Raw genomic sequence first — 72089 nt, 5'->3', positions numbered from 1 at the left:
CCACCCATATTGCCGAACTATGGACACTGAAGTGTATTTTGACATCACATTTTGTGGGTGATTCTTCACACGTGTGGTGATGTTCTTGGTTGATGTTCTCCTTACCCCTCCTCTTCCATTGTGCCCTCAGCAGAGGTCATTGGATCCATTTTGTTTCCGACGACCTCAGGTTACAGATGTGCTTTTGGTTTTGGTTCTGTTTTTGGGTTTGCAGATGGTGAAGAATACATAAGCTCCCATGGTCCTGCTTCAGTAGGCAATGGGTACAGTGGCTATAGTGTTTCCTGGAGAAGCAACAAAACTTTGGATCCTGTGGACAATTGGTGGAAAGAAAAAGTTCTCAAGCAGCTGCACAGCAGCCAGAGACACCAAGACACCATACTGCTATAGCACACAGTATAAAACTAAGGTGTTGAGACTGGGATACAAGAATGTTGTGGACAACTACAGGTCTGAATGACCCACATGTATACTAACACTCCAGTATGGACACAACCAAAGATGATACTTCAGCATAAACCTGTGACAGTATGATTGTAGTCAAACTCTAATTGATAGAAAAAGATCCAGTGCCATCATGCACCATTTATGCATGCATGGCTCCCATTATTCTTGTAAGAATCATAAATGGGAAAGCCATCATGCCATAAACAGAACACGTTTTCTCTCCTAATCACGTTTAAAGCTTGAAGTCACCAACTAGATCAAGAGTTTCAGATTTCATTGCGTCTAACAGCTGGTTAAGCTGACAGAAGTGAAACATGAAATTGTCCTTGATAAAGCTAGTCTGAGCCAAAGTATTAGCAGTCAAACATCACCTTTTTCTTCACTACAGCTCTTTTCTAAGTGCAACATAGCATATTTAGCCATTCTTCCCTATAGATATGTAGCTGCAACAGCTTTTAGGAACTTTGCCTTTTTTGTGGGGGATAAAGAGGCTCCCCAAGGCTCTTCAAACAACTGTCATTCGCCTAATCCTTGTTGTCTTTAAGTTATGATAACATTCCTTCTTGTCACATCACACAGGTCATAATGAAAGGAAGGGATTAACCTTCTGATCACTAAGGTCTATTTGCTACACCCTCAGCAAAATAATAATCACCACAAATCAAAGTGGGAAAGCAGTGTACATTTTAACACGGTATGTAGTAACAATGACTTCACTTAACTGATTTGAGGACTTTGATCCTCAAATCAAGCGTGAGCATGAGAATACCTGTTATGGACATAGTTAGGCAGGACTTCTCATTTTTAAAGATGTATTCTCATTAAGCATCTAAACTGAATTATTCACTCTGCTTAGTTTGCTTTGATTGAAATCAGCATTGTGATTTTGCATGAGAGTGGAGTGTATCAACAAATGTTTGTTGTGGAGCAACAAATTCAATCCTTCTAATGGATACAACTTCTTTCTCTCTTTTCATCTTCTTACAAGCTGCAGTTTCTTCTTTTAAGATGTTTTTTTATCCTTCAGGCTTTTTAGATTACTGCAACATTCAAACATTTTCTGGTAATGTGCTCTTTTTGTCTTTGTCAAGATTTTTTAAAAAATCTAATCATCCTTCACTAACATTATGAAATCTGTAAAGGACAACTATGCAAACATTGTTTAAAGGAGTGAACGAAGGGTTGGCAGAGAGAGAGATTTAATAAAAACTAGGATATATGAATAAATTTTGGAACAGTTCTTTTTCTTTTTCACAACGCATAGAAAGGCCATTGGGAAAAAATTATTTATGGAAATATCCCTGGTTTTCCCCGCACCACTTTGAGGAGTGTATTTATACAACACTACAGAAATTTATCATAAGTTGTTTCATTGATGGAAGACAGTTCCTGCTGTCATTGTTAAATGCAATAGATGTATTTAGAAAATGCTGCTGCCCACTTGCAAGTGGGACGAATTTGCCTCACCCCTCATTGCACAGAGAAAGTCTCAAGCTGGGGTGGTGCTGCCCAACTAGGAAGAAGAAGGCATTTGGCATGGCAGTATTATCTACCCAAATCCAAGACCACAGTTATTTCCTTGCTGCAGATCATTATGTTCATGTTAATAAAGTTATGATCATTTACACCATAGCTATGTCTTGTGAGTCTTCTCTCTGGGAGTGTGTGGGCAATGACCACATACAACATTACAATATCATCTCCCCAACAAGCAGTCTTTGATTTCTGGACATGTAGCCATCTGAAAGAAGTCTCCTCTGGATGGTCGGTCACTGCAGAGGAAGCATCTATCACAAGGAGCAACTGAAAGCAGTTCAAGCAGTAAAAGTTCATGTGTATTATAGAATTCAGGTTATGTCAACTGCATCTGTGTCACCCTGCCTTCTGCCAGAACAAAACTAAATACTTGTAAGCAGACCATAACCATATAAAGAGGATCAGTGACATTACATTAGCTATCATATAGATAACACAGTGCTGCAGATCGTAGACTGTTTGATATCAGGTGTATAGCCAACACAAAAGCACAGTATATCCTGTGAAGATCCAATCTATATGACACCTATATCATCTATGTGACAACTCTTCAAATATCCGAAGACAGATATCATTTCACCTCTTAATCATCTCCAGGTTAAACATCTTCAGGCTTTTCTCATAACACTTGATCTCCAGACTCTGTATAAGGCATCATCTTATAACTGAATGCTCTGCTTTTATTTTGTCCGGGGGGGGGGCGGATTTTGACCGGGAATGAACACCCAGTGCAGGCAGACGATTTTGCTTCTGTAGTGTCCAAAGCAGATTACAGAAAAATTGCAACACAAATGTTCTGTTCTGCATTCTGGCATTCTATTCTCTCTCTCTGTCCACCTAAAAAAACAGAACAAAGCCCTTTCAGTGTGTTCCCCGCTCCTCTGACAACCAGACTGGATGATTAAAATCTCAGGTTCAGTTTTGTTTCATTGTGGGAGAAACAAGAAGCAGCACAGAAGGTGTTGAGTCAGCTGGACCTAGCTGGGAGGCAAATCCCTCTTTAAGAACTGAAGTCTTTGCCCTGCCACAGCTTCTTGGCGAGGTTACAGGGGAATGAGGTTGTGGTTGATTAGCCAACCCTGAAGGTATTGTAGTAGTGCTGGCCATCAAATCTATTTCAGAAGCTAAGCAATTCCGTTTCAATTCTAAACACGGAGACCAACCAGAGATACTCTATCTGAAACTTGATTTCAGTCTGTTCTGGTTTCATGCACATGCCAATATTCACTTCTCTCTTAATGGTAATTGATAGCTGAAGGGGCGGAGGTGGTGGCGACGATAGAAGCTCATTTACATGAAGAATTATTTATTAAAGTGTTTGTTGAACAAAAGATGTTTTGTTGGGCTTGCAACCTTCAATTATATTTATCAACTTTAATTGGAGACAATTATGGTCTGCATTCTAGGCAGAACTCTTCCAGCAATTGCTCTATCTCCTGCTGTATTTGCTTTTCAAATTGATTTTTTTTTTTAATATGAAAGAGAACTGAGAAGGATTCTATTTAACACCAAGACATGCATTTGGAATGCTGATTATGTGTGGGATTTTTTTTCTTGCCTTTTAGAACATTTAATTCCCTGACAAACTATAAAAGTTAGCAATAAAACCATAAAATATATCACTAATAGGCAGGTTACAGGGATCATTTAGAGGGAAAATTAGTCTCTTTCTATTGCTTTATCATCCTTGATATGTAGAAATTAATATGAAAGCCAACGAACCTTAGGGATATGTCCCTCCCCCTCATGCCTCCTTACATGTCTTCATTTAGTTACTTTTGCACTATTAATAAAATGCATTCCTTGTAAATAGCATACTAATTGATGCTAATGGAAAGATGCTGTATTACAAATGGCTCACACGGTAGTATTAAATTTACTTCTACCCTCCAGCGTCCCAGTTTATTGGCATGTGGGGCAATCTTATGCACTCATATGCTAGTTGCAACTAGAATTATAAACATGGAGTAAGAGGTGTAAATAGCAAATAGATTTTCTCAACTCCCATTTGCATTAATAATATTTCTGTATGTAGAAAACATTCAACAAAACAAGGAAATGTGTTATTGGGAGTGAGCAACAAAACTATGAATACCTAGTCACTATAGCATGGCCTGCTACAAAGTACAAGCACAACAACAGAAGGGCTTTGCCTGTAAAAGGAAAATCTTTGACCCAAATAGCTCAGTATTATGCATTATCACTGAAAAGGAATGGAGGATGAATGTATCCACCATCCATACATCCAATGCAGTGTCATTGTGAAGTCCCCGTGAAATGTCTCCCTCCACCACACCTCCAAACTACTTTTTTAAAAAACTTACTTTATAAAGTCTGTGTCTGTGTTGGAATTGCTTTTTAATATGTTCTTAAACCTTTTTTAAAATGTTTTTAATCTTAGATATTTTGAAAGCTTTTTTAAGTAACATTTTTGAAGATGTTTTGTTTTAATGTGTTTTAAAATTTGTTTTTATGATGTTTTAATGTTTTTGTGCTTTTGTTTGCTACCCTGGGCTCCTGCTGAGAGGAAGGGTGGGATATAAATCAAACAACAACAACAACAAAAGTTTGGATAGGATGGTTGAAGAAGTGGGTTATATTCCGCACTGGGACTTCCTCTTTCTCCCCTCTCCCTGTGAGTCCCCAAACTCTGCTGCATATGATCCCCCAACCCTCTGGGGCAGATTTTGTGGGTGTGTAGGAGGCTGCATGACTATATGACTATATGACTATATTTCATTGGATGCCAGGATTGGACACACCTCTTTTCAATTCTGAACAAAAGAGAGGTAGAAAGAGCTTTTCTCTGTGAGCAAGTGTGGTGGTAGCTAACATAGGTGCCTTTTTTGGGGGGGTGGAATGCCCATACCATTCTGTGTTTGTGTCTCTCCTGTTATTTTAGATACCTTAAGGACTTCCTTACGGCAATACTATTATTATTATAGTTTATTTATATCCCGCCTTATGGCCGAAAGGCTGAACACACTTGATCTCGTCTGATCTCAGAAGCTAAGCAGGGTCAGGCCTGGTTAGTACTTGGATGGGAGACCACCTGGGGATAGAGGGAGCCATAGGCTTAGAGGAAGGCAATGGTAAATCACATCTGAATACCTCTTACCATGAAAACCCTATGAATATATCCAAAAAAGACTCATAGGGTTGCCATAAGTTGTAATCGGCATATAACAACAACTGCCTTACCTTGTGTGTTCCAAGTTGATCACTGAGATCACTGGGGGTAGCACTATTAGCTTACGACAGATGCTGTTGGAGATCACTGATTCATAGGGTAGCCATAAGTCGTAGTCGACTTGAAGGCATGTAACAACAACAAGCACTATTAGTGGTTCTCTATGGGCCAGAAGCACAACTCTTGTCAACAAAAAGTCATGCCTCCAGTGTTGTGGGCCCAACTCTCTAGAACTCCCTCCCACTAGGACAAGCACCGTCCCTACAGAGTTTAAGATGTCCTGCTAAAACCATTTTATTTTAGGAGGCCTTTGCATTAAATTTTCTGATGTATTTGTTTAATTTTTTGAGATTTTAAATTTGAGGTTTTAAATTGTTGTGGTTTAATTTGTTTCACATTTTGTATATTGTACATTTTTATCATTGTAAGCTGTTTTGAGACCTAGATGGTGAAAAGCAGGATGTAAACTTTTAAAATAAATAAATAAATAAATGTACCAACTGTGTTATGTTATGCCACACTCCCACAAGATTTTATCTACCAAACTATCTGTCTTATTATATGCGGATGATCTGGCCCTCATCTCAATGACCCAAATTGGAATGAGGAGGTTGTTGCACAGTTTAGGCCTCTTCTGCTCAAAAGAGTGTCTCCATATTAATTATACAAAAACAAAAGTAGTTGTGTTTGGAAACAAAAGTTCCAAACACATATGGAGACTAAACGATAAAATAATCCAACAACAATGGAGTTATTGCTATCTGGGCATGAATTTTTCCTCAAATCTATCTTGGAATCTCCACTGTAATGCAGCTAGGCTGAAGGCTACCTGCTCTGTCCACCAACTAGGCCGCTTCTTTCATAGTACAGGTGGCAGACTGGTCCCTCCTGCTCTGGAAATTTTTAATAAGAAAATTATTCCCCAACTTCTTTATGGGGCAGAGATCTGGGGTTACAGCTTTACCCCCCAGCTAGAGAAAGTCCAGAACGACTTTCTTAGGTCTATTTTGGCTACCCCTCCTGGTACCCCTGCCCCCTTTTTAAGGCTGGAGACGGGATCCCACCCATTGGAGGCATACACTCATATAGCCTTGGCGTCCTATTGGTTGCGTCTAGCTGGGATGGATGACTCCTGCTTACCCAAAAATTGTCTTTTGGAACAGCTGCAGTCATCCCATCACTCCTCTTGGATTGATCAAGCCAAATCTAAACTGGCTGTTTATGGGATCTCTATTGTCTCCTTACCTTCCCGTTACTCTCCAAAGGCCAGAAGACTGCTCAAAGAAAGGATCCTACTATATGCCCAAAGGTGGACACTACTCGGCCTTTATATCACCCTTGTCCCTTTGGTATTCCTGGTTTAAGACAACATTCCATATGGAATCTTATCTTTCTTTCCTCCCCTCCCCTCGGTTGAGAATATCATTTACGGTGCTTCGCCTTCAAACGATGCCCACAGCCATTCTAGAGGGCCGTTATAATAAGATCCCCTTCAATTCACGGGTGTGTATTTGCCATATGGTAGAAGTAGAGGATATTGGTCATTATCTCTTAAGATGTCCGTTATATAAGGATCCTAGAGATAAATTTCTTGTCCCCATTATTCCTAACCTGCTGGACAGACCGGTTTTAGAACAAATTGCCTCCCTATTAGTCGGCACGGATAAATATGTGACTACTCGGGTAGCTAATTTTGCATTGGCAGCTAGGAAGATCAGAGCTAAAGTTACAAATAATGTGGAGGCGACCTGAGTTAATTATTTTTTAAAAGGATGTAAAGAGTCACCCTCTTTACGGACAGATTTTACAGATGTATATCTTTTATGTACATAATTCCCCAAGATTGGATGGCAGATATGTTTTACTTAACAAGGTATTTTTGTATATATTTTATGTAAATCATGTATCATGTCTTTTGTATTGTGTATTTTAACTCTTTTTATTTTATCTTTTTTAACCTTTTTGCGGTGGCTATATAGCTTTAAGCAAATAAAGAAATACCAATACCCACAAGATACTATTTGTGTCCCCTCATTTTTGAGGACTTTCTTCTTTTGAAGTCAGCTGTGACTCTCAAACTTTTTTAGTCAATCATTCAAATTTATTTACTAGAGACCATTGATCATCACAAAACTACAAACAATTAAGGGATACATTTTAACATGGATAATAATCCTTAGCACTTTGGACCCCATTTGTGCAATACATTTTTGGTCTAGTCCATTGGGCTGCTACAGCGAACAATGAAACCTTTCTTAGCAATTGTATACTTGCATACGTGTTGAAAGTGATAGCACTGTGGTTAACAACCCTTACATCTCACAACTTAATTACTTTGAGGGCTGGTTATTGCCACCCACATGGCACTCATATTCTGTGGAGGTGTCTTGCCCTTTTTTATTTAAAGAAGCCTTTATTATGGGGTTGTGTGCAGTGCACTCATATATAATTAACCCAAATATTCCAACTCAACAGATCAGACTGTTTGGTTGCTCTCTTTCCCCAACAAATCGCCCATCCATTATTTTCACCGAAGCTCTTGTTCCATGGGAATGTCTTCAGGGGAACGAGAAATCCAGATGAAAACAATGTATTCAACCCTTCTGTAGGCCTATAAAACAACGTTAGCAACAAGGGGAAATGTATTCTGTGACATATTTTTAAAAATATATCATAAGCAGCAGTGACCTTTCACAGCATATTTTCTTTATGGGGAAAACTGATTATTCTCTTTTCAACAATAAAACCATTTCATGCTAGAGTTTGCTAGTGTCAATGTACCATAAGGGTCATCAGGCTTTTCACAGCAAACCTATTCCTATGAATTTGTATTTGAAATTTGTTTGTCTCATAAGGATATAATCAGCACCCAAACCATTCCTGCATATACATTTCTTCATTAAAAACGGGAGGGTGTGGGACCTGGTTTCTTAAAATGCTTTTGGAGTATGAAGGGTTTGAAAACATTCAGAAAACTGTAGTTTTAAAATTGAGGCATTAGGAGAACATAGATCCATTATAATAGCTGATATTTTTGTACATGCATTCTCAAATATTTATAAGACCCATTATTCTGGTATTGTTAAAAGCACAAAGAGTTGAAACAAATCACATACATACAACCCACATCCTTTTTATTATTACGTTGAATAGTCTTCTCAATTTCTACAAGTACTTGACATCCAATGTTGTTTGATACAAAGTGGTATCAATATAGGATATGTGAGAGTTGATATCTGATGAGATCTGCATCATAACTATCTATGGTATTTATTTATGAGATTTCCTGACTGCCCATCATTAATAATGGTCTCATAATAGATTGCATTCAAAATAATAAAACAATAAAATACAATAATTAATAAAATAGAGTGGTGTAGAAAAAATCTGAAATATCAGGCAGCGTCAACTAATTTCCTCCAAAGAGCCAGAACAGGTATATTTGCAAATGGTGGCAGAAGCTGAACAAAGTTGTCATTAGCCACACTTCCAGAGGGAGGGAATTCCAAAGTCAAGGTATCACAGATCCCTTTGTCTATTATTCAAGCTTCCAAAATGAGAGCAGGAGTGTGCTAGCTGACCTGGCCCTGATACCCCCATTCCTTTATGCCTATTTGCCTCCCTGATATCCACACATTATTCTGTTTCATTTTATTTAAAATATTTCAATCCCGCCTTTCAACCCTAAACAGGGCACTCTGAGTGGCTCACAATAAAATCATACAGAATAAAATAACAAAACACATTAAAATAGATTTTAAAATACATAAAATACAGTTGGGAAATACAAGGGGTGATATTAAAAGGGACTAAAGAGATAAAACTAAAAGGGGGGAAAATAAAATCAGTTTCAGGCTCTACCTATAGTTCCTCCCAGTTGCTCTCTGGAACAAGATGGTTTTCAGAACTCTCTGGAAAACCATCAAGGAGGGAGCAGAGCAAGCTTCTTAGGGTCAGGTATTCCAAAGCTTGGGGACCACAGCTGAAAAGGCTCTCTCCCACATGCTTGCAAGTCTGAAATCTTTCATTCCAGGCACCTAGAGGAGGACAGAGGCAGCTGATCTCAAATCACAGGCAGGTACTAGGATTGCCAGGTGTCCAGTTTTTGCCCGGAGACTCTGGTTTGGGGGCATCCTGTCAAGGTCTCCGAGTGAGTCATCTTAATCTCTGGAATCTTAGCTTTCATTGTTTTTTTTTAAAAAAAAATAAGTTTCTAGGTGGTCTGGTTCAAATGATATAAACCAAAATGTCATCCCACCCCCACAACTTCTGTTAGTACTGGCTGCTCTAATCCCCGCCCTTTCCAGTTTTCAGCCAATAAGTGAAGTCAGGGTTGTGATTAACAAGATTTGATGACCCCCAGGCAATACCTAACCCCCATTTCAAGTTCTGAGAACACTTTCCTTTTCCTGCTTGTCTCACATTAGGAATTCAGTAAACATACACAGTAGATTTCAGCAGCGTAAAGGGTACTTTCTCTGTACAGAATTGGGACTTGCTTCTGAGTAAACATGCACAGGATTGCATTATAACAGACGATCACAGCAGGATCTTGGTGGGCATACACAGTAAACAATTATAGTTAATATAATAAATGTGTGCTTGCAGGCTTTTTCTTAATTATTTGAAAAAATGGCATATTATACATTTTATCTTTCAATTTTTTGAACTGAAGTTTTTAAAAGTGTACATGCTGCAGCCCCCTTTAGGATGCACACCTTAACGTGGTGAGGGAGGCTGAGAGTGTTGAAGAAGCTGAGAGCAATGCCATCAGGAGTCTAGACCAAGAGGCTAGACTTCTAGCAGGGACACCCAAAGCAGAATGGTCAAAAGCTGAGGCAACAGACTAAGATGCATCCATACTCAGAGGAAGGCAATGGTAAACCACCTCTGAATACTTCTTACCATGAAAACCCTATGAACAGAGAATCCAAAATGCAACATGAGATAGTGCTGGAAGATGAGACCCCCAGGTCAGAAGGCACTCAATGAGCTACTGGGGAAGGGGAACAACAAAGGACAAGTACGAGTAGCTCTGTGATGAATGACACAGCTGGGTCAAAGCCGAAAGGAAGCCCAGAGGCTGGTGCGCACAGATGCGAAAGGAGAGTCCGGAGTTGTACGACGCACACCATAGGAACATGGAATGTGAGAAGCGTGAACCAGGGAAAGTTAGAAATTGTAAGGCAAGAAATGGAATGTAACAACATTACAATACTTGGTGTGAGTGAATTAAAATGGATGGGAATGGGACATTTTCAACCAAGCAACTACAAAATATTTTATGCAGTAAAGGAGAAATTAAGAAGAAATGGGGTTGCTTTAATAGTGAGAAGTGATGTAGCAAAAGCAATTGGGAGCTTGTAATGCGCTTTACGTAGGGCTACCTTTGAAGACAGTTCGGAAGCTACAACTAGTGCAAAATGCAGCAGCCAGATTGCTGACAAGGACCAAGCGGTCCGAGCATATAACACCTGTTCTGGCCAGCTTGCACTGGTTGCCAATATGTTTCCGGGCTAGATTCAAAGTGTTGGTATTAACCTATAAAGCCTTATACGGTGCGGGACCACAATACCTTGCGGAACGCCTCTTCCGATATGAACCGGCCCGTGCACTACGTTCTGCTACGAAGGCCGTCCTCCGGGTTCCAACTCACAGGGAGGCCCGGAGGGTGATGACAAGATCTAGGGCCTTCTCAGTGGTGGCCCCCGAACTATGGAACAGTCTCCCCGAGGAAGTACGCCTGGTGCCGACTCTGCTCTCCTTCCGGCGCCAGGTCAAAACCTTCCTATTCTCTGAAGCATTTTAAGTTACACTGATTTACTTTTTAAAATGTTTATTGTATTGGATTGATGATTGTATTTTTGTATTATTTTGTTATTCATTGTATTTTTATGCTATTTTATGTTCACCGCCCAGAGAGCTATTGCTAGTCGGGCGGTATATAAATTTAATAAATAAATAAATAAATAAGGTCTGAGCGAGTGATATCAATGAGATTAAACAGGAAACCTATTAATATAACCATCATCCAAGTCTATGCTCCAAAAGCAAATGCAGAAGAAGAGGAATTGGAGAGATTTTATGCAGAAGTACAGGAAAAATTGATTACACACTAAAACAAGATGTGCTGATAATCATAGGGGACTGGAACGCAAAAGTAGGGAACAAAGAAGAACTACGAATTGTGGGGAAATGGGGCTTAGGAGACAGAAATGAAGCAGGAGAATGACTTATTGAAGTCTGTGAAGCCAATAATTTGTTTATTGCAAACACATTTTTTGAGCAACTGAAAAGACAACTGTACATGTGGACATCACCAAATTGTCAATATAGGTATCAAATTGATTATATACTCAGTAGCAGAACATGGAGAAGTCACATACTTTCTGCAAAAACAAGACCAGGAGCAGACTGCGGTACAGATCATGAACTGGTCATATCGAACATCAGAGTAAAGACAAAGAAGACCAACAAAGCAATCCTAATGCCAAAATACAATTTTAATAATATCCCAAAAGAATATAAAGATCAAATAAGGAACAGATTTGAGGCTTTAAACTTAGTTGACAGAGAACCACAAGCACTATGGAGTGAAGTCAGAGACATTATCAGGAAAGAATGCAAACAGACAATACCTCTAGTTAAAAAGAGAGAAACACTTCAGTGGAGGAAAGCAAAAGCAAAGGGAAATAGAAACAAGGTCAGAACCCTAAATGCAATAATACAGTGACTAGTACATAGGGACAAAGAGAACTATTACAATAATTATTGTATAGAAATAGAAGAGGTCAACAAAAAGGGAAGAACAAGAGCCTATTCCAAAAGATTAGAGAAATGAAAGGGAAATTTAAACCAAGAGTATGGATATTGAATAATCAACAGGGGAACACACTGACTGACCGAGATGAAATAAAAGGAAGATGGAAGCAATACACCGAAGAACTCTATAAAAGAGATGCAAGGATGACAGATTCATTCACAGAGGAACTGTATGGTGAAGAACCAGAAATTTTAGAATGTGAGGTGAAAGCTGCTCTTAAAATATTTGGAAGAAACAAATCACCAGGAACAGATGGCATACCAATAGAATTGCTACAAGCTACTGAGACTGAATCTGTCCAAAATTTGACAAAAATTTGTCAAGAAATATGGAAAACTAAACAATGGCAGGAAGTGTTCAATATACATGCCAATTCCAAAGAAAGGAGATCCCAGGGAATGCAGTAATTATCAAACTCTTGCCTTAATATCCCATGCAAGTAAAGTAATGCTCAAGATTCTGTAACAAAGGCTCTTACCATATGTGGAGCGAGAAATGCCAGACGTCCAAGCTGCATTTAGAAGGGAAGGGGCATCAGAGATCATATTGCAAGCATATGTTAGATAATGGAACGGAGCAAGGAATTTCAGAAGAAAATCAACCCGTGCTTTATAGATTACAGCAAAGCCTTTGACTGTGTAGATCATGAAAAACTATGGAATGCTTTAAAAGAAATGGGGGTGCCACAGCATCTGATTGTCCTGATGCGCAACCTATACTCTGCACAAGAGGCTACTGTAAGGACAGAATATGGAGCAACCAATTGGTTCCCCATCGGAATGGGTGCGAGACGGGTGTATTTTATCACCCTATTTATTTAATCTGTATGCAGAACATATCAAGGGAAAGCGGAATTGGACCAAGATGAAGGATGTTTGAAAACTGGAGGGAGAAATATCTATAATTTAAGATGTGCTGATGATACCATACTACTAGCAGAAACCAGTAATGATTTGAAATGAATGCTGATGAAAGTTAAAGAGGAAAGCGCAAATGCAGGACTGCAGCTGAATGTCAAAAAGACTAAAGTAATGACAACAGAAGATTTATGTAACTTTAAAGTTGACAATGAGGACAGTGAACTTGTCAAGGATTATCAATACCTTGGCACAGTCATTAACCAAAATGGAAACAATAGTCAAGAAATCAGAAGAAGGCTAGGACTGGGGAGGGCAGCTATAAGAGAACTAGAAAAGGTCAAATACAAAGACGTATCACTGAATGCTAAAGTCAGGATCATTCAGACCATGGCATTCCCAATCTCTATGTATGGATGTGAAAGTTGGACAGTGAAAAAAGCAGATAAGAGAAAAATCAACTCATTTGAAATGTGGTGTTGGAGGAGAGCTTTGTGCATACCATGGACTGCGAAAAAAGTTAAATAACAAATTATACCAGAACTGTCACTAGAAACTAAAATGATGAAACTGAGGTTGTCATACTTTGGACACATAATGAGAAGACATGATTCACTAGAAAAGACAATAATGTTGGGAAAAACAGCAGGGAGTAGAAAAAGAGGAAGGCCAAACAAGAGATGGATTGATCCCATAATGGAAGCCACAGACCTGAACTTACAAGATCTGAACAGGGTGGTTCATGACAGATGCTCTTGGAGGTTACTGATTCACAGGATCGCTATAAGTCACAATCGACTTGAAGGCACATAACAACAACATGCTGCAGTATTACACTTTTCTAATTAAGGAGTCAAACAAGTTTAAATTTTACTGGACTGTAAAGCTGCAATGCTAATTCCACATTCCTGGGAGTTAACCCCATTGAATTCAATAGGACTTACTTCTCAGTAGACATGATTGGGATTGTGCTGAAAATCAGTGAAACCTTTGAGTGAACATAGAAAAGGATTGTGTTGTAAATCTTTCTTCCCCCCTCTGATCCTTTTTTTAAGGCACTTAGGCAGGATTTACTTAGGTGTCTCTGCTTTTATTTGGTAGGAAACTAATATTTAAAAAAATGTTCTCCAATGGCTAACTGGTTTTCACAATAACCTATTATATGGGGTGCATGTACTTTTCCATCTCCAGCGTATTTGTGTAAGTGTGTTTGTATATGGTATACGTCCAACATCCCTGTGAGATAGGGTTGGAAGGTAGCTCACAACAAGAAATAAAGCCATTTAAAATCCAGTAACCACAAAACAAGTATAAACCAGTTGCAAAACAACTTAAAATGGCATGATTCTGAATTTTGGATTGGGTGAGTTATCATTGACTTGCACACTCGATATAAGGCAAATTCTTGTCTGCCTAAAAGGAGAAAGAGACCCAAGGGCCAAGTATCTCTGAAATTTATTTATGTATTTTATTTACAACATTTATATATCACTTTATTGTAAAAAAAAACCTCAAAGCAGTTTACAAAAGGAATTAAAACAATATAATTATTGGCAGAAACAGTTCAAGACAGGAATTTAAAAACATTCAAAATAATAAAACCAACAATGAGTTAAAGACAGTTAAAAAACATAATAGCTTCTACATACCTGGGTAGGCTTGCCTAAATGAAAATGTTTTTAGCAGATACCAAAATGAGTACAATGAAGGCGCCTGCCTAATGTAAATCGGTAGGTACTGCAACGCTAAAGGATTGATTTCTTACAAGAGCAGAACAAATACTATGTGGCACCCGTAACATGGAAAGCACACCTTGAACTTTGTCTGGTAGCAAATCGGCAACCAATGCAGATTTCAGAGCAGAGGTATTATAGCCTGATAGGGTCTCACTCATGTCAGCAATCGTGCCTCAGCATTCTGCAGTAACTGCAGCCTCTGGGTTAGGTTTGCTGCATGGAGATTTCTCTGACCTTGGCTGACTGCCTGCTAAGAGTTTTTTAGGTTTGGTTAAGAACCTAGAGTGGTTGTGGGATGCTGAGTTTTCTGTCTTACTCATAGGTATTGAAGGAACTGGCTGAAGAACTCTCAGAACCGCTGTCTATTATCTTTATGAAACTGTGGAGGACTGGTGAAGTGCCAGATGACTGGAGGAGAGCTAATGTTGTCCCTATCTTCAAAAAGGGCAAAAAGGAGGAACTGAGGAACTACAGACCAGTCAGCCTAACATCAATCCCTGGAAAAACTTTGGAGCAGATTATAAAGCAGTCAGTCGTAAACACCTTGAAAACAATGCAGTGATTACTAGGAGCCAACATGGATTTATGAAGAACAAATCCTGCCAAACTAATATTACCTCATTTTTTGATCGGGTAACCTCCCTTGTAGATTGTGGGAATGCTGCGGACATAATATATCTTGACTTCAGCAAAGCTTTTGACAAAATGCCCCATGATATTCTGATTAGCAAGCTAGCTAAATGTAGGCTGGATGGAACAACTATCAGGTGGATTCACAGTTGGCTCCAGAATCATACTCAGAGTGCTTATCAATGGTTCCCTCTCAAACTGGGCAGAAGTAACAAGTGGGGTACCATAGGGCTCGGTCCTGGGCCCAGTCTCTTCAACATTTTTATTAACGACTTGGATGAGGAGGTACAGAGCATGCTTATCAAATTTGAAGATGATACAAACTTGCGGGGCACAGCTAATACCATGGAAGACAGAAACAAAATTCAAAGGGACCTTGATAGGCTGGACCATTGGGCTGAAAAAAACAGGGATAAATGCAAAGTTCTACAGTTAGGAAAAAGAAACCAAATGCACAGTTATAAGATTGGGGGATACTTAGCTCAGCAATACGACGTGAGAAGGATCTTGGAATCATTGTTGATCACAAGCTGAATATGAGCCAACAGTGCGATGTGGCTGCAAAAAAGGCAAATGCTATATTAGGCTGCATTAGCAGAAGTATAGTTTCCAAATCGTGTGAAGTATTAGTTCCCCTCTATTCAGCACTGGTTAGGGCTCATCTGGAATACTGCATCCAGTTCTGGTCTCCGCACTTCAAAAAGGATGAAGACAAACTGGAACAAGTTCAGAGGAGGGCAACAAGGATGATCAGGGGACTGGAAACAAAGTCCTATGAGGAGAGACTAAAAGAAGTGGGCATATTTAGCCTTGAGAAGAGAAGACTGAGGGGAGATATAATAGCACTCTTCAAGTATATGAAAAATTGTCACACACAGGAAGGCTGGGATCTCTTCTCGATCGTCCCAGAGTGCACGACACAGAATAATGGGCTCAAGTTGCAGGAAACCAGATTTCAACTGGACATCAGGAAAAACTTCCTAACTGTTAGAGCCATACAACAATGGAACCAATTACCTAGACTGGAGGCATTCAAGAGGCAGCTGGAAAGCCATTTGTCGGGAATGCTTTGATTTGGATTCATGTGTGATGTTCCTATATTAATGTATATATGGTAAGTGTTGTTGTTTTAGAAGATACATGGTAAGTGGAGTGAAAGAGGGGGAGTGAATGGGCAGTAGAATGCGAGATGATTGGCTGAGTGTAAAAAATGGCTGAATGTATAAAAGGAAGAGTGAGAGTGGAATGGGGGGGAGAAGAGAAAGAGTGGATTGCTTGGTGGGGTTTAGAGAGTTGTTTACCAGGAGGGAGGTGGAGTTCGGATTAGTATTGAGTAAAACCATATGCTTATGTGCCTTAAGAAGAAATCTTGTTAATCTTGTTAGCTTTGTTATCTTTAATAAATACTTAATTTGGTTTACCAAAGGCCTGATCCTTGGCTGGGGTTTCACAGACCAGAAGGAAGGCTGAAGGGGAACTGTAACAAATGGTGGCAGCGGTGAAGAGAATAACAATACCAGTATTCAGAGTCTCTGGGAATACTAGTATTGGGACGTTACTGGTGGTTGCCTAGCAGGGGGATCTGTTGAGATCTGTGCTAGAGCGGATAGGTAAACCATAAGAGAGTGCGGTCCAGACTGGTGGAGTCCCTGGTGGTGCCTAGAGACAGGCAGTAACCACGCGCAGGTAGGAACCTGACAGGGAGAGCCAGGGAAGGACGCATCACATGTGGTGGCAGTAGCGGTGGGATACGAACAACAGAGAATCCAGATACGAATACTAGAGAATCCAGAACAGTGGTGTGGCAAACAGAAATAACAAAACAAGATTTCTTGTGAGAGTGACTGGCAAAGAGTGTGTGGCAAAGAGTGAGTGAACTCAAACACCATGGCTGAATACATAAAAATGAAAAGAGAGGAGCTGGTGGAGAAGTGCATAACATTCAATTTACCTCATGAGGGTAAAGGGGTAGATGAATTGAGGGTAGCACTTATAGGATTTGCTACTGCCCAGCAAAAACAACCTGTCAGGGAAGAGACCCCAGAAGGATATTTAAGCAATCCCGCTTATATAGAGTACTTGAGAGAGAAGTTAAGATGGGAGGCTGAGGAAAAAGACAAGCAGAGGGAGTTGGAAGCTGAGAGATTGAAGATGGAAGCTGAGAGATTGAGGATGAAAGGTGCAGAGAAGGAAAAACAGAGGGAGTTGGAAATTGAGAGAATGAGATTGGGGTTTGAGGAGAGGGAGAAGCAACGAGCATTGGATGCTGAATTACAAGTAGAAAAGTTAAAATTTGATAGAGAGAAATTTCACTCTGAGGAGACAAGGAAAGAGAGAGATGGAGCAAAAATAAAAATTACTCCAAAGGACTTTGCTGTCTATGAGCCTGGTCAAGATCCTCAAATTTACCTCAGCACCTTTGAAAAAGCAGCTCAGTTGTGGGGGCTACCTGAAGATAAATACATGCAGTATTTATCAAACCTGATTAAAGGGGAATTGGCTGAGGTATACCAACATTTCCCCTCAGACAGGCCCGTCACCTATGCTGAATTCAAAGAAGCAGTGTTTAAAAGATTCAGACTGGGGCCTGATTATTTTAGAAAGCTTTTCAGAAACTGCCAGATACAGACAGGGAGGTCTTTTGTGGAACTGGGAGCAAAGTTGATGGATATATTTGGAAAGTGGATGAGTAGTGCCAAAGCTCAGTCAGTGGAAGAGGTGAAAAGCCTCATGATACTGGATCAATTATACCATCAGTTACCACCAGAAATAAGGCTCCTGGTCAAAGACCGTTCCCCTACATCTGTGCAGGAGGCCGCAGAGATGGCGGATCACTTCGCCTCCAATAGAACTGGCTGGGTGGGGAAAACATCAAGAGAGTTTAAACCCAGACCATATAGTGCTGGCAGAAGGGATGTGGTACCACAGCGAGTGAGTCCTCCATTAAAATCTGAAGGGCACAGGACACCCCAGAGTGGATCTGTGTACCCTAAAAGTGAGGAGAAATTATGCTACAAATGTGGTAGACCGGGGCACCTACGTTTTCAATGTGAGGTTGCCAACCCCATTAGTAATCCTGCTCAGACAAGGGCAGTGAAAACAGAGCCCAAGCTTTAGAAGCAGCGAAAAAGGTTCAGTTTTGCCAGATAAACTGGACAGAAGTAACAGACCTGGATTCAAGTCTGAGAGAGGAAGTGAGTGTACAAGGGGCAAATTATTGGGCATTGCTTGACACTGGTGCCGCTCAGACGTTACTGAGGCCAGATTTAATAAAATCTGAAGAAATATTACCTCAGGAAACAGTGACTATCCAAGGAGTGAGGGGTCAACCAGAGAGTTTGCCTGTGGCCCTAGTGAAAACGGAATGGAGAGGCCGAAAGGGCCAATATAAAGTTGGTATTAATGCCCAGCAACAAGAACCAGTAATACTGGGAAGGGATGTAATGGGCGCCCAAGGAAAGATCTATGTAGTGACCAGACAGCAAATTGGCAGAGAAAAAGAAGCCATATTAAGGGGGGCTGAAACAAACAGGGTGGAATCTGTTAACCAGCCTCAGGTCACCATAGCAACCACTAGCAGGCCTGCTGAAGAAGACAAACTGTATCAAGTGGTCTCTGGGGAAGAAGCAGAGCAATTCAGGGAAGAGCTGCATAAAGATATAAGTCTGAAGCAGATAAAGGAACAAGCGCTGACCCAACAGATTCCTTTCACTGACAAACTGAGGAATCAAGTTGTGTGTGAGAATGGGATTTTATATAGACTGTGGATGCCTGCTGAGAGAAAGGATGAATGTGAACCAGTGAAGCAATTGATAGTACCTAGCAAATACAGAACCAGATTGCTAGAGGTAGCCCACAATGTCCCATGTGCAGGACATCTGGGAATAAAAAAGACCAAGAGGAGATTGGCTGCACATTATTATTGGCCAAATATCTCCAAGGATGTAAAACAACATTGTCTATCTTGTGGAATATGCCAAAAGGTGGGAAAGAGTGGAGTAAAGACCAAGGCACCCTTAAAGCCCCTTCCTATAATTGGACAACCCTTTTATAGAGTGGGAATAGATTTGGTGGGCCCTTTTTCCAAACCCACAAGGCATGGCAAGAAATATCTAGTGGTGGTGGTGGATTTTGCCACCAGGTACCCAGACGCAGAAGCACTGAGATCTGTAGAAGCCCCTGTAGTGGCAGAGGCTTTATTAAAAATCTTTATGAGGCTGGGTTTCCCTCATGAAGTGCTGACAGATCAAGGCAGTGTATTCATGGGAGAAGTGATGCAATGTATGTGGAAATGTTGTGGTCTAAAACATCTAAAGACCACTACTTACCATCCCGCCACTAATGGGCTAACTGAGAGATTCAATGGAGTTTTGAAGGGCATGATAAGAAGCTATGTTCAAGATCACCCACAAGACTGGGATGAACGGTTGGGATGCTTCTTATTTGCATACAGAGAAGTCCCTCAGGAGTCAACAGGCTTCTCACCCTTTGAACTCATGTTCACTAGAAAAGTGAGGGGACCTTTGGAACTGCTAAAAAAATCATGGGAAGGAACTCTGGGAGAGTACAAAACTTCTGTAGTAGATTTTGTATTGGAATTCCGCAATAAATTAACATCAATGATGGAAGTTGTGAAAGAGAATTTGAGTCATGCACAGGAGAAGCAAAGTTACTGGTATGACAGAACAGCCAGAGAACGTGTGTATGATGTGGGAGATATGGTTATGGCGTTCATACCCAGGAAACATGACAAATTACAGGCTAACTGGGAAGGCCCATATACCATCAGAGAAAGGCTTGACACAGTGACATATGTAATCACCACAGACCAATTAAACAAAAGCAAAGTGGTTCATGTAAATATGTTAAAGCCTTACCATACCAGGGATGCAAAGGTGTTGCAAGTTACCTTATTCCCTGAGGGAAGTGGGCCTGAACTTCCAGATTTGGTACAGGAAAGCAAAGACAAAGGAGGGGTAGATCAAGTGGAATGGTCAGAGGAGGTGAAGGAGGAAGTAAAAGAGGAGATTCTGAGAGTTTTGAAAACCTATAGGAATCTCTTTAGCAACAAATCTGGCCGAACCAGTATAGTTATACATTCCATTGATACTGGAGATCATGCCCCAATCAGATCTGTTCCGTACCGTGTGAATGGGAAAGTTTTGAATGAGATCAAAAAGGAGGTGGAAGAGATGCTGGAATTAGGAGTGATCAGGGAATCCATCAGTCCCTGGGCCTCAAGTATTGTCCTGGTTCCGAAATAAGATGGAACGACCAGGTTTTGCATTGATTATCGGCTAATCAATAAAATTACTGTCCCAGATGCGTATCCTATGCCTAGGGTAGACACAATGTTAGAGTTATTGGGGGCAGCAACCATTATCTCTACAATAGATCTCTGTAAAGGATTTTGGCAAATGGAACTAGACGAGCAATCCAGAGCCAAAACTGCCTTCAGTACACCAGATGGGTTATATGAGTTTGTGACCTTACCCATGGGACTAAGGAACTCACCAAGTTCATTTCAGAGGCTAATCAATACTGTGTTGCGAGGCATGTCAGATTTTGCAGTGGCCTATATTGATGACGTGGCCATTTTTAGCAAGTCGGTGCCTGAGCATGTCCAACACCTGACAACAGTATTGGAGGCCTTAAGAAAAGCAGGCCTCACAATAAAAGCTAAGAAATGCCAGTTTGGACTAAAGGAAGTAATTTATTTAGGATATAAGGTGGGGAGTGGGAAAATCACCCCCTTATGGAGCAAGGTGGAGGCAATACAAGCGTGGCCGATCCCCTTAACCAAAAAACAAGTAAGGGCATTTCTGGGTGTGGCTGGATTTTATAGGAAGTTTGTGAGAAATTTTGGGGAAATAGCAACCCCCTTGCATGAATTAACAAAGAAGAAGTGTTCTGAGCGTGTGGTATGGACGGATGAATGTCAGAAGGCTTTTGATCTACTGAAGCAAGCCTTGTGCCAAGGACCCATATTAATAGCACCAGACTATGAGAAACCATTCATCGTGGCTACAGATGCGTCGGACCTCGCGCTGGGAATCGTCTTGCTGCAGGAAGGCACCAGACATCCACTGGCGTACCTGAGTCGCAAGCTGACGCCGAGGGAGAAAAACTATTCGTCGGTCCAGAAGGAGTGCCTAGCGGTCGTGTGGGGACTGAACAAGTTGCGCCCATACGTGTGGGGACGAAGATTCACAGTGACTACGGATCATCGGGCCTTGTTATGGTTGCAGACTATGAAAAACCGGGACTTCCGGGAAGGGTGACTTTGCTTGTGCCTGCTTTTGAGACGGGCTCCCGCCTCAAAAGAAGCTTATTCAGATATAAATCAGTCAGAACATTTTTTTTTGACTGATGAAATTTCTCCCAGGCAGGGAGAAACGTAGAGATCAACCTCAAAAGCCTGTTTTTGTTGGGAGGACTGGATTTCATTAATTTATGAGAAAAGGTCCAGCCAGCAATGCCGGACGGACTTCCGAACAAGCTCTATCTGATTAATGCGATACGTTTATCTTTTCTTCAAAGAGAAAACGGACTAACAGGCAAGCACCCTTCTTTCTATTATTTTTTTTACTTGGTTTAAATTGTTGCAGCAAAAAGAGATTTGTCAAATGAATCAGCTTTAAAGAACTTCTGGGTGAGCTATAACTCTTCTCTGTTATTCACGAAATTAACAGCTTATCTCTGTTTCTATTGCAAAAAGCTGTCCTGGAAGTGCATTCTAAAGATATAAACAGAAGAGGGATTTCTATTCCGAGGAACATTATATTGTCTGGGACTATTCTCTTTTTGGTCTATTTTATTTTGACGAATCTGCTTCTTCACGACGCCACTAACAGTTTTGATGCTGGGAACTAAATTTGTTTTGTATTCTTGAACATAGAGAGATAAGGCAGGCTGCTCTGTTTATACTGTGATGTCATCAAGCCTGGAATATTAACCCAATTGTTGCTGAAATAAGAAGTGGTTCTTCTTTATTTTTGTTTTGTTTTGTTTTCGTGGTTTTAAAAATGGCAATCAAGAAAGTGGCTGAGAATCTGGAAGTAATTATGTTTCAGAAAATAATGGATGAGATTGAGATAACGAAACAAACCCTGCGACAGGGCAGTTAGGAGCTGAAAATTGAACTGAGCAAAATGACGCAGGAGCTTAAAGAAATAGGGGATCCTGTGAGAGAGGAGAATGAGATCAGAGATGAGAAAAGAAAAAATAAAGGGAAGATACAAGCCCTGGAGATTGGAACAAATGTGGAATTGGAAAAAGATCTGGAGTTTATGGATATTAGAAATAAAATCTACTGTTTGGAATTTAACGTTATCTCTGAAGAAATTAATGAAGATATTAGAGATAAAGTTATCAATGGCTTGGATAATCTTCTGGACTGGAATGACGTGATGGAGCTTGATATAGAGAAAATCTATGGAATTAACTGCAGCCATGTGACAATGGAAAAACTCTCAAGAGATGAGCCAGTGCATTTTGTAAAAAAGAAGAACACAGATATGACTTTACAACAATATTTCAGCAACTTATTCAGAATTGATGGCAAGAAAATATTTGGGATAGAGGAAATTCCCATCAGACTCTTATTATATGACTATGGCTATGACAGCAAGATTATTATGGAATACTGATAATGGAAGATTGGACACTGAAATTACTGGACTTAACAGGACTATTGAAGATGGAAGATGGAATTAATATGGATAATGGAATAATGGCTATTGAAATTATTGGACCTAACAGATTTTGATGAGATGGATTAATCGATATGTTTATTTGGACTATGGTTATGACAATAAGATTATTATTATTATTAACGAGATGGATTAATCGACATGTTTATTTGGAGAAAAATTGATAGATATATTTCTTAAAGAATTGAAACCTCTCTTTGACTTTTTGTGGAAAGAATAAAGTAATGTTTATGAGATTTGATGATTAATTAAGATAACTACTGGAGGAAAGTGATTTTATAATATAATTTAAGAGACAGGATTGTTATATATTGTAGACCTATAACTGATTTGATCTGTGACAAATGGGAAGTCAACATTTTATTTTTTTGTTTAATCATTTTTGTTTTGTTTTGTTTTTTGTCTTTGAATGTTTTATGATTTTGTTTTGTATGTTTTATGAAAATTTGAATAAAAATTATTGTAAAAAAAAAAAAAACCATAACACTATGCTGCAGAGGTGGTCCTGGGCCCTACAGGACTATCAAGTGGACTTCCAGTTCATAAAAGGCAAGGACAATGTACTGGCCGATGGACTTTCCAAGCAAGTGGCTGGGACTGCAGTGACGTGACCAGACAGAGGAACAAAGAAAGACATTTTCCCCATAGAGACTTTTATTTGTTAACGCGACGTATAAATCCTGGAACAGGAATAATACTCTGCTGTTGTTTAAGGGGGGGGAAATGTGATGTTCCTATATTAATGTATATATGGTAAGTGTTGTTGTTTTAGAAGATACATGGTAAGTGGAGTGAAAGAGGGGGAGTGAATGGGCAGTAGAATGCGAGATGATTGGCTGAGTGTAAAAAATGGCTGAATGTATAAAAGGAAGAGTGAGAGTGGAATGGGGGGGGAGAAGAGAAAGAGTGGATTGCTTGGTGGGGTTTAGAGAGTTGTTTACCAGGAGGGAGGTGGAGTTCGGATTAGTATTGAGTAAAACCATATGCTTATGTGCCTTAAGAAGAAATCTTGTTAATCTTGTTAGCTTTGTTATCTTTAATAAATACTTAATTTGGTTTACCAAAGGCCTGATCCTTGGCTGGGGTTTCACAGACCAGAAGGGAGGCTGAAGGGGAACTGTAACAAATGGTGGCAGCGGTGAAGAGAATAACAATACCAGTATTCAGAGTCTCTGGGAATACTAGTATTGGGACGTTACTGGTGGTTGCCTAGCAGGGGGATCTGTTGAGATCTGTGCTAGAGCGGATAGGTAAACCATAAGAGAGTGCAGTCCGGACTGGTGGAGTCCCTGGTGGTGCCTAGAGACAGGCAGTAACCACGCGCAGGTAGGAACCTGACAGGGAGAGCCAGGGAAGGACGCATCACATGTGGTGGCAGTAGCAGTGGGATACGAACAACAGAGAATCCAGATACGAATACTAGAGTGCAGGATACGGAATAATGGGCTCAAGTTGCAGGAAGCCAGATTTCAACTGGACATCAGGAAAAACTTCCTAACTGTTAGAGCCATACAACAATGGAACCAATTACCTAGACTGGAGGCATTCAAGAGGCAGCTGGAAAGCCATTTGTCGGGAATGCTTTGATTTGGATTCATGCATTGAGCAGAGGGTTGTACTTGATGGCCTTATAGGCCCCTTCCAACTTTGCTTGTCTATGATTCTATGAATCTTGTTGTGTTGCATTTAGAAAATCATCACTGTATTTTGTTTTTCTTTTTCTAATTGTATTTCATTTATCTCTGACCTTACTCCCTTACATCCATAGAAACAACAACAGTGGTTCCATGTAAACCCTTAAACTCACTGATGATGCACCTTGTTATTTGCATGATGGTTTGTTTCTTGCCCAATAGGGGTAAAAGAGAATTTGCATACTAGGAAGTGTGGCTTCAATTGCTATTGTTCCCAATCTACTGCCTGTGAAGGTAGACCAAACCCCCATGTCAGTTTTCTCTCTGTCAGTTATTACGCACTGGAATTGGGTTGGCTATCAAAGTGAGTTTATAGCATCCCACAGAGTAGGCAGGAAGGAGTAGAGAATCTTCTTACATCTTGCTCAGTGGCACAATATCTTGCCACCTGCATTAGATCTTGAGCATTAGCAGTAGGATACATTTCATCTGCCCTAGTTAACCAAGTCAAAACTGTGTCCTTGTTCAAAGAACCCAAACTATCTGCCACTGTCTTTGCCTGGGCAGGGGACCAACGTACAATCTCCTGGACAAGTTTATTACAAGCTGGCCCAATCCCTGTAGTTTCCACCACATTTTTCATTATAACGGGTGCAAGTATCTGTGACTCCTTCCATTCAGGATTTAAAGAAGCCGATGATACAGCCTCTTCCAGGGGGGGGGAGAGGGGGGGAATCTTCCCAAAACTGTCCCCCACCCGGACAGTGGACCACCGCTGCTACAAGGCCTTGCTGAGTCTGTAATTTTTTCTCCAGTTCCTTAATTTGAGCCTGGCACATCATGGCTAACTCTCATTCTGCTGTTTAAACGTGAAGAGCCAAATGTTCTGCTGCTAGTTTAGCCCTTGTACATTCCTCCTCCTTCTCCTTCATACCCTGACATGCTGCCTCAGCCTGGGTTGATGCTCCTTCTCCATTTGTCTTAAAGAAGAAGCCCACCTGATTTTTTTCTGCTACCACATTCATTCATTCATGGGCAAAATTGTCACAATCATTTCTCCACCCATCATTCAAGTCCACACGTTGCTTTTTAAATGCCTCAATCAAACTACTTCTCTCTCTGGCAAAAACCTCTCATTCCTGTTCCAATGTCTCATTCAGACGGATACTCTCTATTTCAAATTTCTTACTCAAACTCTGATTTTTCTTATGGTCTTCCTTTAACAGGTCTGACAAGTCTCTGTGTGTTTTATAAAGTCCCCAAGCAGCTGCAGCACCTTTCTTTGATTTGGAAAGCTTGTACTTTTTGCAATATCCCTCATACGCATCATTCATTGTTTGTATGGGGTCATCAGTTTTAAAACAATGATCACCCCACACTCACCTTCCTTTCTTAATCAACCATTTCTCTATTTTTGATAGGCACTCTACTGGACTCATAAAGCATTTTGTTCCCTCCATGGATGCCACTTTTGCCATAGCTTAGAAGTCTCTAACACCAGAAGCCAAATGCAAAGAGTAAAACAGTGCACACACAAAACAACCACACCTAATCTCAGAATAAGTTCAGGGATGAGCCACCTTCAAATACCACATTCCCAAATCAAGTCATTCATGAGGAAGGCTGTTGTTACCAGCCTCTCCTGCCAGATTGACTCTCAAAAGGAAAAACAAGGGGGGTATCTAAAGGGGCAGGAACCAGTTAGGAGGCTCTGCCAGCCAGAGCACTGAACCTTTCCAGTGCAAATCCTGTGTCTACCTTTCCCAAATGCCTAGCACCACCAGCTCAAGCTACTTGCAAGGCTTCGTTTCCAGGATTTTGCAGAAGGGAAGGGAGACACAAGTGTTATCAAGGGCTTTCAAAATAGATGGGACCCAGTTTAGGGAACCCCCTTAGTATCTTCTGGCCACTAGTGGGTTAACCTTCTCTATCCAGTATCAACTTTGGCCAAATGCTGTGCCACAATTGCCACCACCATTTGCCAAAGCTTTGTTGCCAGGGGCAGAAGGGGAGGGAGATAACAATGCGCCAAGGAATTCCTATACCTTAACCCAGCCTTTCCCAACCAGTGTGACTCCAGATGTTGTTGGACCACAACTCCCATCTTTCCTGACCATTGTCAATGCTGGCTGAAGCTGATGGGAGTTGTGGTCCAACAACATCTGGAGGCACACTGGTTGGGAAAGGCTGCCTTAACTTATAAATTTTACCACAGCATTTAAAGGACATTTCCCCACTTATTTTAAACCAAGAGACAGCAAAACATAGCAACAAAGGAAAAAGAAACCACACACATTCCAGACACATTCAGAACTCGGCTACCTGTTTCCCTGGATTGCGGGACTGTTCACACATTACTTTATTTCCCGCAACCCTTGCTGCCCGCATTCTCCACCGCTCTGTTACGACATGTGCTCTTGGGAACTTGAGTGTGTGAACTTGCCACCCACATGTCCAATGAAACACACCTCCTTGAGAGGAGGGGTATCTTTGGCTAGGGATAAAACAAGCGCTTTGCCCTGAAATGTGCCTAAATGGTGCATGTATAACCCAAGAAATGCAGGTCCAAACCAGACTAAAGCAAAGCTTTCTTTTACTGAGAGAAAAGAATCGTATTACAAAATTACTGGGTGCGTGGCAGCATTAATCATTAATATCCTAACCCATTTATAACTTCAAATTAAAGAGATTAAAGGACCCTATTACTATAAGAAGTGACAGATAGGAGAAATTACTTATCCTAGGCCCAAGAGTGGGCAGTTGAATACAGCTTAAGCGATGTGGAAGAGCTCTGGCCCAAAAACAGGAAGGGTTCTGTTTGTCTCAAGGCATGTGCTGAGACACAATATCCTGGTTCTTCTCCCTGCAGTCCTGGGTGGAGAGCATTGTTACACGTGTTGGAGCTCAGATCGCCATTTTTGTTCCTTTTTCCAACTCAAGCCTCCTTTTAAAAGACACTATTTCTCTCTCACCACCCTGCAAAGGAGGGATTTGGGTATGAGGTGATTTCCTCTGTGTGTGTGTGTGTGTGTGTGTGTGTGTGTGTGTGTTTCTAGCTGATGTTGAGAAACTCAGGCTACTTTCTTTGAACAATGGGATCATTCTGCTAGAAGTGAGGGAAGTCTGCCAAGGAAGAAGATAATTATTTCAGTTTCTCTTAGTTATTTTTGTTACTTCCAAAATGGCCTTGTTGTCCTTCGCACAATACCTCAGGAACGCATAGCCAGCCATACAAGGGGGAGTGTGGGGTGGGTGTTCTATTTCAGCAGGTTCCAGGGCCTTGCACCTAACAGTTTCTCAAATCTCTCTCTGCAGTGAAGAGTCAAGTCTGTAAAGAAGTTTTGAGCAATCACTTTAAAAAGCAGGCAGGGCATTCCAGGCAAGGCGTTGCCAACCTTTCTTTGATATGGATATCATTGAAGAGGATCCCTAGTCAAGCCTTACCAACAGCACAATCCTAACCATATCTACTCAGAAGTAAGTCATGTTGAGTTCTATGGGGCTTGGTTCCTTCTTAAGTATGTTCAGAATTGCATCCTTCAGGGCCATCCATCTTTACTCCTGAGTGCTCCCATCTAACATCTCCACAGGCTCCTTTCTTCCTACAATGGCCTTCTGGTGACTGCCCTGGCCTGAGGACACTTAAACGCTTCTTGCCAGAAGCAAGTAGGCTAAATTAAATGTTCTGCACCCAGGCTTCCTGAGCAGGTGAGAAGGAATGATTCTATCACTTCAGCTGGACCTGGAGACATGCTCATTTAGCTAAGACTGCTATGTTAATTTCCAATCAGATTTTTTTTTTGAGTGGTATGCATCAAGCAACTGTGGCTGATGCTTAATGTATCATGCTTAATAACATCACTAGGACCTGCTCCCTATGACATCCCTCGCCCGCCTGCCCCAAAATCTCAGGGTTTGGGATGCTTCTGACCTGGCAACCCTAGCAGGATGTAAGCTGTCCCTCAGGTATATTGTTCCAAGGCCATTTAGAGCTTTAGAGTTCAGAACAAGCACTTTTCCTTGGGCCTGGAAACGAATGGGGAGCCAGTGATGTCAATAAAGCACAGGGGTGATATGCTCCCTGTGCCACAATCCAGTTAATATTCTGGCTGCCACATTTTCAACCAACTGCAATTTCCAAACCATTTCAAAGGCAGCCCCACATAGATTGCATTACATTAATGAAGGCTTGATATCACCAATGCATGTGTAATTGTGGCCAAGTTCACTGCTTCCAGGAATGAACACAGCTGGTAGATCAGTTTAAGTTGATCAGAAGCACTCCTGGCTACCGCAGCCACCTGATATTCAAGCAGCAGGATGGGATTCAGGAGTATTTCCAAACTGCAAACCTGCTCCTTCAAGGGGAGTGCGACCCAGTCCAGAACAGGTTACAACCCTATCCCTGGGGCAGTTTCCCCCTTGCCCAGCATCACTTCCATCTTGTCTGGATTAAGTTTCAGTTTCTTAGCCCACATTCAGCCCTTCACAGCCTCTAGTCGCCGGTTTAGGATGAGCACATACTGCTGAACTCATGAAAAAAGCCTCTACGTGTGTACAGCTGTAAGCATGAATTATACAGATTCTAGGAGGATAAGGCTATGTTCTTCCTCCACTGTTGGAGGCAGTATGCCTCTCAATACCAGTTACTAAGAATTATATGAGGAGAGTAGAATTACGCTCAGGTCATGCTTGCAAGTTTCCTATAGGCATCATATTGACCACTGGAAGAACAGGATGCTGGACTAGATGGACATTTCTTTATTATTCATTTATTGTAACATTTATTCCCAGCTTTCTTCCAAAGAGCACAAGGTGGCATACAGACATGATTTCTTATTCTCACAACAACCCTGTGAGGTAGGTTAGGCTAAGAGACAATGACTAGCCCAAGGTCACTCAGTGAGCTTCATGGCCAAATGGGGATTTGAACCCTGGTCTCCTAGGTTCCAGTCCAACACTCTAACCACTACACCACACTGGGTCTCCACGAATTATGTGGTCAAGTTTCCTGCATTTGGGGAAATTGCAGGGGTCAGCACACTTGGAGTGCAGTGGATGAGCTTCACCCTGGGAAAACCACCTTCATGACCATTTAGCCTCTTTGTCCCAGCCTGTATTTGCACTGGACCTATCCAGTTAAAGTGCTTTTATAAGTTGAATTCCTTTTAAATGTTTGTATTGTTTATATACAGAATTGTTTTTTTGCTCTTTTTTGTTTGATAGCTGTAACTGTCTCATTTCTTTTTCTAATTGTATATTTAATTGTTGCAACCTGCTCTGGGACCTTCTGGTGAAGGGCAGGTAAAAGAAATCTTATAAATAAATTTAATAAAGAAATAAATAGCAGGGCTCTTATGTTTTCTTATGGGAAGGAAATGGCTGCACCTGGCTGCTGTAATTAGCTCAGATGTTCCATACCAGGGTAGTATATAACCTCAATGTTCCAATTTCAAATGATGGGTGTGTCTTCATGACGCGCTTTGGGCATGCTAGTCACTTGAAAAGCAGCCAGAATGGTTTTTCTGGCTGTGTTTTGAAGCGACTCTGCCCTCTTCTGGACACACTTCCCTTCCCCACTGCTGACTTCATACCTTTCAGGACCGCCCACAGCAAAGTGTGGGGGCAATCACTGTCTCTGCCTGATGCTGCAGCAAAGCGTTTTAATTGGCCACACTTGGAAGACAAACCGGTTGATCTACCAAAATTGGCCTGAAGTGGAATTTAAAAAACATGCTCTCAAGCTGATCTGACCAGAGTTTTAGAGTAAAAAGGGGTGGGGTTTGACTAGCATCATGTGCCCCTGTTTTCAGAAAAGAGAGGTGGAGATGCACTAGAACTGGCATAACAGTAAGTGTGTCTCCAACCTAAGAGAAAAAGCTGGAATCCACTAAGAAATGGCTACGGCCTCCCTCCTTTGCCTGAAGTAGTGGGGTGATAGATGTCAATAGGGTCTGATGTATACAGGGAGCCAGAAGTTATGGTAGCTATGAGCTTAAGAGTTTGTCATAGATAAAGACTCTGACTATTGCCCAAGCTGACTGTACTGGGCTCCAAATCCCTTAGCTAATTATCCAAGCCAATAGGCCTGATAAAACCACACCCACCCAACTGGACATCTACAACGATATTAAAATACTGGTCTCATTTTTTTCCTGTTGGGTATCCTGATTTTCTTGACCAATTTGTCATCTTATAAAGCAATACTATACATTTAACTACAGTATCTATTCTATTTGGATAACCCTCCCACCGAAATAAATAGTTAACCCCTTCATCCTTTATCACAAATATCCCCCAAGAGCTACCTCTCTCCCTTCCTCTTATACTCCCGCTTTCTCCAAATCCCCTCTCTTTTTCTTCCCCAGCCCAGCAAATGCCCCCTTTACTCCCAGCCACTTCCACCTGTCCCCTCCCCAAATCCTCCTCCTCTCCATCACCCCTACCCTTCATCACCAGAGGCACAAAACTCCCACACATCTCCCTCCCTCCCATATTTCACCTCCTTCCTCCAAATGCCTCCTTTATCCCCAGCCAATTCAACCTGCCCTCTCCCTAAATCCTTATCTTTCCTTTCCCCTTCACCAGAGAACTCAAATCCACACACACACACACACACTCCCCCCCCCGCAACAATCTGGGCCGCCTCCTTAGGTTTGACAGCAGCTTTGCCGCTGCCACTGTTTCTTCATCAGTCTCCTCCACCACCACCACCATCAGAGTGAGGCCGTACAGCAGCAGTGGTCGCTGGCTCTGGAGACTGATAACCAACCCACAGCAGAGAAGAGAAGGAGAAGGAGAAGGTGCCACCTTATTTGTCACTCTTGTCCTGCCTTCCAAATATTTCCCTCTGAGTACTCAGAGGCACCTGATTTGGGGCCTGGATCTCATCAGAAAGCAACAGTGCCAGGCCCCAAAAGCTCTTACCTAGATGGAGGGAAAGGCTTGGAAGGCAGTAGGGCTGCTGCCACCTCCCTTGCTTCAACAACAACTTCCGCACTGCATCTTCAGCAGCAGGGACAATCAGCCAGGCAGGCAGCAGGAGCATCTGCCCAGGCGGGAGAAGCAGAGGCTGCCTCCCTTCAAAGCAATACACAGGGAAGGGCCAGTAAAGAAGCTCCCCATCCCATTCCCAGTCACAGCACCCTTGCTTGCCCTTCTCTACTGCCTACCAACAGAACGGACTGCTTGATGGGAACGGGGAGGAGGTGAGGCTGATGTAATCACTACACCATAACAACAGCCTCACATTTTTATTTCATGTATAGATACATAGATATTCACATCTAGTGAGCAAATTTTCTTTGATTCTCTTTCAACTTATTCCTGTTTTACACATATATGAGGTCTTGGGAGAAGAGATTAGGATTTGCCCAAAACTATCAAATAAATTCCTGCCTAACCAGACAGGTTAGGCAGGTCTTCCAGGTTTATGTCCAGCAGGTCTTCCAGGTTTACGTCCAGCATTCTCTATCTCATGGACCACATACGCTATTGTTTTGACAAGTTTTACAATTATATGGTTTTGTATTTAAAAAACTGTGTTGAACTAGGATCTGGGAAAGCTAGATTCAATACCTGTTCATCCATAAAGCTGACTGGGTGACCTTAAGCTAGTCACTCTAGCCTTATTAAGGCATTAGGTTTGAAATGTATGGGCTTAAATTGGAGAAGTGGGGTGGCACACATTCTGTCCTGTCCCTAACAATCTTCCGCGCATTTGCTCATCTTCCAACTTCCACATGTTGAGCACAAATGTCTTCCCATGTGTGGGGTGTCCCACAGGCATCTGGTTGCACACTGTGTGAACAGGATGCTGGGTTAGATGGGCCACTGGCCTGATCCAGCAAGCTCTTCATTTGGTCTTATGTTCTGAAGTGAGGTTCTACCAGCCTTCAGCTGAACACAGTTAGAAGCTTCCCTGAGATCAGAATCCCTGATCAGCAGGAGGTTGGAGATGTTGTTGGTCCATGCAGGGATTCTGGGTGGCAGGACTGTGTCATGTCCCATCTCCACTTTAAGCCCACATGCATTTATCTGAACTCTTAGCCTAATCTATCTCACAGGACTATTCTAAAAACAAAGAAGGTGGAAATGATATACGTTATTCAGCTCTGTAGAGGCAGGGTGAAAGAAAATGTAGCAAATAAATGCATTGCTTTGTGATTGTTTATTAACACACAAATTTAATAATAAAAGTAAGTGCTTTTGGACATTTGCCCAACAAATGTCTGCAACCAAAATAAGGCAGGTATGTTTCAAGGACATCGGCTAAGATCCAAAGAGCTACTTTAGGACCACACAAGAGCCTGGACAAGTCCTACTGGAATGCCCCCCCCCCTGTACTACAGATCTCTTTGCCATATCACAAATTGCTTCATTTTCAAAAGCTAGTTTGCCATGTGGTGTTGTGGGATGGAGGGGGTGATGTTGCTGTTCAAGAAATTCATTTCTTAGTTCTTTGCCTATGAGCCTTTTCTGTCCAAGTGAAGAGACTAAAGGGAGTTGACAGTATTTCTGTTCAGTGTGAAGTAACTGCCACAAGCTCTGCTTTTCAGCTAGGCCACATATGCACCAGGCATTTAAAGCAGCATGATCCTACTTTAACAGCCATGGCTTCCCTCAAATAATTCTGGGAACTATAGCTTGTTAAGGATGCTAAGAGCCGTTAGGAGACCTATATTCCTCTCACAGAGCTACAGTTCTCAGAATGGTTTAACAAGCAACCCTTCTGGGAATTATAGCTCTGTGTTGGGAATAGGGGTCCCTCCCAACAACTCTTAGCACCATTAACAAACTGCAGTTCCCAGGATCCTTTGGGGAAAGCCACAACTTTGGTTTAAATTAGTATACTTGTTTTTAATGTTTTAATTGTTGTAAACCGCACAGAGAGCTTCAGCTATGAGGCGGTATATAAATGCAATAAATAAATAAATAAAATAAACAACTGTTAAAGTGGTATTATACTGCTCTAAATGTCAAGTGCAGATGTGGCTGGAGGGAGGCATCAGAGTGCTCAAGGGAGCCCTGAAGTTTGCAGAAGTACAAAATACCTTTAGAATCCTTTCAAGCATCCCCCCCTGAAAAAAGTCCAGTGATGACTAAGCATATTCAATGACCACAACATGCTGCCTAACTGTTGGAGAGGAGGACAGAAAATTAAGTCCTGGGAGACCAGGGTTCAAATTCTCATTCAGATCCAGGTTTGAAATTCCAGCCAAACCATTGTGTGAAAAGTGATGAAAGCCAACCTGGTGAACTGATTAGAGTATTGGACTAGGACCTGGGAGGCCAGGGTTCAGCCTCCCTACTCAGCCCTAAAGCTCACTCGGTGACTTTAAACTAGTCACTGTCTGTTAGCCTAGCATACCTCACACGGTTGTTCTGATGATAAAATGGGGAAAGAGAAAGCTGTATGTTACGTTGTCCCTTCATTCAACAATTATGACCCACCACCACAGTTTTGCATTTAGCTCCCATCAGTAGATCTCATTGTTCTAGTAAAAAAAGTAGATCCCACAAGAGTGAAATCTGTCTGCCTGTGTACTGACATGCAAAATAAAAATGCTTTTATTTATGTTTTTCTCACATGTAAATTTTCATATGGAGGATATTTAAAATTTCCAAATTCCAATATCTGTAAAACCTAGATATTTTCCAGTAAAAATCTATTATGCAAGTGATTCATCTTAATTCATATTTTTATTTTTAAAAAATGGCCACAGAGCACCTCTCTACTCTTTATCAACCCCTCCTTTAAAGGCCATTTGGAGGAGCAAGAAGGTAAATCAACACATTGTAAAGGTTTATGCTTGTGATTACTTACCAGATTCTGCAAAGACAGAGAGTAAATTTTAACTAGGGTCAACAAGTCTGTATTATAGTCACATGTAGCTAATTCCTCTCTTGTCACTTCGGGGGGGGGGAGAAAAAACACTAGCACCAGCAGTACTCTTGACTGGTTCATTTCCAGAAAGATCAATCTTGGCAGCACTACTAATATGAAGCTGAACAAAGTATTAAACTTCTAATATAATTTCTCGCAATAAGACTCCTAGAGATCAATAGTGCTGTTTCCTAACCTCTAAAGTTGTTAGTGATATACTGGCTTTCCAATGACCAGTAAAGCAAAATGGTGATATCTCATCTGTTGCACACCAGATGTGTCATTTTTGTTTAAATGTTAAGTTGAAATTCAAGAACAGAAAATGTATTATGTGAAGATGTGATAGGGGAAGGGCAGATCTGAGTTAAATCACCAAGGAAAGGACCAACTTAAATAATTGATTTCAACCACGTTTCGCATATTGTAATCCATGCATTTGCTGAACAGGAATACACATACTGTATAATGCTGTAACAATTAGAGACAGAGAGGCAATTGTAAAATTAATGTATTTTCTTTTGATTCTGTATTCCCATACAAGGTCACCAAGCAAGATCATTAACTTAGAGATAATGGGCATAATTCAGTACAGGGTTAAGTCAGCTGGATTGTGAGCTAAATGTGCAGAACTTTCAGAAAGCAAAGGGTGGTGTTCAACGTAGCATTAAAATTCATGTTCAGTGAGTGCAAGGATTTCTCCTTGTGCAACAGAATGCACTCCCCCTCACCTGCCCCCCATGTGCCCCTAAAATTGTTTGGGGGGTTCCCCAACCCTCTGGAGCAGATTTGGAGACAGCATGAGGTGCAAGGGGGGGAAATCCCATTGAGGCATTGTTAATCCTTGCAGTTGCACAACTATTTAGGTGAATACCACCCAAGATCTTTGGATCTCCAATTATTCCAATAGGAGTGTATGCTATATATATATAAAGTAATTATAGATATAAAGTGATTAATCAATAACAATAACACTGATAAGGGGAAGTAAGGTGGGTTTATCTTTTAAAGCTTTGTTTGGTTGGCACTTATAATAGTCCTATGTTGTATTGTTAACAAGCATAACGTTCCTAGGATGCCTTTCCTAATGCAGGTCTTTTGTGGCAGTTCATTTCCTCTCTTGATGATGATGCCAAACGGAAAATGATTTGGGTTTCCCCAGTGCCCTGGATTCTGCAGTAACTGTAGAACAGACCAGTCAGCAGTAGCCTCAGGTCACCATCCTTCATCTCTCTCCTCTGGATTTTTCAAGCTGAGCTGTCTCTTATCTTCTCTATTGCATATACAAAATAAAATATACATCATACATAAATAAGAAACAGTGTGTGTGTATCCCACAATAATTTTAGGGCCACCCCCAAGTGCCTGACAGTGTGGGTGCATGATTTGAGGTGGCCTAATGCTTTGTTTGGGGTGCCCAGTCCCAGTTCCTTACTCATCTATACATGTTTTGGCTAGTACTGGCATGAGACAGTGCCTTGCTGTCAGAACAAGGGTTAGGATGAAAGGAGATTCTGTGTCACCTCCTAGAGAGCACACTCTGGAGGTGTGGGTGTATGGTTATGGATAGTCCAAAGCTTATGGTGGGCGCCCACTCTCACATTTCTATATATCACATTTATATATTATTGGCATGGGGGTGCCATGCTTGGCAGAGTCTTGTGCCAAAAAGAAGCATTAGGAAAGATGCGTTTGTGTGCTAGCTTCTAGGGCAGGGGTGGAGAACCTTTCTCAGCCCAAAGACCACATTCCCTTCTGGGCATACATCCAAGGGCCAAATGCGGGGGCAGAGGCAAAAATGGGCAGGGTATTAAATGTGAATATACCTTTGTACAGTAGGCTAGTAGCAGGTGGCACAGTGGGGCTGCATCACTTACCTGACCTCCCTTTGGCTGAGTTGCTGCTGCATACGGGGAAGGTGAGGGGGAGAGGCAAGGAGGCAGCAAGATTGGCACAGTGCAAACCAGCCAGCAGGAGCACCAGATTGGCTCCACAGCATGTGCGCACTGCACCAACCTAACAGCAGCTTCCCCCTTTCCATCCTGGTATGTTGCAGTGACTTGGCAGAGGGTGGTCAGATAAGTGGCAGAGCCCCACCGTGGTAATGTAGTAGGCTAGTTGCTTCATACTCACATCTCGCTCTGTATCCACCATCCAAGAAGCATGATCAGATTTCAAGGCTAGGCTAAAACACTCAAGGAGAGTGCAAAGCTGGACTGATGTAGGATGTGACTCAGGAGTGTGTGTGGCCTGGGGAGGGTCCTGAGGGCCAAATGGAGATGCCGGGAGAGCCACCTTTGGCTCCTGGGTTTGAGGTTCCTATGCCTGTCCTAGAGACACTCTCCTGGAGTGTGGGTGTATGATTTGGGATGACCCAGTGCTTTGTTTTGGGTGCACACCTCCAGTTCCTTATTTGTTATAAGTATCATGTTTATTATTGGCGAGGTGGCACCATACCTGACTGTGTTTTCAACCCAGACAAAACACTGGGACACTCTTATGGAGGTGTGGATGTATGATTTTGGTGCATCCGACATATATGGTGGGATGTGCATGCCCATATGCATTTCTACATACACTGGGTATTATTGGCATGGAGGTGCCATGCTTGACTGAATATTGCACAGTCAGTGGGTCAATTCCTGTTTGGTTGTAGCATGGCTCTTCCCTTCTCAGAGCTCTGGAAAAGGCCTCAGCAATCACATGGGGCCTTTGACGATCTCAAGGAAGGTGCCCTGGAGCAGCTGGAACAGTTGCCTAATAATAAGGCCAGTCTGACAACTAGGGATGAAAAAACAAAAGCCCTGTTGAACTTTGTAATGTTTAGTATGTTACTTCTTGTACCAGTCTGATTGTTGTTTCAAAAAATGATTTCTTCTGAAATTATTTTAAAGTTTGTATATATTTTTATTATCTTTAGTGGACTAAGTAAAAAAAATGGACTGCCTTCATAGATGTATCTAAAATTGATCATATATTCCATTTCACAACCATCTTTTGCACACCTTATTTTTCCTCTGCAAATCTATACAGTGGAGAGGAGAGATTATTCCTGCACAACCCAGATTAATCAGGACATGAGGGGAAAAGTATAAAAATTGAAAATAATCTATAAGACCAATGTGTAAATTAATAATGCCAACTAATATTTATGGACCTCATTATCTCAACGTGTTCCTTTTTAGATGATTTTAAGTGACTATTAAAAATAGGCATAGCTTAAACTAAAATTAATAATTTAAAGTTCAGCCAGTTGGCATTTTTCAGATACGCAACTGCTATATGGTTATATTAGCTGAAGGAAGAAATGGAATTACTGAAGGTAATAAGATTTCCAGAATCTCCAGGGTGGGCTAAATTCCCTATGTCTTAATTGTTATTGATTGCCCTTCATCGTTTTATACTGCTGCTATCTAAAATGGTTAGTATTTGACTGCATTGTATTTGTTGATTGCATTGTATTTTATCTTGTATTTGTATTGTATTTTATTGCATTTTAATGTGTACGTCGCCTAGAGTGGCTTCGGCCAGACAGGCGACACAAAAATTAAATTTATTATTATTATTATTATTATTATTATTATTATTATTATTATTATTATTATTATTATTATTTCCAGAATAAGAGAAATTATACCGGAAAATGAATGTTAGATAAATCAGGAATGGTAGTTATGTAACTGCATATCAAAATCCTTACAGCCTCTCATTCTTCTCTCTAGTTCATGTATCTATATATTTATGTATGTGCATACACATGTTGATGCTTCATTTGTGTAAGGATTTTTTTTACCCATTAGGAAATTCAGCAAAGTTATTGCTCTGTTTTCCTCACACAAAAAAAACAAAAACTCATCAACTTTTATTATTTATTAAATTTATTAGTCGCCCATCTGGCTGGTTTACCAGCCACTCTGGGCAACGTACAACATAAAAACATATAATTCACATTAAAACCTTAAAATTCCAACAATAAGACAAAAACCTAACCTGCCCCAAAAGCCTGCCTGAAGAGCCAGGTTTTCAAGGTCCGGCGGAAGTTCATCATGGAGGGGGCATGGCGGATGTCATTTGGGAGGGAGTTCCGCAGAGTGGGTGTCACGATTGAAAAAGCCCTCTCCCTAGTTCTCACCAGTCTAGCTGTTTTAACTGGTGGGATGGAGAGAAGGTCTTTTGAGGCTGATCTTGTTGGGTGGCAACGTTGATGATGCTGGAGGCACTCTTCCAGATAGACTGGGCTGAAACCGTGCAGGGTTTTAAAGGTCAAAACCAACACCTTGAATTGGGCCCGGAAAGCAACTGGTAACCAGTGCAACTCCTTCAGCACTGGAGTGATGTGGTCTTGCCGGCGGCTACCCTTAATCAGGCAAGCCGCCACATTCTGTACCAGTTGCAGCTTCCAGACCATTTTCAAGGGTAACCCCACATAGAGCGCATTACAGTAGTCTAGGCGAGAGGAGACCAGGGCATGTCGGAGCAGATGGTTTGGAAGGGAGGGGCGCAGCCTTCGCATTAGATGGAATTGATACAACGCCGCCCGGCTCACAGCCGAGACCTGAGCCTCCATGGACAGCTGGGAGTCAAGAATGACCCCCAGGCTGCGGACTTGGTCTTTCAGGGGCAATTGTACCCCATTAAGCACCAAGTTAACATCCCCCAACCTTCTCTTGTCTCCCACAAACAGTACCTCGGTATTGTCAGGGTTCAGCTTCAGCTTATTCCTTCCCATCCAGCCACTCACTGACTCCAGGCACTTGGACAGGGTTTCCACAGCCAACCCCGGTGAAGACTTAAACGAGAGATAGAGCTGCATGTCATCTGCGTACTGATGGCATTGCAGCCTACATCTCCTGATGATAGCTCCCAGTGGCTTTACGTAGATGTTAAATAGCATCAGGGAGAGGATGGAACCCTGTGGCACCCCACAAGTGAGAGGCCATGGGTCTCAGTTGTACCTGCCTATAGGAGGGGAGTTGCCCATTCTGAACTGAAGATTTCAAGCTAGCCTGTGGCCTAGCACATTTCAGGGTAGTAAAGCCTCTGTCATACAAACAACACACCATTATATCCTTCACTGCGCAGACTTTGTTGATTCTTGTCTTCAGGGAGCGACTGGAAAACCTTTATCTAATCTTGAGAAAGCTCTGTTACTACATCAACTTGACTCCTAGTATTTGGAAAACATGCATATAGACTATGTAGGCTGCAGTATTCAAGACAGAGACTGTTGGCCAGGTAGCCAAATTTGTGTGATAGACTGTGTTTTACTTTTCTTCTTCTTTTTGTTTTGAGGTTCGCTGCTCTTCTATCTTTGATGTTGCTGTCAAAAAGACACTCTCCTGCCTCTGTTGGAGCAAAGAGGAGGTGTCAGTTCAAGAAAGAAGCATAAGACAACAGGATCTGATTCATTAAATATCAAGTGTGATTGACCAGATCTTGCCAGAACTTTTTCTTTTATACAGTGAAGTTGGGACAAATTAAAATGAAACAAGGAAAGATAATTTATTATTAATTTATTGAATTTATATCCCTCCCTTCCTCCCAAAAGAGCCCAGGGTGGCAAACACACCAACACAACATTTTTACAACAACAGAACATAACAAAAATCAATCTAAAGACAATTACAGATAAAGCATTCTGAAACCAATTGTAGGCAAAAAAATACTCTTAAAAACAGTTACAGATAAAAACATTCTTAAAAAAACCCCACAGATACAAAAAAAAATCCATCCAGTCTCCTTCACCCATCAAATGCCTGGGTAAACAGGAATGTTTTTAAATTCCTCCTGAAAGCCAATAAGGAAGGAGAAAGACACATCTCTCTGGGGAAGGCATTCCACTAATGTGGAGCCACCACTGAAATGGCTGTGTCATTGGTCAACACCAACCACGCAGGTGCCGGTAGCAGCAGCACCAAAAAAAGCTTCACCAGCTGATCAGATGGTTGAAAGATGAACTATGCATGTTTTTTAAAAACAAAAACAAACAGCTCTTTTTCTACTGTTTCATGGGAAGTGGACAAGGATTCCACAACAGGGAATGACATTTTTCTTACAAAAGATCCTAGAACAAGGATGGGGAAGCTGAGGACCTCTAGATGTTGATGGACTCTAATTTCCATTCACCCCAGTCTGCATGGCCAATGGTCAGGGATGATGGGTGTTGGTTTCCAGCAACATCTGGAGGGCCACAGGTTCCCCAGCCGTGTCCTAGAATCTCTCATGACTTCTGGATTGTGTGGATTTTGCACATGTAAATCTGTGAATTGCACTTCCCACATTACAACAGAGGAGTAAAGAAGACTCAAGAGTAAAGTGAGTACAGAGCAGGTTCAAGTCATGTGAAACATAATGTGTGAAATAGCTGTCAGACAAAGAGATAAATTCAGATCTGGATTTTACTTATTTATTTATAAATTCCTCAGTCTTTTAATGTGACATAATATTTGGGAATAATTATATAAAATGTTATATAAAAACAATAAATACAGCCCTTTAGATATGAATAACATTTTTCTGTTTTAATACCAAGCTTTATTTAACCTTGCTGTCTCACAAATTTAAATCATGTGCAACAGGAATGCTTCATCATCTCTTCCCCAAACTAATTAAGGGATCATAAATTATTTAAACTGGCACCATATATTCCACTAATTAAATGCAGAAAGAGGATGGCCTTGATGACCGTCCAGAGACCATTAGAAACCTCTCACCTGAACCTTCTAGCACACCAACGGGAGCAGCTCAGCATCCAGTCTCACCTTTTCTCTCTTTTCCTTTGGCAGTCACATTTTAATGTGTAACCTGTATTTAATCACAACCTTTGCCTTCTCTGCATAAGAGAATGTCAGGGAACCAAAATTTTATTGCAGCAGATTTATTTCCCTCCCAATAACCTCTCAAGCAAAAGGCAAATCAGAAAACCAGGTTTGATTTCCCTTTTCCACCTTAGACTAATAGAGCTATAACTACAGCCAGGTCCAAGCCTCTGTTAGAATTAAATCTGTTGTTGTCAACAGTTCAGAATAAATCTGGACAATTGGGAATAATGAAACCATGTGGCAAAAAATATCTGAAATACCTGACAGTCTGCAAAAACAAGCACTCTTTTTTCTGAACTCACTCCATTACATGGCATAGAGCTGTGGGAGTTAGTTTTGGCTCCCCTCCAAACCCACTTGAGCAACCCATACTGTTTGTGCACCCAGGAAGGCTCTTTAAAGTTTCTTCTAACTTTCAAACTATGATTTAGATTTGCTGGCTGACCTAACTCATTTTCTGCCACTCCATAAAACAGAAGGGCCTAGAATTTAGAAACTAGCCAGTGCGCAGAATGGCCTACTTTTGTGTGCAAAGCACTTTGCTGTTCATCATAAGGCTGGTGGCCTGCTGTGGAGGTGCTAAGTCACTGGAATTTTATCAAGCTCTCTTTTGTCCATTGTTGTTTCAAGGTCAACAGCATAAAATACAAGCCAAGTGGAAAGCAGGGCCTGTCTGATTTCCAGGGAGTCTGTATTCAAGTGAGTGTGCACAGCATAAACAGTACACCTTGGGCCCACAGTGTGTAGAAGGGACCCCAAACACTTGGTTTCCTCTCTGTTGAAGGTATCGTTTTAAGCAAAAGAAGCTTGCTGAAGAAAGTACAAGTAAAATATATCTCTGCAATCTAACATAGTAGATTATAGCAGGTCTGAATATACCTAGAAGTAGAGAAGCAGTTAAAAGGGGAACTTTGTCCCAAATATTTAGATCCATGACAGTGAAGAGACAGTTGTTTTACTTGCTTTTAGTCACCATAAGACCAGCATACTATATGCTCTTTAATTTGGTGAAGAGGTGTATATCGATATGTTCAATATTCAGTTGTCATTTCCAAAAATTCCTAGGGCATGGAAGAAGTTAGTGGCTATATTACCACGGTGTAATAGCATTACAGATATGATTGCCTTTGAAATACAAACACATGTAAGAGTTTTTATTAAGATTTCATCTCTTACACACCCACTCTTAGTCTTAGGGCACATTCCTATAGGTATTTATATCGGGCTGAGGAAAGTTATGATATGGAGGATCTCCAGCTGACCTAGCTCTCTCTCTGTTTCCTTTTCTCTTCAGCCAGCTCTGCTGGCTTAGCCGGCATTCTGCCCTCCCAAGGGCTCCTGAATAGTTAGGATCTGGCGTACTTTGAACCTGTTTACGTTATGCAGACTTCCTTGTTGTAGGATTTGCTCTGCCCCTTTCTCAGCCTTGCATCGCACACATGATGTATGCAGGCTGTGGAATGGAGGGAAAATGGGCATCAGAATGAAAGACAGTGGAAGGAGAACCTCTGCAACATGCAGCCTAACACCTGAGCTGTCCCCATGGAACAAACACAAAATGAGCTCAGTTCTATAGGTCATTTCCTGTTCTTCCTTTGCCCATCAATAATGGTAGGTTTGATTATAGGATGCAGGAGGGAGGGTGTCCATCATCTCTCAACCCTTCCCCATGATTCTTGATGGACATTATGACAGACTATAGCCCATGCCTGAGATGGAGAGTTGAACTCTACGTTTATTATAGAAGAGAAAGTTGAAATGTGTTTATTATACAACAACAAAGACCACCAGAATAATGGAGAAGAGGAGACGGCCCATAGTAACTATGATTTTCAACTATTTAAATTCCTGCCCAGTCTAGAAAATTCTACAGACTATGGGTGGATTCAAACAAACACCAAACCATTATTGCAATTATCACATGGTAGCCTGAGCATTCAGTTGGAAGAAACTACACAATTGATTACTCTTTACCTTCTGAGTGGATTAAGAGGTCATGCGAATCCAACATTACTTTGATTTTCCTTTGCAAAGTCATTAGCTGATCGCACAATGGTTAATACGTAACGTGCTAGGGAAAGAAAAGAAAGGACATATGACATCCTATATGACTTCTTCTGCTCATAATGGAAGGCCATTTGTGAAATTTGACTTCATGTAATTTGCTATCTTTCCTTCCCAAAATCTGAAATGTGACTTTTGTTGAAGTCAATGTAATTTTAAAATCAAATTTAGTAACAGTTTAACCAAGTCAACATGCATGCAAACACCAAGCACAATATAAACCATTTTGAAAGGGACACCACAAACATAAGTACATTTATCTATCAATTAATTAACAGAGAACTGCAAAATAACATGCAAATTGTCCTTTTTGCATGAGCAGAATTTTTGGAGATGAACATTTTCAGCATAAAAGGGGAACTTAGCGGAGGCCCAAAATGTTTCCTGAAAGCTTCCCCAAAATGTATTACTTTAGTGCGAGTTCATGGCTGTTGATTCATCAACTATATGTACTTTTGGTGCTATTTTATTGTTGCTTGAAATCAGTCTTCTTTCTAATAATGCCAGTCAGTTTTGGCTTCATCACACCATCCCTAGGTCTCCACAATCTTATTCCAACATTCTAACCACAACAGCACACTGACTCTTACTGTAACATGCTTCATTTGAGAAAGCATATAGATTAATGTTTCTCCTCCCTGGTTCCATTTCTCTATAGAGACAGACATAAGCCCAGTTCAGACATTTAGGAACACAGCTTTAATCGTATGAGCCTAGAGAACATAACCATGGTAGCTTGCAATGTCCCCACTGTCACTTCCCATGCTAGCCTCTACCCAATACTATCCATGCACTGGGAACCATATATGCAGCAAGGCAGCCTGTTAAACACATGTAGAATGTCCCCATGAGCTGTGACCCTGAGCATTCAGCATGGATAGCATTGAGCCATGGCATATGCACAGGATGAATGTCTACATCTGTAGTCCAACCTTGTACAGCCATCTCCAGACTTACTCAATTATAGCTGTGTGTTCCTGAATGTCCAAATAGGATCGTGTACAGTTAAGAAAGAAGAAGTTAAATATTAGCATATTTGAAGCCCAGGGTAAATTCCATGCAACTCAGTTTTTCTAAGGATAAGCCTCTTTTTTAGTTCCCTTAATAAAAAACACTAAGTGCTTTTGCTTTTAATTATATCCACTCCCTACGAGAAGAGCAATTTGGCATTATGCAATACACTTATTAGACTGACCTCTAGAAGAAGGCAATCAAAATTACATTAAAATGTTATCAATTTTCAAAGACTCATTCAAGCAGCGGTGAAGAGGTGGAAATACCAACCAGTTGCTAAATCTCTGATTTATACTTATCCGATATACTGCCAAGGGTTTTTATATCTCTTCCCTGATCATATTTTCGGCAGATGTGTTTTTCTTTCTGATGTTTTGAATTAATTCCTTTCAATGAATCATGCTGAATATTGACGAATGTGTACTTTCTTTTTTTTTTTTTACAATAATTTTTATTCAAATTTTCATAAAACATACAAAACAAAATCATAAAACATTCAAAGACAAAAAACAAAACAAAACAAAAATGATTAAACAAAAAAATAAAATGTTGACTTCCCATTTGTCGCACATCAAATCAGTTATAGGTCTACAATATATAACAATCCTGTCTCTTAAATTATATTATAAAATCACTTTCCTCCAGTAGTTATCTTAATTAATCATCAAATCTCATAAACATTACTTTATTCTTTCCACAAAAAGTCAAAGAGAGGTTTCAATTCTTTAAGAAATATATCTATCAATTTTTCTCCTAATAAACATGTCGATTAATCCATCTCGTTAATAACAATAATAATCTTATTGTCATAACCATAGTCCAAATAAACATATCGATTAATCCATCTCATCAAAATCTGTTAGGTCCAATAATTTCAATAGCCATTATTCCATTATCCATATTAATTCCATCTTCCATCTTCAATAGTCCTGTTAAGTCCAGTAATTTCAGTGTCCAATCTTCCATTATCAGTATTCCATAATAATCTTGCTGTCATAGCCATAGTCATATAATAAGAGTCTGATGGGAATTTCCTCTATCCCAAATATTTTCTTGCCGTCAATTCTGAATAAGTTGCTGAAATATTGTTGTAAAGTCATATCTCTGTTCTTCTTTTTTACAAAATGCACTGGCTCATCTCTTGAGAGTTTTTCCATTGTCACATGGCTGCAGTTAATTCCATAGATTTTCTCTATATCAAGCTCCATCACGTCATTCCAGTCCAGAAGATTATCCAAGCCATTGATAACTTTATCTCTAATATCTTCATTAATTTCTTCAGAGATAACGTTAAATTCCAAACAGTAGATTTTATTTCTAATATCCATAAACTCCAGATCTTTTTCCAATTCCACATTTGTTCCAATCTCCAGGGCTTGTATCTTCCCTTTATTTTTTCTTTTCTCATCTCTGATCTCATTCTCCTCTCTCACAGGATCCCCTATTTCTTTAAGCTCCTGCGTCATTTTGCTCAGTTCAATTTTCAGCTCCTTACTGCCCTGTCGCAGGGTTTGTTTCGTTATTTCAATCTCATCCATTATTTTCTGAAACATAATTACTTCCAGATTCTCAGCCACTTTCTTGATTGCCATTTTTAAAACCACGAAAACAAAACAAAACAAAAATAAAGAAGAACCACTTCTTATTTCAGCAACAATTGGGTTAATATTCCAGGCTTGATGACATCACAGTATAAACAGAGCAGCCTGCCTTATCTCTCTATGTTCAAGAATACAAAACAAATTTAGTTCCCAGCATCAAAACAGTTAGTGGCGTCGTGAAGAAGCAGATTCGTCAAAATAAAATAGACCAAAAAGAGAATAGTCCCAGACAATATAATGTTCCTCGGAATAGAAATCCCTCTTCTGTTTATATCTTTAGAATGCACTTCCAGGACAGCTTTTTGCAATAGAAACAGAGATAAGCTGTTGATTTCGTGAATAACAGAGAAGAGTTATAGCTCACCCAGAAGTTCTTTAAAGCTGATTCATTTGACAAATCTCTTTTTGCTGCAACAATTTAAACCAAGTAAAAAAAAGAATAGAAAGAAGGGTGCTTGCCTGTTAGTCCGTTTTCTCTTTGAAGAAAAGATAAACGTATCGCATTAATCAGATAGAGCTTGTTCGGAAGTCCGTCCGGCATTGCTGGCTGGACCTTTTCTCATAAATTAATGAAATCCAGTCCTCCCAACAAAAACAGGCTTTTGAGGTTGATCTCTACGTTTCTCCCTGCCCGGGAGAAATTTCATCAGTCAAAAAAAAAATGTTCTGACTGATTTATATCTGAATAAGCTTCTTTTGAGGCGGGAGCCCGTCTCAAAAGCAGGCACAAGCGAAGTCACCCTTCCCGGAAGTCCCACGAATGTGTACTTTCTCTACAATCTAATCACCATGATCTGCTGGAACACATATGGCTGGGTAAGAGGGTCCTGCTTCTGATGGAAGGGCACAAATAGTATACATTTCCCTTTCAGAAACTCTCATGCCACTTACCAGCACCTTTGCAAAGCATGTAAGGATTTTGTTGGAGCTGTTCCTGAAAAGATGTACAAGATAACTTGGAAATAGGCATTTGGGAAATTTTGGGTGGCAGCCACTGACTAGAACAGTGGTGTGGAACTTCAGGACTGGGGGCCAAATGTGGCCTTCAAGACCTCTCTGTCAAGCTCTTGGGTCTCTCCCCATGCCACACCCCTCAATGACCTTGTTCTGTACTCTCCTCAAGTATTTTCACCTGGCTGGACTCTGTCCTTAAACAGAGATAATGCCTCTTGCTTGCAGAATGCAGAATGGAATGGGATGTCAAACTGTCTAGCTTTTGCATGGTTGAAAAAAATCATGTGGGCATTTCAAGGTGGTGTACAGTAGTACACAAGGTGGTATACAGTAGTGAAAGGAGCATTATCCATCTTAAACAGGACATGAACAACAATATCAAGGTAAAACCAAAACCAAGAAAATGATTCTACTTTGAAGAACAATGCCACATAGATGTGTCTCTCTTTGCATCTGTAGTTTGGCGACAGCAATAAAGAAATGTAAAACAAGATCATCATCCCTCCCTGTTGGGTTGCTGTTGTTTGATTTGCACTATATCCTGCAGGATTGGGTCCCAGGAACCTTAGCTGGCCATGGTTTATTTTTTCCATCTACCTTTTGGAGGGATATGTTGACTGCGGACTGAGGGACGTGTGGAGACCTTTTTGCCTGCAGGAAGAGGAACATTGTTGTCGCTTAGGGAAAGAGAGCAGCTGTGGCTGCTACTTTGGTTCTTACACACAGCATTTGTTCCAGCTGCCCAGGGAGTGAGAGCTATTATTGCTGTTTGCTCCTGTCTTCTCTTGATTGTCATCATAGCTGCGCTTCTCGTTGAACTGCTTGTACTGGGAAGATCAAGACAGCCAAGCCTGTGGTGGACACCTCTACACCTCCAACATATGGAAATCTTCATATGAAGTTAAAAAAATCTGCAACCTTCTGTGGAGCCACAATAACATCGTGGAAGAAGAGAGGTCCAGAGTTGGCGTTCGTTCGTACAGAGTGCGGGACTATGTTTACTGTGCGGATTTGAATTGGATGTGTGGGTATTTGTATGAATGTATGTTATGAGTGAGTGTGTATTTTTAAGTATATGAGTTTTTTGCATTTATAGTTTACAATGTGCCTGGGGAAGAGGTTTTTCCATCAAGCGGGGAGACTTGAGGGGGCCCCAATTGCCGTAGTGACGGGCAGAGGGAGGTATGGTGTTATGAGAAGGACGTGCCAGGTAAGGGGAACGCGGCCCAGACATGTAGTGGCTGTACCTCGTTCCGGTCCTTCTCATATCCGCAGGGTTGTTGGTTGTCCTCTCAGCCAACTCTCAGATCTCCAGTTGCTGCTTTTTAATGCCAGATCGGTACATAATAACACCTCCCTCGTCCATGATTTGATTATGGACGAGGCAGTCGATCTGGCATGCATAACCGAGACCTGGGTGGGCAAACAGGGAGGAGTTAGTCTCTCCCAGCTCTGCCCACCGGGGTATTTGGTTCAGCATCATGGTAGATCTGAGGGTCGGGGAGGCGGGGTTGCTGTGGTCTATAAGAGTTCCATCTCACTCACCAAGCACCATGTCCATGCAGTTACTGGTCTGGAGTGTTTGCACCTTGTGTTGGGCCAGAGAGACAGACTGGGAATCCTTTTGGTGTACCGCCCACCTTGCTGCCCAATGGCTTCCCTAACTGAGCTGACAGAAGTGGTCTCAGAGGTATTGTTGAGATCCCCCAGACTATTAGTATTGGGGGATGTCAACATCCACGCTGAGGCTACTTTGTCCGGGGCGGCTCAGGACTTCATGGACGCCATGACAACCATGGGGCTGTCCCAATATGTTAGTGGCCCAACATATACATCGGGGCACACTCTCGACCTTATCTTTGCTACTGGACATGGGGATAGTAATCTGGATGTGCGGAGTTTTACATCTCTCCCTTTGTCATGGACAGATCACTGCTTGCTGAAGTTTAGACTTTCAGTGGCCTTTCCCCTCTGCAAGGGTGGGGGACCTATTAAATTGGTACGCCCCCGGAGACTAATGAATCCTGAAGGTTTTCAAAGGGCTCTGGGGGATTTTCCGGCTGATAGGACTGGCGCTCCTGTCGAAGCCCTGGCTAATCTGTGGAATACGGAGATGACCGGGGCTGTGGACACGATCGCTCCTGCGCGCCCTCTCCTCTGTAGAGCTCATTCAGCTCCTTGGTATACTCCAGAGCTGAGAGCGATGAAACAAGATAGGAGGCGGCTTGAGCGGAGATGGAGACAAACTCCCGATGAATGCAATTATGCGCTGGTTCGTGCTTCCACTAAGCTGTATGTAGGAGTGGTGAGGGCGGCAAAAAAACAACATTTCGCCGCCACTATTAAGTCATCTCTCTCCCGCCCAGCGGAGCTTTTTAGAGTCGTCCGAGGGCTACTCCATCTAGGCCTACAGGACACGGTAGATACATCGGTGGCCCGCTGTAATGAGTTCGCTGAGCACTTCCAGCATAAGATCTTATGCATTCGCCGGGACATAGACTCCCATTTTATAGCAGTTAACCCTAGCGAGGTGTCTGGAGCACAGTCTTGTCATGTTTTGTTGGATGAGTTTCAGTCGGTTCAGTTTGAGGACGTGGACAAGGTGCTTGGACAGGTATGTGCAACCACTTCGGTACTAGATCCTTGCCCCTCTTGACTAATAAAAACTAGCAAGGAGGGAACAGTTGGCTGGGCCAAGGAAGTGATAAATGCCTCCTTGCGAGAGGGAGTGGTCCCCGGCTGTCTGAAAGAGGCAGCTGTGAGACCACTCCTGAAAAAACCTTCCTTGGACCCAGAAGATTTCAGCAGCTACAGACCAGTAGCGAACGTTCCATTCCTGGGCAAGATCATGGAACGAGTGGTTGCCGACCAGCTCCAGACGCTTTTGGATGAAACCGATCATCTAGATCCATTTCAATCGGGCTTCAGGCCTGGTTTTGGCACTGAGACAGCCTTGGTCGCCCTGTTTGATGACCTATGTCGGGAGAGAGACAGAGGGAGTGTAACTCTGTTGATTCTCCTTGATCTCTCAGCGGCATTTGATACCATCGACCATAAGAACATAAGAACATAAGAAGAGCCTGCTGGATCAGGCCAGTGGCCCATCTAGTCCAGCATCCTGTTCTCACAGTGGCCAACCAGGTGCCTGGGGGAAGCCCGCAAGCAGGACCTGAGTGCAAGAACACTCTCCCCTCCTGAGGCTTCCGGCAACTGGTTTTCAGAAGCATGCTGCCTCTGACTAGGGTGGCACAGCACAACCATCATGGCTAGTAGCCATTGATAGCCCTGTCCTCCATGAATTTGTCTAATCTTCTTTTAAAGCCATCCAAGCTGGTGGCCATTACTGCATCTTGTGGGAGCAAATTCCATAGTTTAACTATGCGCTGAGTAAAGAAGTACTTCCTTTTGTCTGTCCTGAATCTTCCAACATTCAGCTTCTTTGAATGTCCACGAGTTCTAGTCTTATGAGAGAGGGAGAAGAACTTTTCTCTATCCACTTTCTCAATGCCATGCATAATTTTATACACTTCTATCATGTCTCCTCTGACCCGCCTTTTCTCTAAACTAAAAAGCCCCAAATGCTGCAACCTTTCCTCGTAAGGGAGTCGCTCCATCCCCTTGATCATTCTGGTTGCCCTCTTCTGAACCTTTTCCAACTCTATAATATCCTTTTTGAGATGAGGCGACCAGAACTGTACACAGTATTCCAAATGCGGCCGCACCATAGATTTATACAACAGCATTATGATATCGGCTGTTTTATTTTCAATACCTTTCCTAATTATTGCTAGCATGGAATTTGCCTTTTTCACAGCTGCCGCACACTGGGTCAACATTTTCATCGTGCTGTCCACTACAACCCCGAGGTCTCTCTCCTGGTCGGTCACGGACAGTTCAGACCCCATGAGCGTATATGTGAAATTCAGATTTTTTGCTCCAATATGCATAATTTTACACTTGTTTATATTGAATTGCATTTGCCATTTTTCTGCCCATTCACTCAGTTTGGAGAGGTCTTTTTGGAGCTCTTCGCAATCCCTTTTGGTTTTAACAACCCTGAACAATTTAGTGTCGTTAGCAAACTTGGCCACTTCACTGCTCACTCCTAATTCTAGGTCATTAATGAACAAGTTGAAAAGTACAGGTCCCAATACCGATCCTTGAGGGACTCCACTTTCTACAGCCCTCCATTGGGAGAACTGTCCGTTTATTCCTACTCTCTGCTTTCTGCTTCTTAACCAATTCCTTATCCACAAGAGGACCTCTCCTCTTATTCCATGACTGCTAAGCTTCCTCAGAAGCCTTTGGTGAGGTACCTTGTCAAACGCTTTTTGAAAGTCTAAGTACACTATGTCCACTGGATCACCTCTATCTATATGCTTGTTGACACTCTCAAAGAATTCTAATAGGTTACTGAGACAGGACTTTCCCTTGCAGAAGCCATGCTGGCTCTGCTTCAGCAAGGCTTGTTCTTCTATGTGCTTGGTTAATCTAGCTTTAATAATACTTTCTACCAGTTTTCCAGGGACAGAAGTTAAGCGAACAGGCCTGTAATTTCCGGGATCCCCTCTGGATCCCTTTTTGAAGATTGGCGTTACATTTGCCACTTTCCAGTCCTCAGGCACGGAGGAGGACCCGAGGTACAAGTTACATATTTTAGTTAGCAGATCAGCAATTTCACATCTGAGTTCTTTGAGAACTCTTGGGTGGATGCCATCCGGGCCTGGTGATTTGTCAGTTTTTATATTGTCCATTAAGCTTAGAACTTCCTCTCTCGTTACCACTATTTGTCTTAGTTCCTCAGAATCCCTTCCTGCAAATGTTAGTTCAGGTTCAGAGATCTGCCCTATATCTTCCACTGTGAAGACAGATGCAAAGAATTCATTTAGCTTCTCTGCAATCTCCTTATCGTTCTTTAGTACACCTTTGACTCCCTTATCATCCAAGGGTCCAATTGTCTCCCTAGATGGTCTCCTGCTTTGAATATATTTATAGAATTTTTTGTTGTTGGTTTTTATGTTCTTAGCAATGTGCTCCTCAAATTCTTTTTTAGCATCCCTTATTGTCTTCTTGCATTTCTTTTGCCAGAGTTTGTGTTCTTTTTTATTTTCTTCATTCGGACAAGACTTCCATTTTCTGAAGGAAGACTTTTTGCCTCTAAGAGCTTCCTTGACTTTGCTCGTTAACCATGCTGGCATCTTCATGGCCCTGGCGGTACCTTTTCTGATCTGCGGTATGCACTCCAGTTGAGCTTCTAATATAGTGTTTTTAAACAACTTCCAAGCATTTTCGAGTGATGTGACCCTCTGGACTTTGTTTTTCAGCTTTCTTTTTACCAATCCCCTCATTTTTGTGAAGTTTCCTCTTTTGAAGTCAAAGTGTTGGATTTTCTTGGCAATTGGCCAGTTACATGTATGTTTAATTTAATAGCACTGTGGTCACTGCTCCCAATCGGTTCAACAACACTTACATCTCGCACCAGGTCCCGGTCCCCACTGAGGATTAAGTCCAGGGTTGCCGTCCCTCTGGTCGGTTCCATGACCAACTGGTCTAGGGAATAGTCATTTAGAATATCTAGAAACTTTGCTTCTTTGTCATGACTGGAACACATATGCAGCCAGTCTATGTCCGGGTAGTTGAAGTCACCCATTACTACCACATTTCCTAGTTTGGATGCTTCCTCAATTTCATATCTCATCTCAAGGTCTCCCTGAGCATTTTGATCAGGGGGACGATAGAGCGTTCCCAGTATTAAGTCCCTCCTGGGGCACGGTATCACTACCCACAACGATTCTGTGGAGGAGTCTGCCTCTTTTGGGGTTTCGAGCTTGCTGGATTCAATGCCTTCTTTCACGTATAGAGCGACTCCGCCACAATACGTCCTTCCCTGTCCTTCCGATATAGTTTATATCCAGGGATAACCGTATCCCACTGGTTTTCTCCATTCCACCAGGTCTCGGTTATGCTCACTATATCAATGCTCTTCTCTAAGACCAAGCACTCCAGTTCTCCCATCTTGGTTCGCAGGCTCCTAGCATTAGCGTACAGGCACTTGTAAGCAGTGTCTCTCTTCAAGTGTCTTTGGCACTTGTGGTTAGGCCTGTGGTAATTTTGCTCTTCTGAATTGATATCCTGTGCCCCTGCTCTCACAATGCCTACTTCTTGGCCTACCCCTTTTAAAATTTCATCATTTCTTTGGTTTTTATCCCAGGGGGGAGGTTTATTCCGAACCGGACCTTTCTCAGCTCCTGTCGGGTTTCCCCCCTCAGTCAGTTTAAAAGCTGCTCTGCTACCTTTTTAATTTTAAGTGCCAGCAGTCTGGTATCCTTCTGGAGAGGCTTGCGGAGTTGGGAGTTGGAGGCACTGCTTGGCAGTGGTTCCGCTCCTACTTGGCGGGCCGTCTCCAAAAGATAGTGTTTGGGGAACATTGCTCGACACCGTGGGTTCTCCAATGTGGGGTCCCGCAGGGTTTGGTTTTGTCTCCCATGCTCTTTAACATCTATATGAAGCCATTGGGTGCGGTCATCAGGAGTCTTGGAGTGCGTTGTCATCAGTACGCTGATGACACGCAGCTCTACTTCTCCTTTTCATCTTCTTCAGGTGAGGCGGTCGATGTGCTGAACCGTTGCCTGGCCGCAACAATGGACTGGATGAGAACTAACAAGCTGAGACTCAATCCTGATAAGACTGAGATGCTGTTGGTGGATGGTTTCTCCGATCAGATGGTGGATATATACCCTGTCCTGGATGGGGTTACACTCCCCCTAAAGGAACAGGTTCGTAGTCTGGGAGCCGTTTTACACTCTTCCCTCTCACTTGAGGCTCATGTAGCCTCGGTGGCACGGAATGCTTTCTACCAACTTCGGTTGGTAGCCCAGCTACGTCCCTACCTGAGTAAGGAGGACCTTACATCAGTAGTACATGGTCTGGTAACCTCGCGTTTGGACTACTGCAATGCGCTTTATGTAGGGGTACCTTTGAAGACGGTTCGGAAGCTACAGCTAGTGCAAAATGCGGCGGCCAGACTGCTAACAAGAACTAAGCGGTCTGAGCATATAACACCTGTGCTGGCTTGCCTGCACTGGCTTCCAATACGCTTCCGGGCCAATTCAAAGTGTTGGTGTTAACCTATAAAGCCTTATACGGCGCGGGACCACGATATCTGTCGGAACGCCTCTCCCGATACGAACCGGCTCGTACACTACGGTCTACTACGAAGGCCCTCCTCCAGGTCCCGACGCATAGGGAGGCCCGGAGGGTGGTGACAATATCTAGGGCCTTCTCAGTGGCGGCCCCCGAATTGTGGAACAGTCTCCTAGAGGAGGTATGCTTGGCGCCGACACTATTATCTTTTCGGCACCAAGTTAAAACCTTTCTCTTCTCTGAGGCATTTTAATCTTAGTTAAATGTTTGTAACTTGGTTTTAGATTGTGTAGTTTTTATATGCTTGTTGTATCAGATTCTGTAATTTTATTGTATTTTATGTTAACCGCCCAGAGAGCTATTGCTAGTCGGGCAGTATATAAGTTTAAGAAATGAATAAATAAATAAATATAAAATATAATACCATGTAGCCTACTGCACAACATTATAAATATTTATTTATTTATTTATTAAAGTACCAGAGTGGTAAAATAACAACAACAACATATGAAAATAAAATAAAAATGTATTTAAAACACTTTAAAAGATGTGGGTCACATACTGCCATAGCCAGGGATGTTATCTTTCAGAAATCAAATCCCTGGCATGTTTGTGAGTTCCTCCTGAAAGTTAATAATGAGGGAGACAGACCTAACTCACCAGAGTGGGTATGGCACAAACAGGAAGCACCACTAAGAAGGCCTTGCCATGGATCATCCCCAACCGACCAGCCCCCAGGGATGGCACCACCAACAGGGCTTTCCTGGCTAATCATAGGAGTACAATGGTTGATATTGGGGGTGGCCTTTTAGGTACTTGGGTCCCAAATTGTTTAGGGCTTTGTACACTAGTACAAACACCTTGAATTGGGCCCCCTAGATCAGGACATTCATTCACTTACCAACCTAGCAGCTGCATTAGCTGCAGTCTCTGGACCATCTTCAAGGGCAGCCCCACATAGAGCACATTATAATAGTCCACATGGGAGGTCACCAGAGCATGGACAACTGAGGTCAGGCTATCCTGGTCAAAGGATGGTCAGAGCTGATCCAGCCTAAACTGGGTATGAGCCACTTGAGAGTCCAGTGGCAGGATGGAATCCAGGAGTACTGTCAGACTACAAACCTGTTCCCTCTGAGGGAGTGCAACTACTCCAGAACAGGCTGTTCACTTAATTCCTGGACGCAGGAACTGCACACCCATGGCACTTCCTCCTTACCAGGTCTCAATTTAGTCACTTAAAAGAAGAGGCCAATTTTGTCTTTTTTGAGAGAGGGTTTCAAAGATATGGGGCTACCATATTTAACTAAAAGTAGGGGTTCTTTTACTAGACTAGAAGTCAATATATCAATCTGGGATAGAAGTATGATGGTTCCCTATGGTGGGCAATTGCTGACTGATGCACCCACCAGCACCCACCATGGAAAAATCCTCTTTCTTCACAATGACACGTTCAGATGTAAGATTTTGCTTGGGGCTCTTGATGAAACTAGGTGGGAGTGGAGCTTAGTATCACTCATGGATTTGGGACCAACAAAAAGGCAGGGCCATCTCTTTGCAGCTGATCCTTTCAGATGTTTTGTTAATTATTCAAGGTAAATGGAGGAGGCAAGAATTTCATCTCTCAAGATTGTGATGTCATTTAAGAGTGGAGGCTGGTGGCTCCAATGCCAGTGGGGCAGTGAATCTGCACCAGGTTTTAATCTGAACTTTCAAGGAGCTATCCAAGGTGCTGAGCACTCTCACTTAATAATAACCACTTAAAAGGTAAAGGTGTCCCCGCACTTATAGTGCAAGTCATTTCCGACTCTTAGGGTGACATCTTGCAACGTTTACAAGGCAGACCATATATATGGGGTGGGATTGCCAGTTCCATCCCCGGCCTTTCTTTATCCCCCAGCATATGCCGGGTACTCATTTTACCGACCACGGATGGATGGAAGGCTGAGTGGACCTCGACCCCTTTTACCGGAGATTCAACTTCCTCCTTCTGTTGGAATCGAACTCTGGCCGTGAGCAGAGTTTTGACTGCGTTACCGCCGCTTACCACTCTGTGCCACGGAGCTAGGCACTTATCCCTCTGAAAGGAAGTGTAATGTGCTTAAAGACACTTCTGTTTCTGGAAGTTGACTCATTAGCCTGCTGCCATGGAAATCCAATTTCAGTTTTTAGTTTATAGATAGGTGGGATCTCAAAAAAAAGTAACAAAAAAGAGGTTTTCCCATCAAGGTTCAAACCACCTTTTTTTTGGCAATGATAATTGTTGCTAACTTTGATGCATAGGGTAGGGAATACAATAATCCCCCTTCCTAAAAACTCCCCCCACCCCTTAGAAGTGGAACAATGCCCTTTCTTCACTGTGAACTGCTGTGTTGTGGCTGGGTCACTTAGGGTTCTCATCAACTAACATTTACTCAGAGTAGACCCATTGAAATTAATGGCCATGATCCATTAATTTCAATAGCTCTACTTTGAGTAAACATTAGCTGATGAGAACCCTCTGTATTGGGGTGGTGGACTGGATTTACCCCATTGCCAAATGTTGAGTTCTGTTCTTCCCCATAGGGATGAATGGTACACACATTTATATAACTGCAAATAAAGAATGTTACTTTGGGACATCACTTGTTCCCTGCCCTTGATTACCCTGTATTAGTAACAGAACTGACACAAGTCTGGCAGCAATGTCAGGATAGCATGGGAGCACCATGAGCTCAGCAGTGAACCTGTCCTCCCTTAACCTCATCCCTACCCTGCCCTACACCCTCACCATCCCAATAAGTGGCAGCAATGTCATTGCCTACAGCACTTTCACATCACACCTGCCACTGCATATAGCATGATAAGAGGTTAAACCTTTTCTACTATATCCCCCTTTCCCTGGAAAGGTTTCAAGCTGTGTTCAAAAAACTTTGCTTATAACTATTCTTATTTTTATTTTTTGTTACATTTCTGGTAAGGATTGCCACTCAATACACATGATTCATAATCAATGAAAGTAAAAAAATGAAAATGAAAGTTAAAAAAGGAGAAGTAGTTACATGTTATGCATTACATGTAACATGTAGTTTGACCCTACCTCACAAACCAAGTTGTCCCTTCCTGGTGACATCATCAGAAAGACAGGAGCTCATACTATAATCACCTTACAGATAAATCCCATAGCTATATGTGTCTCCATTGGCTTCCCTGTAGAGAAAGAAAGGCTGCATCCCTCAAATCAGCTATGGGGGAAAACAACCTCCCAGCAAAGTCTCTTGGGATTACAGGATCCATTCTGGGGGGCTTAACTTTCCCCTCCTCCAGCAGCCATTTCTGGGGCTGCAGCTCTTCTCCCATGTATGTCAATTGAGTCAGAAAGATAGATTTCATTCTTCAAAAGGACTGGTCCCCACCACTACCACCGTTGCTGCAACAAGCCATTTCCAGAGTTCAGCCTTTCTAAATTCTAAATGGGGGGGGAAATACAAAAAATACATTTGAATGAAATACAATTGTGATTTGCAATTAATTAATTTGGACTAATTTTAATTTATATTAATTAAATACAAATTAAATATGAATGGGGATCTAAGGTGCATTTTGCTGTACAAAGCATGAGCATCATTACACTTTACTTGTTCTGTTGTTTTGAAGAAATTCTGCAGAGTCAGGAGCTTGCTGTTTAGTGCTTAGAACCCTGGTCCATTTCTACTTCCTCATAACCTCTGCCAGCACCACTCAGTAATGTTTGGAAGTCCAGAATCATGTGGTGGATCTGTGCCCCTGGAAGACAACCAAGAGATGGAAAGTACCTACATGTTTGGCCTGCTCCCATAATGCCATATTTCAAGTGTCAACCCAACACCATAACAATCCCTCCAGATAGAATTTTTTGTGATTGATTGCAGCTCTCCCTTCTTGTCCCTCTGACCTGGACTGGTGCTGTACCCAGGCAAGTAGAGCTGGGTTAGCACTGGGCTACCAGTAAATATGAATGAGAGAATATGCAAATTTTATGCAAATATGCATCATGGACCTTTGCCCCAAGTCTTTTAAGTACCTAGCAACAACTCTATATGTGTGATAGGGAAATTTCCCTTGCTCAGTTTCTTAAGGAAACATGTCTATAAGATTAGAAACCAATCAGGATAGACTTTTATCCAGCGTATTACAGTGTAACAATACACCTTGGTGGTTTGTGCCTTGTTCAGTGTAACAATAAAGTAGTGTTGGGGAATGTTGTCTTTTCATGTTTGTGGTGTAATATGAAAGGTCAAAAAAGCATACAGGGATGAGAATCACATGCTGTTACTGGGTTTGGAGTATGAGCTGCTGAACCCTTCAGGTTCCTTGTTGTAAGATGCAGTTGAAGCAAGACTAGGAGCAGTTCGCTTTCCCATTCCTTTGTTTTAATGTAAAAAGCCATAACCCATTTTGCACGTAGAAGCTGCTACGTGATGTGAATCCTATGAGGATGAATACTTTAATCGCTGTAACTTGTTCAAATGGCTAGGTAATGTTAATGAAACATATAATGCCCCCCCCAAAAAAACAGTTTTCCTGCATTACATAGTTGTTGTGCAATGCAATCCTAAAAACATGTTTGCTCAAAAGTATGGCCCTCTGATTCCAATAGGATATACTTCCGTGTACATTTGCAGTGTGCACAGGATTATAGTCAACATCTTTTGATAAACTCCTAGTGGAATGTGTAGACATGCAGCAAAAGAGTCAACAGTGGTAGACATGCTTTTATCTCTAGCTATCCAAACTGATACTACAGCTGATCAAAAAGTTATCAGGGCCCTTTTTACCCTTCATGGCACAAGCAAGTACTGAATTCTCTGGAGTCATAGTGCTTCTCTGAAGATTATGATGTTTACAAGTAATTTACTTTTCAGTATAGGATAGTGCATTACCCCCCAGTGAGGTCTGTTGAATTTTTAAAATGGAGATTCTTCTCCTGTCCCAGGGTTTTCACACTGGTATCTCCTTGCATGCTGATTTAGTCAGAGGTGGATATTAGGGTACTCTGTAGTCAATGAATTGCTTTATCTAGCAAAAAAAACTCCTTAAATGGACAATGAAGCAATGCCCTTTTGCTCATTTTCATGTATCCCTGATAATCTCAAAAAAGGGCTCCTGATGCCAAGGATCTGACATGTCAAAGCAATTCATTTCCTATCAGGAAACAAGGGAATGCGTATGGTTGGTGTAGGAAATCATTCAGGAAGAGGAAAGAGAAGCAATTGCTCACACTCAGCTACTCTGTATTGTATTCTGTAAGTGCAGAGCCCTCCTTCTCCATTTCTGGCACACTGCAAGTCCTGTTTAGCTGACAGAAAAATATCAACAAGTATAATAACTCTTGAAGATGAGGGACTTAACAATCAAACTGTGAGCATGCCCACAAGAGAAGTGCCTCCTGAAGCAATCACAAGCTTGGCAGTCCTATAGACTGCCAAATTAAACTCATCATTGCTTGGACCCTGTGCTCTAAAGAGCAGGCTTTGTGCCACTGAAACAGATGGGCCGGAGGAAATATGGACAGCCAAGAGTCCTTTTATACACATTAAATATCTTTGCTGAGGATATAGGTTTTAGCTTGGAACAATGCATTAGCCATCTAGGTTCTGTTAAAGGTGTAATGTAATCTAGATTAGATTACATTTATAGAGGGTTTTTAAAAAAAACACCTCATGACTACACACAATTAACACACTGACAGCAACATTCTTATTGGTCCTAACATTTCTCTTTAAGCTTATTCATTTAAAGCCAAAGCAGTATTCAGATCCAAGCCGGAATTCCAGAGCCAGCAGCTAGATGAAGTGGAAAAAGTCTGCAGACATTTGACTGAATATAATATCCTTTGCTCTGATAGATGCAGGGATGGAGAACTGGGCATAGGTATGGCCTCTTACTCAAATGAGCCTTTCAGTATCAGTTTTGCACAGGAGAACATTCTGTGTCAACTGTGTGCATCTCATTGCTGGTGGAGCATTTCTGTGCCAATTTGTAAAATGGTCTTCCATTTGAGAAGCACTTAAATCTGTGGCCAGTTTTGTGATATCTGCTATTCGTTCAAAGACACATAATAAACATAATAAATCACTCTTTGTGTGTTAATGGCTACTGTATCCAATTTTAAATAAACTTGTATATAGAGACCTAATTATATCAAAGGCAACCGTACATGGGAGACAGTGGGTTCCGGAGGAGGGGATTTCATAATTAGGCTACAAGTCATACACAAAAGCAACAGATGGAAGAAGCATAAAGAAGGTGTCAGACTGCTCTGCCATCTCAGACAGAACAGAATGCATTATTCCTTCATAAACTCCGTGGGCAGTGACAGTGATGGCACAATGCAAGAGGAGCCGAGATTAGAGTTAAGATGCAGATAGCTCATGTGGGCAGTGTCATTATCTGGTTTACTCTAAGCCTTCCATTCCAGGTATATGTAAAATGAGACAACAAAAAATTTTGGCAGAAGATTCTATCTCCGATGAGAAAACAGATACTATTGGTTGAACCATTATGAAATTTTAAAAGACTAGAATGTGATGAATGTTGCACTCTAGAATACCACTATAGTCAATTGAAAGTTATATTCACTAATAGGCAAAAAACCTTGTGGTTTAAGAACGTACCTATACCCACAGATATTTCTATCAAACTTTAAAAAGCAGGGAAATTGGGCAGCTATAGTGAATGCACCAGGGGAACAAGAGACCTGACCTCCTCTCTGAGATATTGTGCTGGCCTACACATTTTTCAAAATGCAAACACAATTTGGGTTGGTCTTTCACAGTCCAATCCACTTCCTGTGTAGCTGAGAAGAATTTGGTAGTGTGCCTCTGAGCATATGGTGAGTGGTGGCAACACCTGCAGTCAGACCAAATAATAGAAACAAGACATGCTGTGCTGATCTTGTTTTAGCAGGGAGGAGACAACAATATTAAGATACACTTGATATAGTTCAGATAGTCACTTTAAATATGTTTGATTTACTTTGCAATATTAGAGAAGTTTCCTATAGGAAATCATTTTCTTTTGCTTCTGTTTCTGTGAATATGTGAAGCACAGCAACACTTTGCAAAATATACACTAAAAAAAAGCTCCAAAAACAATTGTGGAATAATAGCAGTCACTATTCTGCAGAATAGTCTCCAGTAGACATCAGGAGTGTCTCAGTTTGTACATGATAAAACAGTGGGAGGTGAAATATATTCTAGCAGATTTCTTGGTGTGTATGTTTTTAATTGACCATGCACACCTTTCCTTAAGTGGAGTGGTTTGAACATTGCAGGCTGAAAACATGCATCTTGGGCAAGCCAAGTTTGTTTTCTCTAACAGCTAACATGATTGCTTAAATAACAACATATTGTAATCAGTATGATTTTACATCAAACTGCAGTTTCACATTCAACTGTTAATGCATCCAAAATAGAAATAGCTTAACCTCCAATTTGAACCACAAAAGCCTGTCTTCACTATCATATGCACTGACCAATAAAAAGGCTTTGAAATTAATAAAAATAAATATGACACAGGTTTCTAGGATGAATAATGAGGGAAATAAAATTTTCTAGATTAGATTCTCTGTATTAACACAGTAAAGAAGCAAAGTAAGAAAAACACCAACAAACATATAAAAATTTAATTCTCCATCTTTGGAGATGGCAGGTGTTGCTACTACCAGAGCTTGGAAAAATTATTTTTTTGAACTACATGCTGGCTGGGGCTGATGGGAGTTGTAGTTCAAAAAAGTGACTTTTCCAAGCTCTGGCCACCACTCACCATATGCTCAGAGGCATGTTACCATATTCTTCCAAGCTACACAGGAAGTGGATTGGACTATGAAAGACCAATCTAAATTGTGTTTGCATTTTGACAAATTTGTAGGGCAGTACAATATCTCAGAGAGGTCAGGTCTCCTGCTCCCCTGGTGCATTCACTATAGCTGCCCATTTTCCCTGCTTTTTAAAGTTTGATAGAAATATCTGTGGGTATAGGTACGTTCTTAAACTGCAGCATTTTTTTGCCTATTAATGAATATATATATCATATATAGCCACTCTCATGGCGGCATAATTAAGAGTGTCCATATGGGGGGTTCCTATCTGGACAGACTCCATTCTATAGCATACTTACCATAATTATTAATCCAGGCCTCATCTCATTTTTGACTTTACAACAACGTGCACACTATAGGACTGTATAAATCACCACACTCCAAATTATTGCCATTAAGCTCTTATATGAGATTAGCAAAAGGGATGTTTACTCTTTATTCACAGGAACTATCAACACTAAATCAAATTATTTAAAATTCCTTACCTGTCTTTACTTTGCTGGAGAAAACAGAGATTCACAGTTCTTTCCGTCTTCTCTATGTGATGACTTCACCAACACCTAATATGGATGAAGTGCAATTCCTTGCTCTGTTTTAGATGTCAGTTGTGTCATCAACTATTTCAGGGTGAAAAGAAACATGAGATCCTGAAGGATTTGGCAAGTAGGAACATTTTCAGATTATTCATAAAGAGTCAGTGAGAATTGTGCCACTGACTGTCAATGTGGCAAAATTGGGGTCAGAGGGAACAGCTTGTTAATGCCTCTCCTAAAACTTTAACAGATTTTTCTGACATTGGCACAATCATTTTCTGTGCTGAGTAAAATCCACCCAATGCACACTGCTGCATTTGGACAGATGTCTCAGCAGACACAAGAAAGTCTTGAAGGTTACTGTTATTTTCTGATAATCACTACTGAATTAAACAGTGTGTGCTAAAAAAGTTTTTGTAGATAAAGACAAATGTTGTGGCTGCAAATATACAGTTCTTTGGTGGAACAATTGTAAGTTCAGCTGAAAATGCCACTGACGTTTTTAAGCCACTTTCTGGACCTATTCACCATAGCCACCTTAAAATGGTGCTTCAAGTCCTGTCTCTGAAAGACATCCCAAAAGAATACCATGCTTGATGATATTGAAAACTATTGAAATGTTCAGCAGAACAAACCAGGATGCACTCGCGCTGTCCAGTAGATTGTCCAAGTTTAAAGAGTCAGTCTTTGAAGGTCTGTCAAAGGACAATGCTCAGTTAGAAGACATCCTCTGTTTGAAACGGTGTGGTATCCACTACTATGCGTGTGAAATTCTGCTCCTACAATGGGACTTTTCTTCCCACACACCCTCAAAATCTGCTCTAGAGGATCCGCCAACCCTCAGGAGCAAATTTGAGGGCACATAGGGGTCTGCAGGGGAAAGGAGAGGAGGAAAAGGTTCAGCTGAACAAGGTGAAGTCTGCTGCATTAGCAGAACAGCACCATTGGACACAACCATAAGTCCAGTTTAAAAATAAACTTACGAAGTTTGAGTAGGGTCTTGAAGTTCCCCATATCAACAGTTAATATCTGGCTAGCAGACTGAGCAGGTCACAATTTTCTCCAGTATGGTGAGATGCACAGTATTTTGTTTTAAATTATGGAAATTATTTCTGCATTTGCTATACATATAAATCAGTATATGCATCTTTTTGTTCAAGCCTGTGTCCTTTTTTGTCTTCTTTTTTGGTGATACATAAGCAGCCACCTGACCATCCAGTTCTGGTGTCCACTAAGATGACCAAAGTCATTTCTGTCCCAGAATGAAGCCTGAACCCAGATTGGAAAGTTATGATAAATGATGGACTTCTGTTGAAAATGTCAGCCCTGTGTAGAGCACCTTCCTTCCCAGAAGCAGCCAATAAAATGGAGTGAAGCATTAGCACATAGATAAATGTATATACACATTTTGTAGGGAGAGAGGGTAAAACTGGTATGGAGCTTCTCATTTCAATGGCAGCCCTTTGTTTATCATAACATCTGTTGCTGTTTTCAACAATGTATATACCCCTTAACACCTTAGTCTCTAAGTGGTGTACTGTAAGGTTAAAAAGATACAATGAAGATAAAAAAATTCAGAAATTTTGAAGCCATGGGAAAAAAATGTTGTTGTTTTTAGAAAAAAATGGAAATTTTCAGAAAAAAATTTAAAAAATGCAATATTAGAACTTTTTACAGATTGAAAGTCACTTTGTTACTTCAGGAACATCAAATGTAATTATGTACAAGTTGGTTTGGCATAAAATTATCACATTTGGTATTATTACAAGTACATTTTATTCAAACAGTTATTACAAATTGAATTTACTTTTTTAGATTTTTACTTTTTGTTTGTAACAAATGAATCTACAAGATCCTGAACTGTAAGGAACACCTGACTGGAAGGAACCTCTTTCGTTTTGCCAGTTTATGAGGAGCAGGCAAAAAACAATTTAAAAAAACAAGAAGAAACCATCAACATTAATAACAAAGAAAATTATGTCTCCGCTAGTCCTCCACAGTGTCAAGCAGACATGAAGCATCCATTCCCATAAAAAAAAACCCTGAGAAAACGGGAGGGGGGGACACCAAGATTCAATTAAACATTTTATTCATCATGCTAAAATAAAACATTCCATAAACCATTTTTTCTTCATTTTTTCCAATTTTTTGGGGAAAAAAACAAAAACAGCTTTGGAAAAAAACCATTTCCCCCCCAAATTTTTCAGTTTTTTTCCGCAGCCTTCACATCTCTACTTAAAATGCCTGTTGAAATAAAAAGTCTTCTAGGAACCGGAAGTTCAGCAGGGAGGCTGGTCTCATCTCAGTCAGGAGGGAACTCCACAGAATTGGCCTGACCATATGAAATGCATGGCTCCTGGTGGATATGAGCCATGCATCTGAGTCATGGGGAACCACTTATAGTGTCTCCACCTTCAGTGAAAGAAAGAGATAATGGGTGGTCCCACAAAGTACTTCCACTAATATAAGGATTTTTGCTTGTGCAACAGAACTTCCTTTCCCTCTCTTCTTCTCAGTCACCCCCACACCCTCCCAAATCTGATCCAGAGAGCTGGGGGGAAACCAAGAACAGATTTAGGGGGCAGAAGGTACACGCAGGGAAAGGAGGGGGAGGGGAAGTTTTGTTGCACAGCCAAAAGTCCTTGTGCTAGTGGAACTCTTTGAGTGGATACCGTCCAAAATCAGCTCTGTGAGTTGAACTATAGTATAGCAATCATGGCTCAAGTTGTATATTTGGGTTTTTTTGTCAAACACTATTTTTAATAAATGTAATATTGCCTTTCTACCTCCCCTTTGTAGTGTCTAAAACAGCTTCAGCAAACACTAGAACTGTTGAATACTACATATGAAACAGGGTGCCAAGGCTCATTCATCTTGGATTTATTTTAATGCACTTGTGTTGAGTTCAAAGATGTACGTCATATTTCATTTCACCCATTTAAAATATGACACACTTTCCCTTCAAATTTCTCTTGCTGAGTTATTCACAACTGTGACTTTATTAGAGAGGTTGTGCTTAAATTTAAGTTGTGAATTCTTCGAGAAGCAGGTTCAATTTTTAAAAAATCTGCATTTCAAGGCATTTGGTTAAATTCATCTGGAGGGCTTTATTTGTGGTGCTCTACAAAGCCTATAACATTTATTTCATCAAATAATTCTTCTTTCAGTATTCCTCAATGTATAGAATCCTTTCTCAGTGATCATACAAAGCTTCCCACAAACAAACTCACAATCGTTTAATGATGAAAAATACTTGTTGATAAATTGTAGACTTTGAAACAATTTGATGTGATCAAGATTCAGAAAGGTTTTGGACAAAGTTCTCATAGTATATCAGCTCATTAACAACACAGGTCATAATGACCTGGATTTCAGCCAGAAAGGTATATTAGAAAAGCCCCAATGGATCAGACCAAAGGCTTATCTAGCACAGCATCCTATTTTCCAAACTGGCCAACCAGATCCATCTGAGAAGCCCACAAGCAGAGCATGAAGTCAATAGTTCTTTCTTACTGTTCCCCAGCAAGTGACATTCAAAGGCACAGCCAGTATCAGGTTTGAGGAGCAATGTGCGCTCCACTCCACTTCTCCCTCAGAACCATCCTGGTGTCCCCCTAAAGGAAACTTAGCAGGATGCAGGGTGTCATGGTGGATGGGGACAGATGGTGATGGGCAGCAGCAGGCAGCAACAGAAAAGGGCACTAAGCCTGGTGCAGAGAAGAAAAGCACTGATTGAAGTGGATGAAGCAGCAGCCATCTTCATTTTCCCAGAATGCCACTGGGCCTTGATGTGGTACAACTTGCGGGCAGGGCCAGAGGCATTAGGTGTCATTCATATGTTGGTGGCTGTAGTCCCCTGGTCTGGTACTTCTCATTACAATGCTGGGTCTTCAAAACAAAATTACCATAGTGTGACCAATGGGCCTATTCAGAAGCATGTTGCCCATGAACCTGGGGGTAGCATATTAGGCATAATGACTTGTGGCCATTGACTTGTCCTCCATGAACTTGTATAATCTCCTTTTAAAGCTATGTAAGCTAATGGCCATCACAACATTATTATTATTATTATTTATTAAATTTATATACCGCCCGACTAGCGATAGCTCTCTGGGCGGTGAACATAAAATAGTATAAAAATACAATGAATAACAAAATAATTTTAAAATACAATCAACAATACAATAAACATTATTAAAATTAGATCAATGTAACTTAAAATGCTTCAGAGAATAGGAAGGTTTTGACCTGGCGCCGGAAGGAAAGCAGAGTCGGCGCCAGGCGTACTTCCTCAGGGAGACTGTTCCATAGTTCGGGGGCCACCACTGAGAAGGCCCTAGATCTTGTCATCACCCTCCGGGCCTCCCTGTGAGTTGGAACCCGGAGGAGGGCCTTCGTAGCAGAACGTAGTGCACATCTTGTGGCATCGAAATTAATTATAAAGAAGTGCTTCCTTTTGTCTGTCCTGAATTTCCTGCCAGTTCAAGGTTCTGGTTTTGGTGTACAAAGACCTATACGGCTTGGGATCAGGATATCTGAAAGATTATCTTACCCCTTATATACCCGGTCGATCACTATGCTCTGCAGGTGAGGGCCTCCTGCAGATATCATCTTATCAGGAGGTCCATTCCACACAACATAGGAAATGTACCTTTAGTGTAGTGGCACCTACCCTTTGGAATTCCCTCCCCTTAAATATTAGACAGGCACCATCTCTGTTACCTTTTCGGTGCCTACGGAAGACCTTACTCTTTGAACAAGCCTTTTAAGTAGAGACCTTATCCCAGTCTACGTCTGTGTTGGAATTGCTTTTTAAGATTTTTTAAAGCTTTTTTAGAAAGCTGTTTTTAAAGATGTTTTGTTTTAATAAATTTTAATGTCTGTTTTTGTGATGTTTTCCAGTGTTTTAGTTTGCCGCTGTGGGCTCCTACTGGACATCATCATCATCATCATCACCACCACCACCACCACAACCATCAATATTCACATCACTTTGGGCCAAACTTGGTTTCTCTCAGTCTGGGTTGTCATTGAGGGTGTGGAAATTTTTGTGGTACTGCACAACTCAGAATCTTAGCTCATTTTTGTTGCGCTGTGAGTAATTTGTGTGCTTAATTTCGTTTAAAGCAACACAACAGCAGCAGAGTAACAGCAGATGTTGAAATGCGAGTGTGTCAGTGTGTGCGTGCGTTTGCCTAAGAAAACAGGCTTTTACCCTGCATCGGCATCACTGAGACTTGAGACTTAGTAAAATAAGAAAAGCTACTTTATTTATAGAAATACATAGTAGATAGAAAAGGCATGCCTAGTTCTAACTAGCTAAATTGGAGGCATAACGCTCAGGTGTAGGGGTTAGCCTCATGCTTGGAGAGAGCAGAGACAAAGGGATGTCTTCTCTGTCCCGGACAGTCGGAGGACAAAGAAATGGAAAGGGCAGAAGGAGGAGGGGCAAGTAAGCTTCCCTAAAGACGTAACAGTCTAGCAACAGAAGGAAGTCAGTCAGAGCATCACAGGTAAAAGGTAAACAAGCCTATCCATCTGGAGGACCCTAGCTCTATCTCCCTTCTGGAGCACAAACAAAAGAACAAAACAGGAGTTGCTCTTGCCCCACTTCCAACAATTTTCTCTAACCCTAGAAAAGCTCAACTGAAGTAACTTAATGCTCTGAAGAGAATATTTTAAGCCCTGTTCCAAAAAACTGAGGCCTTTTCCCATTTAGAATTAGCAAAGTTCAGCATTTTTCCATATATAATAAAAATAGAGATAAATCACAGACACTTTCAGAGCAAGTGAAACACCTAACGTCCAAGGCAGGACAGAGTCCAAGACTCTGTGACAAATGCTACTCTTGTCCACAGCCTATGCAGCTTCACAATGGAAGTCAATGAAGGGTGTAACTAAGAGCATAGCATGATCTATTAGTCTGTGTGATATGGAGGAAGCAGCTTTCAAAGATGGGAAGGTCATAATAAAAAGAGAACATGGTGTTTCTTTACCACACATAAATCAGGTAAGTGTTATTATGCAGCACTCATTACTTTATTTTTAGCTTTCTGAGATCTATTTTCACAAACTTATTTGAACATTAATACTGCTTTCAAAATTAAGTGGAAAGGCAGACTTACTCAATGTTACCAAGAGAAAAAGCAAAGCTCCCTTTTCTCTGAAACTGCTGTCAGCCATCTTGAGCCTTGGAAAAGAACAAGGAAAGAAACTAAACTGAATTCTTAAAAAAATTAAGCTGACGTTAGAGGCTAGGTTCTCTCATGTGTCCATCAACTTGGATGGCTTTAAAAGAGGATTAGACAAATTCATGGAGGATGTCTACCAGTGGCTACTGTTGGAGGTTGTTGTGCTCAGATCCTGCTTTTGGGCTTCCCAAAGGCACTTGGTTGGCCACTGTGAGAACAGGATGTTGGACTAGATGGCCTGATTCAGCAGGCTATTTTATGTTCTCAAGAAAACTTTTGAGACCCAGAAGAAATATCTGGGAATTTTGTCTTAATTTTTCATGTCTCATCAGCCCAACTGGTCCAAGCCTTGAGGTACCTTTGAGAGATACTCAGCTGTATAACTATCTACCGTCTGCCATTTTGTCCTTACCAACTAATTTGGTTTATGTCCTTTTGTTTCCTAGTAACCGTGACATGGCTGACTTACCATGCCACTTTGTCTTGGAACAGGCAATACAGGTAGAATAAAGTAGCAGGTGGAAGCTAAGGAATGCCACAGAGCTGGTTGTCAAGTACGCTCACAAAGCTAGTTGTATTCAAAATAAGTGTCTTGGCACTTGAGGCAAATGCTGGAAGAGGCCATGAAAAGTAAGCTGCTTCTGAGCCCATGGAGCATAGCACTGAACTGGATATTTGTGGGACATCTCAAATTGACTGAATTCTGGGAGTGGGATTTCATTTAACCATTTGAACTGCCATTATTTTGTGCACCTTCAAGATACTGAAGACCCTTATATTAGTTTTCAGACCTAAATACTGTCAGGGGCTATCATTTGGTGAAATCTGCCTTCTGGGACCAAGCACAAAATATCTGTTTAGATGTGAATCTTGTCATGATTCCTATTTAGTAAATATATCAAAGCTTTTACAAAGTCAAGATTTCAGGAGGTGAGATGGTGCTTTAGGTGAGGACCCAGTAGTGGCCTTTCACCAATAATGCACTAAGCAACTCCAATGCTTAGAGTATATTATGCATCATAGGTAGTTGCAAAGAAGGAAAGGTGTTTTTTTTATAGAGATGTGGCTATGTGTCACCTAGTTTATTTATTTATTTTATTTGTGAAATTTATACCCCACCCTTCCTTCCAAGATGAGACCCAGGGTGCTTCACAACAAAAAAGCAATATAAAACTTAGAACATTAAATATTTAAATCACAATCGACTCAAAAAACAGCAGCAGATAATATAAATGTGTGATCCATCATCAATCAATATGAATATGAAACAGGGAGATGACAGTAAACAAATAAAAAACAAAATAATCTTCCTTCTTTTTATATAAATATTCCCCTCCACCAGCAGCCATTATCCATACTTTGTCCCAATCAAATACACCAGTACAAAACCTAGGAGTGCTAGTTGCAAACTTTGATATCCTCTTAATATTTATTTATTTATTTAATTTATTAGTCACCCATCTGGCTGGTTGTCCAGCCACTCTGGGCGACGTACAAGATAAAACAATACATTAAAACATTAAAATTTAAAACCATAACAGTAAGAAACCTAACCCACCCCAAAAGCCTGCCTGAAGAGCCAGGTCTTCAAGACCCGACGGAAGCTTATCATAGAAGGGGCATGGCGGACATCATTTGGGAGAGAGTTCCACAGGGTGGGGGCCACTATTGAAAAAGCCCTCTCTCTAGTCCTCACCAGTCTAGCTGTTTTAACCGGTGGGATCGAGAGAAGGTCTCCTGAGGCTGATCTTGTTGAGCGGCATCCCTGACGCTAATAAGATCTTAACATACCCAGAACTGATACTTATCAACCATGCCGTATCAGTCTACTACGCCTTCCTTCAGACCCTCCTGGCCCACACTCAGGGGCTATCAACCTTACAGACTTACACCCTGGGATCCTCTTGTCCTTGTCTCACACTCAAGGACACATCCCAACTCTGCATCTACTATCCTTGGCAGGGTGCTATTCCACACCCTTGTGACACTTAAAGTGGGGGTTGCCCCTGCCAGGGTCAGTTTATCTAAGGCAGCTGGACAGCCATCTGTGGGGATGCTTTTATTAAGGGATGTACTGAAAAGGCCATTCCACTTCCACACTGTTTTTGCAAACCAGGAAAGTTCGGAGAGGGAGGTAGTCAATTAGGGAGAACTTGAGGAGATGAGAGGGGCAAAATTTGCCTGCACTCCCGCACCCTCCTGCTGCCCGTGGCTGCCACTCATTTTCGCAGAATACCCTAGAAAGATGCTCTGTCATAACGTAGCAATATTCTGAGATATATTCTAAAGGATAATGGTGGCCTCTATGGCATGCACCATTAAAATGGCAGTCGCAAGCAGCAGAAAGCTGTGGGTGATGTTTTGTCCCAGAGCATTTGGGGAGAAACATATGGTGGCCATCAGTTGGGGGCCATTTGGATTGGAGCAATGCAATGTAATTACAAAGAGCAGAGGCTTTTTGGGGAGGGCAGGTGGCAGCCGGAGACAGAAAGGAGGCTGCAAGAGCCAGTAGGGATCCCAGTTAGTGCTGCAACCTCACCTCCAAAACTACCTCAACTCCAAAAATGCAAAGGGAACTCATCCCTTCTTTTCACTGTCAAGTTTCTCCTCCCCAAATACGTTCTTCAAAATCCAGGTAAAAATATACAAATCTTTCCATCAGTTAAGTCCCATAAACCTCAGTCCTAAGACCCATTTAACCTGTGATATTCTGAGTAATTCTGCCCCCAGTGTCAGATAGCCCGCTACCTCTCTAGGTAATTGGTAAATGAAAAGTAACATTTAGTTTAAACTAAAAATACACTTCAGTATCAAGAAAAGGAATCTATTCCTATTTCACTTTCTGTAATGGGAAAGGGGACCCCAATAGAAGTATCTCCTGGCCCTAACTGGAGGCACTGATGGCTGAACCTGGGGACCCTCTGCATGCAAAGCAAATGATTTGTTACTGAGCTACAATGCTCCATCTCCAGGGTCCGAGATCCCTGTAAATGGTAAATAATCCTAGCAATAACAGCACATGAAGTGCATTGGCTCTGTTACACTGTTGAGGCATCTGCAAACAGGTACAAGGTACATCCTTGTACAGGTACATCCTTAAGACATACACAAGGGACATTTAGGTAGGATAAATTCCCCCTCATGTAGCTGCCCCACTTAATGCACCAAACACACACACACCACTCAGCTGTACCTGCGCTCCTCTGACCCAGGCTTTACCCGCACTCCTCTGGCCCAGGCTTTACCTGCGCTCCTACCGGCCAGGCTTTACCTGCACTGCTACAGCCCAGGCTTTACCTGCGCTGCTACCGCCCAGGCTTTACCTGCGCTGCTACCGCCCAGGCTTTACCTATGTTACCACCACCCAAGCTTTACCTGTGCTACTATTCTGATAAAGTCGGCGGTAGGGGCCTGAGACCAGCTTGACCGTCCCCTAGCGCTAGCCTCCCCCCCAGCAAGAGCTTACAAAAACAAATTTAA

This window comes from Rhineura floridana, chromosome 7, assembly GCF_030035675.1.
Source record: "Rhineura floridana isolate rRhiFlo1 chromosome 7, rRhiFlo1.hap2, whole genome shotgun sequence".
In the NCBI taxonomy this organism is placed as follows: domain Eukaryota; kingdom Metazoa; phylum Chordata; class Lepidosauria; order Squamata; family Rhineuridae; genus Rhineura; species Rhineura floridana.
This window is presented reverse-complemented; position numbering follows the sequence as displayed.